This window comes from Argentina anserina, chromosome 6 (assembly GCF_933775445.1).
Source record: "Argentina anserina chromosome 6, drPotAnse1.1, whole genome shotgun sequence".
NCBI lineage: Eukaryota > Viridiplantae > Streptophyta > Magnoliopsida > Rosales > Rosaceae > Argentina > Argentina anserina.
In genome coordinates this window covers 14,333,029-14,392,182 of record NC_065877.1, presented here as the reverse complement: position 1 = coordinate 14,392,182, position 59,154 = coordinate 14,333,029, and the positions used below count along the sequence as shown (strand labels likewise).

General features: G+C 39.9%; 8 protein-coding genes across 12 annotated transcripts; 4 read left to right on the top strand and 4 right to left on the bottom strand.

The window, feature by feature from the left end:
• Positions 1-4,472: 4,472 nt before the first annotated feature.
• Positions 4,473-9,425, top strand: LOC126800019 (protein EMSY-LIKE 1-like). Of its 2 annotated transcripts, none has more exons than XM_050527301.1 (10): positions 4,473-4,686; positions 5,901-6,066; positions 6,156-6,265; positions 6,369-6,486; positions 6,682-6,906; positions 7,411-7,479; positions 7,863-8,102; positions 8,187-8,255; positions 8,338-8,401; positions 9,047-9,425. In XM_050527301.1, exons 2-10 carry the CDS (start codon positions 5,980-5,982, stop codon positions 9,082-9,084), a joined length of 1,020 nt encoding a protein of 339 aa, XP_050383258.1. In that variant the 5' UTR covers positions 4,473-4,686; positions 5,901-5,979; the 3' UTR covers positions 9,085-9,425. The 2 variants fall into 2 exon arrangements, with proteins under 2 accessions (XP_050383258.1, XP_050383257.1); XM_050527300.1 differs by having other exon boundaries at positions 5,867-6,066.
• Positions 9,426-19,331: 9,906 nt separating this feature from the next.
• On the bottom strand, positions 19,332-23,252 carry LOC126800006 (uncharacterized). Its single transcript, XM_050527276.1, has 3 exons — positions 22,818-23,252; positions 22,116-22,728; positions 19,332-21,099 (listed from the first exon to the last, which is right to left on the bottom strand). Exons 1-3 carry the CDS (start codon positions 23,138-23,140, stop codon positions 19,972-19,974), a joined length of 2,064 nt encoding a protein of 687 aa, XP_050383233.1. The 5' UTR covers positions 23,141-23,252; the 3' UTR covers positions 19,332-19,971.
• A 1,606-nt stretch (positions 23,253-24,858) lies between these two features.
• On the bottom strand, positions 24,859-26,199 carry LOC126800025 (uncharacterized). The gene has a single exon (XM_050527307.1). The coding sequence runs from the start codon at positions 26,151-26,153 to the stop codon at positions 25,125-25,127; it is 1,029 nt and encodes a 342-aa protein (XP_050383264.1). The 5' UTR covers positions 26,154-26,199; the 3' UTR covers positions 24,859-25,124.
• A 1,726-nt stretch (positions 26,200-27,925) lies between these two features.
• LOC126796933 (non-structural maintenance of chromosomes element 4 homolog A-like) lies at positions 27,926-29,882 on the top strand. The gene is made up of 7 exons (XM_050523648.1): positions 27,926-28,058; positions 28,254-28,334; positions 28,482-28,716; positions 28,820-28,910; positions 29,099-29,315; positions 29,428-29,519; positions 29,619-29,882. The coding sequence occupies exons 1-7, from the start codon at positions 27,926-27,928 to the stop codon at positions 29,880-29,882; spliced, it is 1,113 nt and encodes a 370-aa protein (XP_050379605.1).
• A 460-nt stretch (positions 29,883-30,342) lies between these two features.
• On the bottom strand, positions 30,343-34,659 carry LOC126800018 (enoyl-[acyl-carrier-protein] reductase [NADH] 1, chloroplastic-like). 4 transcript variants are annotated; one of them, XM_050527296.1, is made up of 13 exons: positions 34,491-34,659; positions 33,621-33,941; positions 32,895-33,004; positions 32,749-32,804; positions 32,548-32,632; positions 32,415-32,462; positions 32,120-32,194; positions 31,923-32,034; positions 31,748-31,799; positions 31,615-31,666; positions 31,462-31,519; positions 30,936-31,034; positions 30,343-30,713 (listed from the first exon to the last, which is right to left on the bottom strand). In XM_050527296.1, the coding sequence occupies exons 2-13, from the start codon at positions 33,895-33,897 to the stop codon at positions 30,562-30,564; spliced, it is 1,176 nt and encodes a 391-aa protein (XP_050383253.1). In that variant the 5' UTR covers positions 33,898-33,941; positions 34,491-34,659; the 3' UTR covers positions 30,343-30,561. The 4 variants fall into 4 exon arrangements, with proteins under 4 accessions (XP_050383253.1, XP_050383256.1, XP_050383254.1 ...); XM_050527299.1 differs by having other exon boundaries at positions 33,621-33,966; positions 34,491-34,656; XM_050527297.1 differs by having other exon boundaries at positions 34,462-34,655.
• Positions 34,660-39,051: 4,392 nt separating this feature from the next.
• On the top strand, positions 39,052-42,089 carry LOC126800027 (zinc finger CCCH domain-containing protein 14). Its single transcript, XM_050527310.1, has 3 exons — positions 39,052-39,332; positions 39,977-40,037; positions 41,107-42,089. The coding sequence occupies exons 1-3, from the start codon at positions 39,254-39,256 to the stop codon at positions 41,873-41,875; spliced, it is 909 nt and encodes a 302-aa protein (XP_050383267.1). The 5' UTR covers positions 39,052-39,253; the 3' UTR covers positions 41,876-42,089.
• A 1,107-nt stretch (positions 42,090-43,196) lies between these two features.
• On the bottom strand, positions 43,197-44,108 carry LOC126800036 (late embryogenesis abundant protein 46). The gene is made up of 2 exons (XM_050527324.1): positions 43,960-44,108; positions 43,197-43,849 (listed from the first exon to the last, which is right to left on the bottom strand). The coding sequence occupies exons 1-2, from the start codon at positions 44,044-44,046 to the stop codon at positions 43,427-43,429; spliced, it is 510 nt and encodes a 169-aa protein (XP_050383281.1). The 5' UTR covers positions 44,047-44,108; the 3' UTR covers positions 43,197-43,426.
• Positions 44,109-54,758: 10,650 nt separating this feature from the next.
• On the top strand, positions 54,759-58,536 carry LOC126800021 (delta(12)-fatty-acid desaturase FAD2). The gene is made up of 2 exons (XM_050527303.1): positions 54,759-54,889; positions 57,169-58,536. Exon 2 carries the CDS (start codon positions 57,192-57,194, stop codon positions 58,338-58,340), a length of 1,149 nt encoding a protein of 382 aa, XP_050383260.1. The 5' UTR covers positions 54,759-54,889; positions 57,169-57,191; the 3' UTR covers positions 58,341-58,536.
• The last annotated feature ends 618 nt before the right edge of the window (positions 58,537-59,154 follow it).

Here is a 59,154-nt window from a genome sequence, read left to right as displayed (position 1 = left end):
ACCATGTCGGTTGAGGAGTTACATATTTGCTTTGAATCGGTTGATGGATTTATCGGAACTTAGTGTTTAAGGAGTTACATATTTGCTTTGCATTTTCAATTTTACTTTTGTTCGTTTATTCGAACTTTTTTTTTTCAGACTTTAGCGTCTTTGTTGCTTTCTGAACTGGGTTTTCCCTAGTTTACATAAGCGCTACATGCGCATTTACTTTTTCTTAGTTGGTTAATTAGCTTTGGTGTGACATGTTACATCAATTGCTTGACCCCTATGGTTGTATGGCTTATGTCAAATGAAGTTGATTCATTCTCCTAAAAACAAAACAATATTTACGAAAATAAGATATTAACACTAGGATGTACGTAAATAAAATTAGATCAAATCAATACTCAATACTAAAACAAGAAAACATTTGTTGCCTAGGAGCTTGGAATCGTTAAGCATGTGATCTTGAATTTGACTATTACTGTTTTCTGGCTTGGTTGCAGATTAAGAAGATTAAACTAAGAAAGCATGCGAGTGATCCCACTGACTCCAACTCAATCATATATATCACTACCATAGGGGACCGTGGAGGTCGACTGTGGAATTCCACCATGGAACTATGGGAGCATCAGTCATGGGACTGATAACAATCATAGGACTACGGGAGCAGCCGTGCACCGTGCTAGCAGTCATGGGACTACGATAACAGTTGTGGGACTGCGGGAGCAAGACCGTGGACTGTGCTAGCAGTCGTGGACAGTGCTAGTAGTCATGCACCGTGCTAGCAGTCATGGGACTACGATAGTAGTTGTGGGACTACGATAGCAATCGTGGGGCTACGGGAGTAGCCGTGCATCGTGCTAGCAGTCGCGTACTACGCTAGCAGTCAAGGGACTATGCTAGCAGTCGTGGGACTATGATAGCAATCTTGTACCGTGCTAGCAGTCATGGGACTATGGGAGTAGTTGTGCACCGTGCTAGCAGTCGCGTACTACGCTAGTAGTCATGGGACTACGCTAGCAGTCAAGGGACTACGCTAGCAGTCAAGGGACTATGCTAGCAGTCGTGGGACTATGATAGCAATCTTGCACCGTGCTAGCAGTCATGGGACTACGGGAGTAGTTGTGCACCGTGCTAGCAGTCGCGTACTACGCTAGCAGTCATGTACTACGCTAGCAGTCTTGCACCGTGCGAGCAGTCATAGGACTATGGTAGTAGTTGTGCACCGTGCTAGCAGTCGCGTACTACGCTAGTAGTCATGGGACTACGCTAGCAGTCTTGTACCGTGCTAGTAATCGTGGGACTACGGGAGTAGCCGTGCACCGTGCTAGCAGTCGCGTACTACGCTAGCAGTCATGTACTACGCTAGCAGTCTTGCACCGTGCTAGTAGTCATGGGACTACGGGAGTAGTTGTGCACCGTGCTAGCAGTCGCGTACTACGCTAGCAGTCTTGCACCGTGCTAGCAGTCGCGTACTACGCTAGCAGTCTTGCACCGTGCTAGTAGTCGTGGGACTACGGGAGTAGCCGTGCATCGTGCTAGCAGTCGCGTACTACGCTAGCAGTCATGTACTACGCTAGCAGTCTTGCACCGTGCTAGCAGTCATGTGCTACTCTAGCAGGAGCGTGGAAGAACGTGACCGTGGAAGGCATGGACCACGGGAGGGTCTGAAATTTTTTTTTTATAAAGATCTGACTATGCCGTAGTGAGCTCATGCACTGTGGGGTGTGGGGGACTGTGGGAGGTCTGTTGGTGGGGAGCGACGAAGCTAATTGTCAGCTTCCCACAGACGGCGCCAATGTTAATGTAGTGATTACCAGATGGGTGGCTAATCACACAGTTAGCTATTAGTGAGTGTTAGTTTGACACAAGAAGTATAGTGATTCACCTCCCTCTCTTGGGGTAGGCTACGTCCACTTGAATCCACTAGTATAGGCAAATAGCCTTAAGTTATACAAGTAGTGATCCCCTTGTAAGTGGGATGAGAGGTCCCTTTTATAGGTGAGGGAACCCCTCTCATTTACATATTCTTCAATGTGGGACAAGTGCCCCTCTAGACTTACTATGGAGCCATCTTGATGAGGTCGGAAATGTGACTTCTCGGTGATGTCTTGGTGTGTTCCGACTATCATTGGAAAAGTTGTATGACGAGATACGCTATGAATATCATGGTTGAGCCACATAGTGACTCGTAGATCCTTCTAGAGAGTGATGCTTATGCTCGGTGGCATGCCATACTGGCTCTGTGCTAGTAGGGGTGCCAACACTGCCCATGTTCCTGCATATGGTAGATCTATCTTTCTATTCATGTTAACATTTACATGATCTCGATTAACCATAAGCTTAATTTTCATCATTTTTCCCACAACATTCTAATTCAAAAGACTTACAACTCAACCATTCACTGCTTTCTTTAATTTATACATCTTGACTGTACCAAAGCGGCAAAGTGTGCCAACATTTTCATACCCTAGTATATGAAGGCATGCATACAGTCTCTTATACATATAGAGGCTTAGAGACAATCTATAAAACTAGAAAAGAACTCATGGACTTAATTATTTTAAGAAGATCATTTGTGGATTTGATTTCAAATTATAATGCCGTAGCGCACATGCAAGTGAGTAAGTTAGCTAGAGGCTAGTCTTGTCACCTCAAAAAGTGTCACACCATATGAAATCAAACCTTTAAATCCATTATGTTAGAAGTTATTTTAGATAATTTAAAACGTAATTTCTGAAGTATCTGTTAAAAAAATTATTAAATAAAAAAAGAAAAGAATTTAAGAGGAAGGACAAAAAACCAAAACTCCTTAAAATGAAAACATCAATGGACTGATCAAGAATAATCGTAGCTGATTAAATTAAAGATTAAGACACATAACCAGAGTGCGAGTGTGGACAAGATAAGAATCTCGTGCAGGGCAGGGCCTAAGGGTTACGGTCTCAGGCAGTCGCCTAAGTCACCAACCTTCGGCAACATTTTTCCTCTCAATATATAATTATATATACACATGTGAAATTCGTCTAGTCACATGAACATTGTTGCTGCTCCAACGTGATGGCAGTGGCTTGTTTTTTTTGCCTGGTTTTCTTTTAATTTTTCTTGCTTCTTTGCATCAAACACATACATCATGGAACTCTATTCTATTATGTTCATTCTTTTTTGTTATTGTTTTAGGTTCATTTCTTTTGTATTATTAAATTAATTTAAGTTATAGTATAGATGTAAGATATTTTTTCCCTCGCCTTCGGCCTCTTAAATACCATGTTCGGCCCTGGTCTTGTGGATTTCAACTTTATCTTTTAAGACTTTAGATACTGGAGAAGATTTTCCTCTTCCCAAGTTGAACCTCATTAAACCAAGAACTCATATGAGTCATTCTTTCAGTCTGGACATAAGTATGGAGAGTGTATTCAGTACTTCAGTGGTATGTAGGCACCAATATCACGTGATGAGGCACGTGACTCTTCAAAAACCTCTGTCAGTTAGCCCAAACCTAAACCCGGAATCCTTAATTCCAAACCCAACTCCGCTGCCGAATTTCGGTAATATCTTGCCGCCACCCACTCGCTCCTCTCAGGAGACCACCGTCCGTGCTCCGGCAGAGGATAGAGTAATGTCAAGGCCCCAAATCTAGCTGAGAGAATAGAGGAATTCACTATGCATGTGCGACGGTGGTGAATAACAAAAAGAGGAAAAACCTAGAAATTAAAAGAAGAAGAAAAATATCTAAAATCCAAGAGGTGATCGAGAAATTATCAAGAAGGGTGGAAGAAGGTTGGTTGAACTCGACTCTTCGTGGAGAACTTCGAATCCTCCAATATGCCTTTGTTTTGGTTTTTCCGAATGCTTGCTTGAATCCTACTTAGAAGCATGGGTTTTCAAGTAGAGAAGGAGAGGAATTGAATAATGGTGGTTGCTTGGCCAACGGTAGTCGGAAGGAGTCAGCACACGGCGACAAAGCCGCATCGGATTGTCGGTTCATCCTGATGAAAAGAGAAGAGAGAGAGCTCGGCTAAAGAGAAACTAATACGGATTCTTAAAAAAATGAAAATATAATGGCTGGGATTTATTTTGATAAATTAACGGCTATGATTGTCTAGATTTTATTAAGATATATACCATCCGATTCCCATAAGTATTATGACCGAAGGTTCTTGAACCTTATATGTATACACAATATCCCAAGAAGAATCACAAAACAACCCCAACATTCATTTCAGAAGCTGCTTCAAAAAAAAAACATCCATTGGTCAAAAAAGAGTTCATTTGCATTGGTGAAACCGTGAAATTGTGAAACTGTGATTTGAGACTTAGAAATTTTAGTTAAACCCAATTAGCTAAGTTTCACAGTTAGCCCAAATGATCTAGAAACTCCAAAGCCAAGACCCAAGACAACGTACACGGCAAAAGACAACAAACTCAAATCGAAGTGCGAAGTGCGAATTTTTAAGCTCATCTTTGTTTTCTGTTTTGAAATAAAAGCTCTCTCCTTTCAACTCCCCCAACTCCAATCCTTTCCTTCCCTCCACCCTCTTTGGTTTCTTAGGATCTTCCCCCCCCCCCAGATCTATCACTCCCACTTGTCCAATCCTCTTCATTATTCCCAAACCTAATCTCTGTTTCATCAGCTCTCTCTGCTTTGGTTCCTTCCTCGGACCCTTGTCCGGCGCATGGACTATGTTGCATCCGACAGCACTGGTGAGAAACCTCTAACGTTGTTTACTTCGTGTCCTGGGTCATGTTTCTTTCCCGATTTGGGTTACTGGGTCCGGGTTTAATGTGGGTAATCCCCCAATTTAGATTTCCTTGGTTCGAAATTTCTCAGTGGGTTTTATCCGAATTAGGGTTTTGGGGTTTCTTGGGTTTGCGTTGGACAATTGATTAGGTGGGGTTGAGTTTGTGTACTCTAGTTGTGTGTGGTTAATCTTGGGGTTTTGTTCTTGGGAATTTGGAAGAGATTTTGGGTCCTTTATGCAATTAGGGTTGGAGTTTTCTCACTATTTCGTTTCTTCATTTGTATTATCTTGCTTCCTAGGCTCTGTGTTTATGTAATTCTTGATGCATATGCATTTCAAATTGCACTAATGAATGAATCTTTGTATGTGGTAATTGCTATGCTTCTTCTGCACGTAGTGAACGTAAGAGAGATGAGCAGTATTGAGTTTGAGGTTTACTTCATGCAATCCTCTTTATGTTAGTTATGAGGGTTAGTCATATAGGCTTGACAACTTAAGGGTTGGTAATCAAGTTCACTTTTTTTGGGTTCCATTTTGGCAATAATGGAAATGATGAAGTAAAATATTGGTTCTTGTTTTGAATTATTCGCCAACTGGAGCATAAAAGAAAACTAAGAATAATTAGTTGGTATTTCATTCATTTGTCTCTATTCTCATGAATTGCATGGATATGCGAGTGTTTTATAATAGCAATGTCTATATGCTGCGGAAATCTATTTCATTTTCAAAACAAAATTATGTGTCCTTTGTCATGTAAGTAATTTGCCAACAAGTTCTGCCTTATCTCTTTTGTAATAGTATGGAATGATATCCGTTCTAGCTGATGAAGGGGAATTCACGTAGTCGTTCTGTACCTTTGCCTCAGTTGGTACTTTATCACTGATATAATTCGTGTTTCTTGGTTGAGAATGACTTCATTTCCATTTTCTACAGTGTGTTTACTGATAAAGTAGATATACATACAGATCATAAGCAAACTATATATCTTCCACACATGTGATAATTTACCATCAACAACTTCATGCAACATCTAATAGCAATTTTGCAAAATTTAGTCTTGTGAATATATTTCATTAGTTGTGCATATACAAGAATTGTCTATTTCATTTTGTGAGATCATACACATCTTGGAGTAACTGCAGGTACTGATGATCTTTCTCTATCTCCTCAATACAGAATTCCAAAAGGGCGTCAATTTGCTGGATTTGAAAGATCTTCAGTAGGTTCTATATCATTCGATAAGAAGTATACTGACATGGAGGCCCAAATTCATTACCTCGAGCAAGAAGCATATTGTGCAGTCCTGCGTGCTTTCAAAGCTCAGTCTGATGCGATTACTTGGGTATTAACTTTTGTATCTATTTTGTTAACTTAGCTTGAAGCTTTTCTGATAATCAACGTTTAACTTCTGATTGTCTGTCATAATCACAGGAAAAGGAAAGTTTGATTACAGAACTTAGGAAAGAATTAAGAGTATCAGATGATGAACATAGAGAGCTTCTTGGCAGGGTTAACACTGATGATATCATCAGTAAGATAAGGTTGATCTATTGACAGTTTCTAAGTTATTGTACACTACTGCTGATAAACATGCCTGGAGTTTAATATTATTGGTTTCTAATTTACAATATGACCACGAATCAGAGAGTGGAGAACAGCAGGTGGGCATCAAGCTGCGAGATTCAGTGCAGCCCAACCTGTTTATGATCTATCCAGTCCTACCGTTTCAGCATCCCGAAAGAAGCAGAAAACATCCCAATCGGTATTCTCCAGTTTCCTTATGCCATATCCTTAGTCTAGAATTAAAATCCAGCAGCCTCCGTATTCAAGAGTAATACGAGTGAGGAGCTAGGAAGCTTTTTTAATTTAAAATAAGTTTAAACCATTGTTGACTAATCACCACTGTAGTGTGAAGACTGTAGAATGAAGTTGGTCTAATTTTTAATCTGATCAGCAGGGTCACGCATTCCTTGGTTTGTCCTCGATGAAGTCTATGCAGTACCCTTCTACAGGACCTTCTTTGAGTCGGCAGCTTACCAGCCGCAGTTCTACTGGTCCCCTTGCCATACCAGAACCTGCTGAACCCAATACATATGATTTAGTTGGAAAGAAAGTATGGATGAGATGGCCAGAAGACAACAGCTTCTATGAGGCCCAGATAACAGATTACAATATCAATGATGTAAGTTTTAATTCTCCTAGATGTTTTTGATTTAGGTGGCATGTACTTGTTTAAAGGTATAAGATGCATAAATAGAATCTTCCTGAGTTTATTGGTTTTATTAGTATTTCACTTTTGTTGAAGGCTAAGTGGGAAGAAGAGAAAGAGGTTCTAAACATAGGACAAGCATGTTTAAGAATGGGTTAGTCTTGGGGTAATAGATGAGTCCATTTGATCAGTTATGACAATTATGAATGGAAATTGAGAATTGATAGATTAATGTTAGAACTGCACGATTTCAGTGTCCTGAGCGTGTACCTTGTATAGTTGCTGACTCTAAATATTAATTGAAAGCATGAGCATCTCTCCAGCAACCTAATAATGAGTGCTTTGACTGTCAGTTTCTGGTGACATCTTTAGTCGAAAGACATAGCTGACAGGATATTAAAGACTAGGAATGACTGTTTAATAATTCTGGTTTGTGCTACATTTGTCAGTAATATAAAGTCTTTACTTTTTTTACAGGGCCGACATGCTTTGATCTATGATAGAAATACAGCGAATGAGACATTTGAATGGGTAGATTTCAAAGAGGTACATGACAGCTCATATCGTGCTATGTATATGTATGTGTGAGAAATAATCTGCAGACAGTAATTTGGAACAATCATAGATTAGAAGTTTTGACTAGATTAATTTGAGAAGCAATTTATAGGGAGAAATCACTAATTTCTGTACACCTCAGATCTCTTCTGTTAACCCTTTTAAATAGATGCTATATATGAAATATTCAGAATCAGAAGTTGATCGTAGATGAACATGTATGAAGATAGCTTTAGAGTTGTTTGACTTTTTAATCAGTTCTATCTTGTCCTTGGTTAACAGCCAAACATTCTATCCCTACCTATCACAATCATGTTGAGAAAAAAATTGTAATAAATAGGATTAGACACCATTAACCAATTTACTGATTACAGATATCTCGTGAGGATATTCGTTGGGAAGGTGAGGAACTGCCCTCTCATCTAGGAAATCATGGCAGCGGACAAGGACGTAGGGTGAAGAAATCTACAAATCATGGTGGTCCAGTTACTGGGAGAGGTCAAGGACATATAAAGCTTCAATCAAAGAAACAACTTCTTCCTTCAGAAAATGGCCTAGCAATTAAGTTGCCAGATGATCTAGAATTATTGAATACTGATTCTCTGGTAAAAGAGGTAAGTATTATGCATTTGATCTACTTCACTGATGGTAACAATCACTGTTGGTTAATTTAATTTCTGCCACTTTTCATTGATAAGGTGGAGAGAGTTTTCAATGCAAGTAATCCAGACCCCTTTGAGCTTGAAAAAGCACGGAAAATGCTGAAAGTAAGATTAAAATCCTTCACCCTGTTTCCCTGTGCTCTTGGTCTAACATGACAATTCTTACATATATATGTAACATGTGCAGGATCACGAACAGGCACTTGTTGATGCCATTGAAAGGCTTGCATATGCATCAGATGGTGAAAGTGGTAATGGTTATATGTGCACATAATAATCCTTGTACCATTCTGTTTAGTCCTTGGATTTTTTTCCCTTGGTTTTTTTACCCTGTTATGAGCTTATCATAAGTCATTTAACTGGTTGTTATACAAATAGCAAGTTAATTTCTCAGCATATTGAAAATTCGTGTTTATAGTTGTACTTGTCGGTCCCTGTGCTTTGTGGTGCATAATTTTGTTACTTGATTAGAATAGCTTGTCACACACTGCACATTTGAGATGAAGCTGAGCAGTTTTCAAGTATTTGGAGAATGGAGACATTTTAAATAGCTATGCAACTCTTGCAAGATCATGAAGACTGAAAATTATATTGGGACCTTGAACTCGTAGGGGATGAAACCATAATACATATGATTGCTGAAACAGATGTATGTAACTGTCATTGGTTCTGATATCTTGTATTAGGGTCTTGGTTGAATTGAACAATTCAATAATATCTTTGTATTAGTATTAACAATATCACCTTTCTATCCTTTGAGATCATTCACTTATAAGGATCCGTCCTATGTTCAGAAAAGTCACTTCATATTTGCCTAGCCAAAAGACCAATATTATATATGACTGAAATTTCTTAATGTGTTACTTGGTACTTATTATTTTTATTGTTTCCCACAGATGGAGAGCATGGTGAGCATGCATTTATGCATGTTTGATCGATGGATGGAACAGAAACTGGTTGAAAAACTTTGAATGGTCAGAAAAGTTGGGTTGCACCAAAAGGGCGATGGTGTTGGTGACAGTAGTTCTAATTGGATCAGATCAGTAGATTTTTTTTTTGCCATCTGGCTTTCTTTGAGCAATCTCAATTACCTTTGATGGTAGCATTGCTGTTATGCAAATCAATTTGTAAGATATCATCATTTTAGTATCAGGCATGTCAAGAAGTCGAGTAGTTATTGTGTTCTTTCAAGTATAGTTTCCACATGAGGGACATCATTTAATCTGTAAGATTAGTCATAGAATATGAAATTTAAATGTAAAATTTTGTTGATTCGATCCTGCTATTGATTTTGTGACGTGTCCCTGCTTACTTCGAGCAGTTCCTGCTAACACCACTCCTGCATTGAGAGTAACATGTATCAGGATTTTGCACGATATTCAGAAGCCAAAAATGTCATGGAGGAAGATAAGATATTAGCCCCCTTAAGATGAATAGGGTTGTAAGTAGGTTCGAGTAACTCGTTTTTAGCTCGCTTAGCTCGAGTTCGTAAAGTTAAACGAGCCGAGTTTGAGCTTAATATTTAGCCCGATCTTAAAAATGAGCCGAACTTGAATAATAAGTATTTGGCTCGTTCGAGAGCTAACTCGGGCTTGTTCGTCTCGTTTATTAATTAAGCTTGACTTATTAATTTTTATAATATATATAAAATAAAATTTTTGTTCCAGGAGAATTACTATTCTACCCTTGTGTGTGTCTTAGCCTAATAGGTTTCCTGTTAGGAGATAGATTAGCATCTCCGTAATAGATTAGGACTCCGAATCCTACAGGATTGTGGTTTTGTAATGCCTATATATAGGCCCCCATATCATTCAATAATACACGAATATTTCATCCTCCAACACGTTATCAGCACGTTGCTCTAAAACCCTGAACTTTTAGAGCCCTTGGAAATTTTTTTTTTCTCCTCTTCATCCGCCGGCACCGCCGCCCCTGCAGCCGCTGCACCGCTGCCCCTGCCCACCGCAGCCGCCGCCGCATCGCTGCTGCCGCACGCAGCCCCTGCCCCGCGCGCAGCCCTGCATGCTGCCCCTGCAGCCCCGCGCGCAGCCCTGCATGCTGCCCCTGCAGCCCCGCGCGCAGCCCCTGCATGCTGCCTCTGCAGCCCCGCACGCAGCCTCTGCACGCACGCAGCCCTGCACGCACGCACGCAGCCCTGCACGCTGCCCCTGAACGCACGCACGCAGCCCTGCAGCCCCTGCACGCAGCCCCCGCAGGCCCGCAGGGTCACCTCCGCATTCGCTCCGCAAAAACCTCTTTTTGCCCCGCAAGACCCCGCATCCGGGGATTCAAAATTGATCCTCCCGCATATATACGCAAGGAACACGAAGTGCAGAAGCAAACTCTTCGCTCAAGAGAAGCTACTCCCGAAAAGTGATCACTCGTCGTACTATGATGATGACATTCATGCCGAGATGGACGATACTTTTGCCATCTACATACGATTTCGATCGTATCCTCCCAAGATTTTTATGTCATCGGACAAAGATCGAAAAGGAATTCAACAAGCAACTTCATGCATGACGATCGATTTGCAGAGCAATTTACTTATATGCGGTCTATTTGGCAGACCAACAAGTATGTTTTTTCTTAAAGTTGCTGCTTTTGAACATATATATATAAATTATCGGGCGCTATTAGCCTTTTTCATGTCTTCTTTTCCGGCCTTTCTTATAACGCCGATGAGACCAGAGAGGGATATGATTCCCCTCTTGGTCGACGTTTTTCGTGTGACGGTCCTGGGGGAGTCACGTTATTATTTAAAAAGGAAGATATCGATTTCGTGTGGTCGCCTGAGTGCACCGCTGTTTTGGGTGCGATCATGAGAATCGCCGATATGCATCGATTATTTTGTGACCATATACATCACAACCCTTCTAATTCCGGTTACATACTTGAATAGTTTCGATTATTTGAAACCTATACAGCCCTCGTTTCTTATGGATGCGTCGCCATCGCGACTGTTATTTGAATGTTTGAGTTTTCTTAAACTCATGTCTATAAACGATAATCCCAAGGTCTACGTACTCATTTATTTGAGTTGATTCATTACTCTGATGCAGCACTATTTGCTCACAAAAGATCCCAAAAATAAAGAATTCTATGGGACACACTTAAAGTGATTTAATGAATGTCTATGACGTTGTATTATCAGAGTTGACCTTGATGCATACTCCACATCCAAGAAACACATGCCATTTTTGGCACCTGTATCTATTTCTTGAGGGAATTTTGGAGATGGAAAAGTAACATTCTTCCATTCTCAAGTAAGCAAACATTTTGAGCATCAGGCTAAGGCTCCGCCCGATCTGATATGCAAGATTTTGTTGCTACGGACTTTTGATTAGTCAATCTATTTTGACTATGTCTTCTGCTTACTATTTTTCAAGTATGACGTTGGCATTGCCATGATTATTGCTCGACTTTAGCTTAAGACGTCTATTGGAATTGGAAGCTTGTTTGTGTTGTATTAAATATTGGCATATTCAATAAAATTTCTCGTATTTCTTGTTTACAAGATTTACTCGTGAGAATTTTATTTGCCTTGGCTTAGCATGTATGGTCAACGTTTACAACTCACGTGGTTTTTAAATTGGCCGCTTTTGGGTTACATGGGACCCCAATAGCACTACATTGTGATTTTAGACCTTCAAATTTGGAAAACGGACCTCGGAACGTCAAAATTGACGTCGTTTTTCCCGATTACTGTTCCGGCGTTTCCGGAACGTTTTCCGGCGTATTCGCCACCTTCCAGCCATATTCCGGCGTTTCCGGCACCGCCACCCGGTTTCTACCAGCGTCCCCTGTCGGACCTGCAGTTCCGGCCTCCATACCGGTCAGTTTCCGGCCGCCGCCGGCCGGTTTACCGGCAATCGGTGCCGCCGGTTTCCGGCGAGTTTTTTAGACGATTTTTTCGTCATTTCTCATCATTTTTCCGGCATATTTCCAGTTGTTTTTACTACCACGTTTTCCGAGTCCAAATTTCACCCGGTTTTGAGTTATTTTGACATGGTTTTCCGGTTAATTTTCCGGTTTTCTCCAAGTCGTTTCATAGCTCAAACGATTTTATTATTATTGGTGACCACCCGCACCAATTGGATGGTTTTTACCACCCAAATTGTTTGGTATTCAACTGCTCTAATACCATGTTTTTCCAACTCTTGAGTTGAAGAATGTAGTTCTATTGCCATGTGATACATTCGATGGGATTGCCATTTGTTTCAATCCCCTCTCTTACAATATCCTACGGCGTATTGTGTAGAGAAGTTCACCGCGTCGTTGACTCTCTTAATCTTCATTTTGAGAATGTCCCGCCGTGAAATCGAGTGTCTTGCTAATTGCGTAACCACCCACACTGTCCTACGGCGCAGGTAGTTGTTTTATGGATCTCGTGCGGAGATTGTGTTCTATATCTTCGTGCCTTGCTAAGTTTTAAAGGCCATACATGCCAATGATGGATTTTCATCTTGATATTTGTGTTAAGAATGGAGAGGAATAAATTTGTCTGATTTCATTGACAGTATCTTTTTCAAGCTTCGACAGTAGCTTTGTTAGCTTGCAGACATAGTTTTGCTTGCCTGCAGCAGTAGTTTATGTAACTCAAGATTCTTTGAATCATGGGTTCGGTTTTACTGTCTTCTCGGTTTTGACATGATCGTTTTTTTGGTCATTTTGAACAAGATATGATGATTCGAGTTCTTTGAAATTCACATTATCATCTATTTTTCATGTTCACGAAGCTATTAGAGGACCACCTCACCCGTGCTCCACACGGTGAGGCCGTGCCTATCCGTGCCATGAACGGTGAGGCCGAGTCTGCCCTTCTCGGCGGCTCCATGGCATTAAGGCCGTCGGTGGCGGCATCCCCTCCTTCATAGGAGCTTGTGATGCCTCCCGTGTTTTCTAATGCCTCCATGACAATCTCTGATGCCAATCGCTCATTTTGCAAAGCTTGTTCTTTTGCTAGATTTCAAGGAAGTCCTTATTTGCTAAGGCTTCAACCGAGAACATTCCATTCTTACAAAGTATTTAAGGTGACATTAGTGGACCCTATCCAACCGAATGCGGACATTTTTCGGTATTTTTATGGTATAGGTTAAGAGCATCGATGTGTTGGTCACACGTCGCTTTGCTTTCCACAAGAAACGCTGCATTCGCTAAAAGTTTTTAGCTATGATCATCATACTAAGGGCTCACCACCCCTCCTATCCTCTCACATATATTTGAATGGATACTGTTGGAGAGTTCACCTCCACCACTTTGATGATTTCGTTTTGCATGTCTACTGGGATCGTCGTTGAACATATTATTCCTCATGTTCATTCACCGCACGATCTAGCAGAGCTCGGACTTGGTTATGGGTACTAACCTGCCGATTTTTGCATGGGGATATGTAATGATGTTGCATGCAGCGACACTTATTCGTTTCAGACCCACAACTTGCCAAGCGTTTAGTGCGTACCAGATGGTCACTGGATACGGTCCCAACGTTCTTTTCACTAACGCCTATTTGGTTAAAGTTGTTTATGTGCCTCTATTGTAGTTATCTCAATGGGTCTACTTGAAACGATTAAGTATTCTGGTTGGTTATGATTTATGAATCACCAACACTTGTCCGCTATTTCCAATCTACAACCGTTGATCTCTATCCTGCGATATTAGCAGACGGTCACTTTGATGAGACATACTTCCCATCGTTAGGGGGAGATATGGAATGCTCCCATTCTGGTTTTAACGCCAGGAATTGACGTGGTGTGGCACTATGTCTCATTAAGATCCCGCACTACTCAAAGTGAGTAAATGTGTAACGCATTATCGACCTCCAGAAAGTCAAACATTCGATGCTCAATGACTTTACCGATATTGCGAAAGTGACGAGATCGCACATAAATGCTGTGATGTGCCGGTAAGGTTGGAACTCTCAGAATATGAGAGAATTTCATATGACCTGGTCCTAGCACCGTTGGCACCATCCCTGACAGTGGGAAGGAAGCCGGCGATGGCACCATCGTACGCTGTGGTGTTGTCGGCGCCCGTGGTATTGCACCACAAAACAAGGGCGGCAAACGCAAAGATGGACTAGTAAGGGTCATAGCTTCGGTCTTGGCTCCTGCCTAGATGAGGGGGAGACCATTATTCTCTAGAATCAAAACTAGAAAGAAGCGAAGTGCGTAGGCACAAGTATTTCGCCCATCATCAAGAGATATTCTCTAAACATGTGTATCGACTAAGTTTCTGTGGGACGCTACAGACTCCTTTTGTTGATGATTAGAGAAAAATAGAAATCTCACAAATTGATCATATACAGCGCGCGCGCGTGTTTAATGGATTGATATCTCATGATTGATGAAGTATTCGCTTATGCTCTTATTCCGTTGTAAAGTATCAACGATGAGCAACTTGACCGAAGTGGAAAGAATCAATACAGGTTGAACTAGACTTGTTATGTTGGTCGTTGTTCGTAAGTGTAATGAGAAAGATGAAGTCATGCAATATATGCAGGACTTATGGCGCAAATATTGTCTCATTATCCTAGTATTGACTACGATGAGTTATATTCTCTCGTGATGGACATAATTGCTTTCCGCTACTTGATCAGTAGTAGTGTCCATGAAAACTGATTTGCAGCATATGATAGTGGTCATATAATATCTGTAAAAGGATCTTGACGCAGATATGAGAGTGCCCGAGGGACTTTAAATGCCTCCAGACCACGGAGAGCTTATGTAATCAGATTGCGACGTTCGAGAGAACGTAGTACAATCGGTTGCAAGAACTCATACCCATATGTGTTCATATGAAGCTAATTCTAGATTCTCTATTCCGTCTAAGTATAGATGATGAAGAGATTCAATGAGCTATACATTCATACATGTTAGTGTTGTTGGGACACTATTGCTTTCATTATGACGTGATTAACTATGCGCCTATGCATTGTCATTGGACTTGCATTGCTTCTTTGACATGGGTTTAGTTCTACACTTAGTGAACCAACACAAATCCTATCCACACTAACGCCGCCAGCAGCTCCAGCAACATCAACGTACGCCTTGGTGTAGCAGTCGACACTGGTAGTGTAGAGGATGCGTACGGTTCCGTTTTGGACCAAAATCAGTCCTTCATTGGTCTATTCCCCCGTTCTTTTGTGAAAGACACATTGAATGTGACAAATCAGAATCTATCCAGTTTCGTAGGTCAACTTCAACGAGACCTACAGGACAGCTCACTCGATGAAATATGGTGAAATTGGTACCGTTGTAAATGTCTATGTGTCTACTTTCCAGGGACGCCAACCATTCGTTCATAGCTATCATATTGAGTGAGTTATGGCCGTTTTAGCAAAATAGGACAGTTCTGTCCGGAAATTTGCAAGTCAGTCAAATTCGACAGAGCATTGTGAACTGCTCCGATCGGATGAGGTTGTGAACCTTATGTCACTGGAAAGACACGGGTGTCTACTTTTCAGAACATTTTACGGTTCGCTGATACCTATTTTGACGAAGAAGTTATGGCCGTTTAAGTGAGTGAAGGTCATTCTACCCGAGAATCTGATTTTCATTGCAAACTCTTGTTTTGAGTTGTTATGCAATCTTGTTTCCTAAGATCTAAGTTTGGCTAAGTATAGCATGGATGATCTAAGGATGTGTGGCTAGATTAATGATTAATCATTAGCCCAAGACTACGTTTGAGAAGCATGTAATGAACGTTGTATACGTTGTTCTTTGTACTCCATGATTATGGCACTAATCAGGGGGAGTTGTTTCGTAGACTTCAGGGGGAGTCTACCTCACATGATGCTATCAAATGTAGACGGTGCGTTGTGCTCTTTTTCCCTTCGATCAAGCTTTTGTTTTTACCCAAGAGGTTTTTGTTTTGCTTGACAAGGTTTTTACCGAGGCAACGATGTGTGCACCATGCAACCTAGGCATGCGACACAAGGGGGAGTGTTCCGGGAGAATTACTATTCTACCCTTGTGTGTGTCTTAGCCTAATAGGTTTCCTGTTAGGAGATAGATTAGCATCTCCGTAATAGATTAGGACTCCGAATCCTACGGGATTGTGGTTTTGTAATGCCTATATATAGGCCCCCATATCATTCAATAATACACGAATATTTCATCCTCCAACAATTTTTATATGAGATAATATTAAAAATATAATATTAGTTTGAAATAGTTAAAATGTTTCATTTTAGAATAATTAGTTAAAGACTTTAAGTTCTATAACGAGTTTAATTTGTTATTTTTAGTTTATTACAAATAAAAATGGATTTTGTGTGATGCAATGATATTAGATTTTGAATTTTTTTATTTCTAAATTGTAAAATTTTATTTTCGTATGATTCAAACCAACTCAACTCAAGTTCGATCTCATCTAATAAAATGAGCCGGTCCGAGGCCAGCTCGAGGTTTTTCAAACCGAGCCGAACTTGAATATGAAACACAAAAATCAAATTTTAGTCCGGCTCGAGCTCGTTCGAATGAAAATGAGCCATGAACTTAGTATTCGGCTCGACTCGGCTCATTTATACCGGGAAAATCAGTATTATTTTTTAGTACTGTACCATATAATGAGTTCGAAAAATACCTGAAAACCATCCCCTAGCCGTTCTGGCAATCTAGCACAAAGTAATGAAGTTAATCCAGCCTTCATGTACATAATACTTGAGACTTTGAAATCTGCTCCTGCACCAATTAAGGACAGAGCGTGTCCGGCAACAATGCCTGTAGTTAGTAAGTTTTCATTTTCTATGGTCTAAACTCTTTCATATACCGGTCATTTCTCCACACATCCATTTCCAAAGGCTTGTTCTGTCCTTTTCTCTGTTGCTTCCCTGATAAACCAGACTGGTGCCCAAGATAAACGAACCTGCTCAAGCAATAACGATAGATGATAGATATGTTTCAAATCAATCGATTTGGACAATCAAGCTTGAACTATGAATTCTATTAAATAAAAATTGGATAATGATGCTTCCCACAATGAACATCGGGGGTCAGGAGGATGACTCATTAGATTAGATAAAGCATCCGTATCACTGGAGTTATTTGTGGTTTGTCACATATACTTATTAGCTGGCTTCCTACTAACCCGAAGGTTCAAGGAATTGATCCGCACTAGGCTAAGTTTCATGTAGCCATCAATCAGTTTAAAAAACCTGCATAGTTCATAAGTCAGAATATATGTGGATTATTTCATCGTTTTTACATGTCTTTCACATTATTGAAAAAGGGTAAGTATACTGAGAAAAAGCGACACGAAAATAACACAATGAGAGCATTGATATGTATTCATACATGATGATATGCAACCTTGAGACTTCTTACAAAAGCAAATTAAGGTAAACAGAAACTAAGCAAACTGAACCAGTTACTGACAAAAGGATCTGAAAGTAAGCATAGGGGCTGAGCAAGTAAGCATGACTCAAGACAAACATCAGTTGTAGTGAAAAAAAAAATCAAAACAACAACATCAACCTCAGTAAACGTAATATCGTTTACACTCCATACTCCATAGGTAAACGAAGCTGCAAAAGACAGTTAACAGAAGACCAGACAAGTTTCCAACTTGAAACAATTATTTGTGTGGCATCGCCATTCTTGTTGGTCGCATCCACTAGATTGAACTTCCTTTCAAAAACAAAGATGATTAACCAACAATCTAGGCCTAACAGGCAACCAACCATCATATGATGTTGGACCAACTGAACCAGGAAAGAAATGAGATGAATATACCTAGGTTTGTAGCTTCCAATCCATATGCCAATAAAAGGCAATGAACACGGATAAATGAGATGACAATGCTATCACAATCTAATCCATACCAAGGAACCAAAATAAATCAACTACAAGGATTGATTTGCTTCAACCTACTCTCCTAACTACTCTGGTACTCCCCCAAAGCCTGCTGCGAACAATTATAATTACCATATAAGCTGGACTGATCTAAGACATGCACTTTCACCGCAGTTTTATTTATCATAAATATGTCTCTGAATCAATATTCTAGTCGAGGGTCTTTTCTATTTTGTACATAAAGCCTTCCTGATAATCAAGCAGAGATACATTATCCTGTAAGGTAGTTCATATGAGATCTTGTTCATTGCAGATGACCAGATAAACTAAATTTGGCACCAAAAGTTATCCCCTAAAAGATTACACACCTGACAACTCTCTTTAGAAATCAAAGCTTTTATGCAAAGAAAACAAAAGCGATGGGAAAACTAAAAACAAATACTCGAATCGTCATTGATGAAGCACTTAAACTGATAATCATTTAAAACATGGATATTCAATGCAGCCATAAACATATTAGATAGTGATAACAATCTATCATCATTGATCACCACACAAACAACAGATCATCAACAGAGCAATCCTAAAACAGAGAGAGAATGACTTAACAGCCAAGTTTATCACAAAGGAGATTCTCACCTGCAGAAGAACACAGCACAGTAATCAGTAATCACAGACCTTTTCGGGCAGCAAAAACAATAAGATTCAATGCTGTCAATCTGACATTGTTTCTCATATCAAAAGAGGTTGTCCATTTTAAAGGGTGCCCATTACAATTTACAGAATTGATATTTCATTCTGGGATTCATCTGGTTGGTTTGAAGATCTGGGTATGGAGTTGGGAAACAAAGGTTCATGAAAAGATTGTGTTGGGAAGTGGTTAATGTTGGAGATGGTCTAGTATGGATTTGGGAGAAGGAAGTGACTTTGTTTGGAAGAAATGCTATCCACTCTCTCTATCATTTTGTGTGTTGAAATTGAATTTGCATTTGCATGCCATTTTGACAAGAATGCCTGGAATAAAGGGTGCCCGTTCACTAAATTGAAATAGAAGAAGAAAATGTAACCAGTTCTCTCCCGGATCCATGAAAATTCTAAACGAGGGGATTTCTGTTTTACCAACCCTAGCGTTTATGTTTTACACCATTCATCTAGGTAAAAAAAATTGAATAACATTATACATTATACAAATTATTGTTTAGGTGTAGCGTAAAATGTACTAAAATATTGATCACGTAATTGAAATTTCATCACAAGATTAACAATAATGTGCGAGGAATTCACAAATTAAAAATATAAATGTCGATGGAGAATTGAAGATGTACATAAATTACTAATCTCAAAATCAAAACAAGAATTCAAGATACTACATGAGTCACTAGTCACTGATGATTGATTTTGGGATTCTCCTGGTATTCCTTTTCCCCATGGTTGCCCCTTGTTGGTGACTGCCCTCTAGTGAGCCAAGCTTCATCTACCGGGGTTAATTGCCTTGACATGTTTAAAAATTGCTGCCCACATTCTCCGAATCAAATTCCAATTCAGTTTAAGCTCTAGTGGAAGTTGTAACCCTTTCTAGTCATTAAAACTCGAAAGAAAATTGCCTCTACCCACCACACCGTCTCTCTATCATCCCCAGTTTTTGCCCAGGTATATTGTAACAAGTTAAATGAAAGTCGGTAAACGAAGAACTAGCGTTAGGTCTATGTAAAACGTCACCACCCCTCTGGAGTTCAAATCGGCCATATTGCTACTAGCTTGTGATGCCCCGGTCTGTGAGTGTGGAGTCTCATACTCTCATAGTGTAGTTCAATGAGCAATTTAAATGATCTCTAGTTCTCACAAATGTTACAAAATCTAAATCTCAATGCTCAAGTGCAATTCAAGTATTGTTACTCTCCCCTTGTGAGGAAAACAAGATGGAACTATCCACTTCAAGCTCAGACTACCATGACTTCCTTGATAGAGTTTCTTTGCATTTCCGACGGCACTTGCTTCAGTTTCCTATTCACTACCTTCTCTATCTACTATCTACGCCGTTTAGCTGGAGCAGCTTTTGCTGTTTCCGCTGCCCTCTTTAAGGGCCGCCCCCTTTTCGAGGGGCTTCCTTGCTCTTTCGCTGCCTGTCTCCCACCAGAAACCTTACGTGAAGCTTGTTCTTTCTGCGCACTTCCTTTTCCATTTGCAGTTTTCTTCGGTTCAGCTACTTCTTTCTGTGCACTCCCCTTTCCATTTCCATTTCCATTTTTCCTCGGCTCTGCTGCTTTCTGTCCATTCCCTCTGCTGTTCCCGGTCCTTTTCTGCTCTGATACAGCTGTGCTATCATTCTCAGGAATTTTCAATGTCTCTGACTTCTTGTTGGATGCAGAACCCCGCTTCATTCTACTCAAGAATTTTTCTGCACTTTGCCTTTTCCCACTTGTATTATTAGTGCTCTTCTTTTCTGTCACGGCTACGAACTCTGAATTGTCATTCTTAATCATTGCTCTGGTTGAAGAATCAACAATTGCATTTGTATCAGCATCCGGATTCTTCTCCTTGTTAGCATCACCTCGGCTCTTGCTATTTTTGTTCGAGTTGTTTCTTGTATTGCTCCCGGCTCTTTCTTTTCTTCTCTTTTTGGTGACAGGATGTTGCTCTTCAACTTCATCCAAAGTTTCTTCTTTTTGCTTCCAACTTATAGCTGGTTTGATATCATGCAATGATGTAGTCTTTTGCTCTTTCTTTATGTCTGTTGTCAAAGAAGAGGTGGATGCTCTAGCCTTTATTGAGCTGCGCTTGCGACAAGCAGTCAATGGAATTGATAGTTTTGATTTTGCAAGCAATGATTCTGATGATTCACTTTCAGCTTTCAGTGGTAGAGCTAGTGGTGTCGGAGTTTCTTCTTTAGATAGAGTCTGAGAATCTTGTTTAGGTGATGGATCCTGATTAGCATCCTTACAAGCCATTTCCTTTAAAATAAGTAACTGAAGCTCACACGCAGCCTTGTATTCTGGAGACCTTTGCCCGAAGAAGACTATGGCATTCTTGCAAATAAGCAACACATCTCTAAAAAATTTTCTCTTGCAGCTTGAGTACCAACCCGCATTAAGTCTAGTTTGTACTGATTCAAAATCTGTATGCTGCCGGATCATGCAGGTATAAATGGGTGTCTCCTGCAGCATATGAGAACCACAAGCAACATTGGCATTTTGATTTCTAGTGCATCAAAATTTTAGCAATATAACATGCAATGCATCCACAAACAAACTCCATATGCATTTAATTGAATTACTAATCCAGGAAACAATAAACCTATTTTGAATTCTTTCATTTCAAAAGAACATAGTAAAGCATGTGTTTGATTACATTGGATAAAAATTTAACCCAGCCTTCATCACTAATTGGTGCATATTAATGCTTATTCACTCCAAAATTCAGCTAAAAGTAAGCGGGCATAATTTCCTTTCTCCTATGACACATTTTCCAACAGTAATCAACTAATCTAATATATCATGATTCGCATTCCAACATGGCGATATTAAAGAATAGTATGAATAATCTCCCACAATACCAGACAACAAAAACACATCATTAATCAAACTATTTCTGGGCCAAAATAGAGACAAGTCAGACAACCGAGCATCTCAATCCCAACCAATTTTACCACCAGAGAACAAATTGTTTCCTAAATTAGGTCCCCCGCAACCCTGCATTTCCTCCAAGAACTTAATGCAAAAGTCGATAGATACTCTCCTTATTAGATCGTTCCTCCTCCTTTGTCTCCCTAAAAAAAGGAAAGAGGATCTACTCAAAATCTAGTAGACACGGCAACTTGAATTCACAACTCTCCTTATTAATGTCCGTCCCATTAATGCTGCAATATTTTTTTTGTACCAAAAAAAAAAAGCCCTACAAGGTCCTTCTATGACCAAATTCCTAATCTGCAGTCCTGCACCATCACGTAGGCTATAAAGCCCCATTAAATATCAAATAGGGCAAGGTACACAATTTTAACGTCAACCCAATAAAACCCGTCCTCACATGTGTCACGCCCTCATTTGAGCCCGACCTCCCACCCCAATACGTCGTCGTCCCGCTTTGTTGTATAGTCCAGGTGTCCAACTAATAATGCCCCAGTTATAAATAATTTAAAATTTAAAAAAATAAATGAAAAACAAATTAGGCTCACCTGAGACTGGAGCCGGCGCTCGAAAAATGAAGCGGCCTTGTGTGATCGAAGGATCTTAAGGAACTCAACCAACGGCTGAGATTCCACGGGAGCTTGATTCATGGCGGGAGACTGATCCTCCTGGTCCGGTTCGACCGGTTCGTTCGCCTTCACTTCCGCCCCTAACTTCCTCGACAAACTCGCCGTGCTCTGCACCTCACTGTTACTCCGACTCTCCCTCAACTCGCCGGAGCTCGCCTTCTCCGACTCAGCAACCGGCGGTTCCTTCACCACCGAATCCGAACTCCCATTACACGAGTCTTCCACCACCATCGGGTTACTCAACTTCTCCACCGCTCCGACCTCGCCGGCCGCCGGTTCGACGAGTCCGGCGTCTTTTTCGCCGACTACGGTTTCGGGAAGCTCCGGTTTCGGATCTGTGGTGTTGGATTCGTTCGAAGATCTTCCATCATTGCGCACGAATACCTCGCCGGAGACAACTCTCCCGGTGATATTTACCGGCGAGGCACTTTCCGGTGCGGCGGACGTGTCTCTGATCCCTTCGTCTCCACTCCTCTCCAGATCCGATTTTTCACGCACTTCTTTTAGTCTCTCGACCTTCAATTGCAGAGACCTAAGCGAATCACAAACGAACATATAAATCGGAAAAAGAAATATAAGATGGAAATATAAATCGATTTCTATTATGGATTCGGATTTTACACGATGGAGCTGTCATGGCGTTCGACCTCCTGGCGGAGCTCATCGAGGCGGAGCTGCCGCAACTTATCGAGCCACGGAATAGGAGAGGACTTATCATCGCCGTCGCAAGCGGCGTCGTTGGGGTGGTCGAAGCGGCGGCGGAGGTCGTGGAACTTGTGCCGGCAGGTGTCGGGGGAGAGGTGGTGGAGGTTGGAACAGCGCTTGCGGAGTTGGGAGGCGACGGAGTCCCAGCTATGAGTGCCGTAGCGGTGGACGGCGCAGGCGAGGAGGAGCTCCTCCCACGTGGTCCATGTTGGTGTCTCCGGGAAATCGGGCTTATCCATATCGGAAAATAATCATCTAATTTTTTCGGTTTCAATTTTTCGGTGTTGCTAGTTGGTTGACGTTTGATTTGGTTGTGGAGGTGACTTATCGGTTTTTGGTTTGGTTTGTTTAGGTCTCTCACTCCACGCACTCGTCTCGATTCTCGAGCATGCCATACGCTCCGTTTTACTTTTATTTTCTTTTCTTTTTTCGGGTAAATTTCTTTTATAGTATTGATGTATGACTACTTAGATAATTTGGTACTTAATGTATAAAAATAGACAATTTAGTATTTGAAATTCTCAAATCTAGGTCATTTTGGTACTTATGATAATTTTAACTATATTTTCAGGATTCCTAACTCTACTTTACTTCATTTTTTCATTTAGCTCCAAATTATTTTTTAATTATCACTAAAAGTTTGATAATTCTTCCACTTAACATCTGTGATGATTTACATATATAAGTTTTTTTTAATTAATTTTAGTTATAAGTAATTAAAATAATATTTTTCTGAATTAAAAAATTAAAATTACATAAAATAATTTATTTTATTTGCAGAAAATAATTAAGATGCAATAAATATATTAAGAAAATTTTTATATCTAATATATGCGAAGTTGATGCTATGTGGAGTAGATATATCAATCTAATTATCCTCAAAGGTAATTATAGGAAAAAATGAAAAAATAAAACATGCGGCTTTAATGAATTTAGGACTAGAATAATGAATATAGCCTCGAAAACATGATCAAAATTGATAGATGTATCAAAATGACTTACAAATAAAAACTCCATGTATTAAATTGTTTATTGTCATATATTAGGTATTAAATTGTCTAAATAACCATACATCAAGTATCATATGAGAAATTAACTATTTCTTTTTCTACGTGTATACTGCCTACACCGTATTTTTTGGTGTAGTTGCGTGTGCCGGCCAAAATTACTTTTTGGGTGTTTTCTCTACTGTTTGAGCTATGAATATTTAAAATAAAGAAATTGCCATAATTAGATTTTATTTTATCCATTCTTCCCTTTGGAGGAATAAGGACTTGGCCTGTATAGTCAGTCTAAATGACCAAAATTTTGTTTTTGCCATGGACCGAGTTAGGCCTGGCAGTTAGACTTTGGAATGAGGATTCGTACGCTCAGTGAACCACCAAAAGTTCGGCTTCATACCACAAGAATAAATATCAGTCTTATAAATAATTAGTGTTATCAGTCCATATCACTCAAAAATTCACCAGAAAGGAGCTGAATTTTCTTTCACATATTGCAACAATTTCACTAAATTTGAGTGACATTATGATGCACCTGGAAAAGTGGAAATGAAGAATCGAATGAAGTCCATCAGGGAACGACTTCCACTAGCATCGATCAACTGATACGTGCACTTGAACTGGGATCTTTGAAGTTAGACTAGGAATGTAACAGAGTAAGACCGAAGGATAGGAAGGAACAAAAGAGCTTCCATTCCTTCCCTTGACCCTCCGCGAGAGAAGCAAGAGTTACGGTGCAGCATTTCTCTTCAGGGAAGATTATAGCTGGAAGAGAGTATAACTCACCCTTAAATTCTCAGAATTCTATCTCAAATTGGATACTGACCCCAAATTAGAGCACCCATCATTATTGCTGGAACACGAGAACAAAAAACGGAACTTACCGACTGAAAGTAAAGCTCAAAAATACTACCAAACCAATCTGGAAGGTGAATTAGGTGATGCAATTGGATACCTGACCAACTTAAACCAAGGTGATGCATTTACATATAGGAAACACAGCGAACCAACTTCTGTGTCATCTGACCAGGAGCAAAAACACTGAAACTACCACGAAACTGGTATATCAAATTAAACCAACCGCAGCTATTGCATCCTAAACCCTTATTATGCAGCAATGTACACCTCCCATAAAAATATCAAACAGCAACGAAAATCATATAAGAGCACCAAATAGCATTACCAAAATGGTAAACAACCTAGTATTGAATTTTCGGCTAATTCAAGCACCCTTCAGTGCCTTCTTCAACTCCTCACTCACATCTCCCTCCTGCGATTTCTTCTCATTGTTGCCGGAGCCCCAATGCCCACCGCTCCTCTCCATTCCCCTATACTTCCCCGAATTAAAACTCCCGCCGGTAATCTCCTGCCTCAGCTCCTCCACAGCTTTCCTCAGCAACCCATTCTCGCTCTGCAAAGCCTCCAGCTGCCTCTTCACATTGAAACAAGCCTCCGCCACCTCCACATTCCCCGGAAACGTCAAAGCCTGACCCCCCGCCGCCGCCGCGGCAGGCTTCACATTGCTCCCCTTCGAATCCCCGCCGTCCACGTGCTCGATCCCGATCTTGTTCATCACCAGGAACGGGATCTTCTGAAACGCAATCCCCGCCGTCCCATAATCCCCGCTCTTCAGCTCTGCCGGAACCCTCACCCCCCACCGCAAGCTCACCACTGCCCTGCTCCTCACCGGCACCGACGTCCTCGCCGAGACCTCCATCCCGGACAGTAGACCCGCCACGGCCCCGGACGCAGCACTCTCGGAGGGCAGAATCGTAATTCTCTTCCCAGAAAACAGCCCCTCCCCAGCCGGCGCATCCACGACCTTAATCGTCGGCGGCTCGGCCGAAACGACGCCGTTCTGGGAGCCCAGCATCTTATCCAGGACCGACGACTGCGACGACTTCTTGACGGAGAAGTCCCCAAACTGAGGCTTGAAGTGGAGCATGAAGCTGGGGTTGTTGTTGCCCAGGAGGTTGAACTCGGCGGACATCAGCATGGAGGAGTTGATCGGAGATCCCAAGGAGCCGGTGCCGGTCTTGACGACGAGGGAGAAGGGCTTCCACGTGTCGTTGGGGCGGTAGGCGACGCGGATGGAGGGTCCGGATTCGAAGAAGGTCGCGAGGTTGAGAGTGAGCTCCTTGGACTCGCCGGCGACGATTCCGGATTGGAAAGGGAGGCCCAAGATGCTGAGGGGCACTTTGGCCCGGAGCAGTGGCTTCTGGTCCTCCCGGAATTTGACTGAAGCTTTCATTTTGATTTGGTTTAGCTGAAAATTGGAACCCTAAATTGAGACTGTTTTGGTCTGCGGAATTTATAGGATGAGGTACTGTATCACAGTTTGTGTTTTTTTGGGGCTTAGATTTCGGCAATTAATGCTCTGTTTTCTGAAAATTTACGGATTGGTGGTGGAAGGGTGCTGTAGTTTTTAGAAACGGGAGGGGTATATTTGGTTGTTTCAGTTTTTGGACACATATATGACATTTGGCAAGCATGCGTTTCAAATTTTATATTTCGGTTAGGCTGTTCGGAATTTAAGTTATGCGTTTTTCAAAAATTAAACTTTGTTTAATTGAAATTTTTCAAAATAATCCTGCGTGGTATATGCAATGTTCAGTTGCTAGATTTACATAATGGATTCTTGTGAAGTTGCATACAATTATACGAATTCTCCATTGAGTACCACAATTGTGTGTAATTGTGTATGACTAGTAGGATGACATATATTATTCTTTCAGTTTGTAAATCACTAATTCATTGAGTTCATATTTGATATTTGATCTGGACGGTTTTTCTCCTCTTAACTCTTATCTTTTGGTGAATTGCTAGCTACCAACCAATAAAACGTAATTAATTACTATTTAAACAGAAAATTATAAAAAGGCATGGTTTGGCTCAGCACCATTTGATCTAGTGATATAGTCTCATTTTTCGTATGTGGGAGGTTGTAAATTCGATTCACGTCAGACTTGTTGGAGTATTTAAGTTATTTACCTGATTAAAAACAAGCACATGGTTTGTTACATACATGGGGATGTCATAAGTGTCCAAACTGTAAAGACATATATGGTAAAATCCTAACTATACAATGAGTGGTCGAAGTTTACTAAAGCTTACTAGGATTTTTTTTATACAAACAAAAGAACAACAAATATATAAAACAAAACTTTTATCTACTAATTCCCGTCAGATCAAATGAAACGCTAATTAACCGAAACAGTGAATTCATACATTTGCAAGTTGACTGAAAATGAAACAAACGCTAAATGTAATACAGATTGGGAAAAACAGTGAATTCATAAAATTGCAAGTTGACCGAAAATGAAACAAACGCTAAACGCAATACATATTGGGAAAAACAGTGAATCCATACGATTGCAAGTTGACTGAAAATGAAACAAACATTAAATGCAATACAGATTCGGAAAAACCGTGAATTTGTACGATTGCAAGTTGACACAAAATTATTTCTATTTCATAAGCAATTAGAAAGTTAAAAGTGAGTGGCACATTCACACTCATACTAAAAGTATGTCACTTATCAAATCATGAAAGGTCAAAATAATTCTCGTAAACAATTTGGTCTAGCGGTACCAGTCTCATTTACGAGGATCGTAAGTTTGTCTGACAATAGACTTGTTAGAAATCAAATAATTTACTTGTAAAAAACTTTTTAATAACAGCTTAAATTTCAGACTAATCTAAGGGTGGTGTGCGACACTTTTTTTTTTAATCCTAAACCTAGCCCTCCGTACCATGAATCCTTAATGGCATATAGCGTCGCTAGCAATCTTCTAGGAGTGGACCGAATTAATAATGTTTAATGACGTACAAGTCGAAGAGGGAAGCAAACAACTCTTCAAATTCCTGAATCTTTCCCCGTACGACTCCAAAAGCCTTTCCTGGTCAAAAACACACACGACCTGAATCTTCCTCTCAAATTCTCCCCTCACATTGTAAACACCGTCTAAATCTCCGTGAATATATATATACCTTTCCCTCGTTTTCTTACCGGAGAAGTTTCCAATGGTGAAACGCGAGTTCGGTCATGCGGCTACTAGCGGCGGAGATGAGACAGACGAACCTGATCACCCGGCGGCTGCGGCTGACCCTAGAGCACTCCGATCACGCTACCACACTGTCAAGACCATCCTCTACGGTACTATCAATTTCTTACTAGTCTTATTGGTCATAAGCTAGGCTACTTGGTATATGTTTCATGTTTGTTTTCATCAGACACTAATTTGGGGTTTAAGTTTTTAGATATAATCATCAAGCTAGATCAGTTTTGTTGAAGGTGAATGAGATTAAGGACATAATGGCTTATAATATATGATGTTTTTTTTTTTTGAAGATGAAAGAGAGGATCTCACAAGAGCAGACTCTAAGAAGTTCAATTCCATCATTGAGCAAGTGGAAAGCTTGCACCAGCTGGGTACTTTTCTTCATTTTTTTGTCAGGGATATTTGTTTTGATTGTCCTTTTTATGATATCGCATATGTGTGTAGACTGTAGTGTAGTTGTAATTTGGTACTCATGTGATGCTTGATTGAATGGTGGCATGGTTTCCAATGCACTGCAGTAAGAAAACCAAGAGAGCAGGTTGCGGATGCGGAGGCTCTTCTGGACATTGCAAGCACCTTGATGACCTCTGTAAGGGCACATAACAAGGAAGGGATTACTGCTTCGGGTTTCATCAACTGTATTGTTAGTGACTTCAGGAAACCGAGTGGTAATGGCAGCAGCTCAATATCGTGGAGGGACATTGGGAATGCGGTATCACATGTTTTCCAGAGAACCCCTCGATGCTGCACTATGTAATAACCATGGAATCACTCTCACATTCGTTTAGTTCTTGGACAAGTTCCATTTGTATCAAATTCTTTGAATGATTAGTTGTTTGGTCTGCTCTATATCCAGGATTGGGCCTATGAATGCTGAAGTGAAGCGAAGAAAGGTATATCAACGTCACAAACGTGGGAATCCTACAGACAATGCTACCCCTCAAGAGGTGAGAGATTTGAGTCCCAAGTATAAGTTAAACTGTGTCATTAGAACAAGAACACATTGCAGTTTGCTCACAGAAAGATTGTAGCATCTTTACTCATCTATTGCACTGAATCATTGTCATCAATAAGTTGTTTTTTCCCTGTCATGCAAAACATTTAGCTAAAGTTCTCGTTGTAACTTTGGATACAGCTTGGTGATGCTGTTCAAGAAGAGGAAACCGAGACTGTTAAAAATGTGTCCACCATGTTTAATATCTTGAGGAAAAAGAGAAGGGTCAGGCTTGAAAATCTGGTTCTGAATGGAAGTTCTTTTGCACAGACAGTGGAAAATGTGTTTGCCCTGTCATTTCTTGTTAAAGATGGGAGAGTCGAAATAAAAGTGAATGAGGAAGGCCATCATCTAGTGTGTAAGATCTTACTTTCCATATGCTCTTACTTGCATCTATGATTTGGTCATTCTCTACTGTGTTTCATGTGGTCAATGGTCATCCATCTGTTGCTTTATGTTTGGTATGACAGCTCCAAGGAATGCTCCTGCTGCCAAAGCAATTGCCTCAGGAAATGTTGCTTTCTGCCACTTCATATTCAGATTTGATTACAAGGACTGGAAGGTACTTGAAGATTTACTGATGAATTTTTAGTCTTGAATTCTTGAATGATCATAAAGAAGGGTTTCCCTTAACTAAATCTCTGCTTTTTGGAATGCTCAGTTAATGAAAGAGGTGGTTAAGGTTGGAGAGGAGCTGATGCGCCATAGGTCTCCAGCAGATGTATCAAACAACTCGCAACGAGAAGAAACTCCAGTAACAATAGGCACCACTCCGATTAGGAAGTTCTCGAGGAACAGAGGCTTGGTTATACGGGAGCAGCCTTTAGGAACTGATAGTAGTAGATCAATTGCTGAAGACTCGGATGAATGTGATTATGCTGCAAGTGCTTCTGCCACTCGTAAAGGGAAGCGCAAACTAGCATGAAGTTTTACCGAGGGATGATGTATTTAGACATCATGTTTTTCGACATCTAGAATTCTAGACAATTCATTTTATGAGTTGCATCTAGATTAGCAGTCACTTAGCTGACATTACGGAGTTGCTGTATGAAAATGCAACTACATTAGTAGACCGATCGCTCCAACAGTCCTATATGTCTGTATAGTCAAGAGTTTTTGTGCATTAGCTTCATCTTCCCATCCAGGTTTCTCAACCGGTTTTATGAACTTGAAGCAGTCGGGTGACATTAAGGTTTTATCTAGCGGCCAAATGCCATATCACTGATATCAGTCACCCTGTAAATCATAGGTCCAAATAGATGAGCAGGACACTTAAATGTTAATGGTTCAATAAGACTGCAAAGGTTTGAAGCTCCCATACCTTTCCACAATGAGGTTCTTTAACGTAGTGAGAAAGTCGATATAGTACCATTGTATATCTTCACTCTAAAATGCAATAGATTTAAGACGAAAACTGTTTTATTATTCTGGATACATGATACATAATGCAAAGAGCGAAACTGGATTCTAACTAAAAACACGAGTATATTGTTCCACAATACAAATTGACCTACAGTTGACCTCAATACTTGATAGAAAGCAGAGCACTACAATAATGCAATCCTTGTTATTATATTGACCTCTATAGTCTCTGGAACATAGTACTAGGCTTCTTTCGGAAGCTCAAGGTTTTCAAAAATTGGGCTGTCAACTCCCACGCCCATTGCATTTAGACCATTGTCGACATATACAACACTGCCGGTGATTGCTGATGCCAACGGTGACGCAAGGAAGGCAGCAACATTCCCCACCTCCTCTGTTTCCATATGTAAAAAGTTATGTAAGGTCAGAGAAAGAGATCTTACTTCAGTTACTTCAGTTACCAGATAAACTCTTTACGGGAGAATGAGAAAACATGAAATTGATGTGAGCATCTGGTTTCTTGCAATCATGCATTGATTACAGCTAACCAGTAGACAAGTGATCATAAGCTAAACATATAATGATCTGTGAATATGTTATGTACTTGATTACTTACCAGCAGATAACTCTTTCGGTAAGGGAGCATTGGCTGATGAATAATCAATCATCATATCAATAAAACCAATAGCTTTTGCAGCACGGCTTCTTAACGGGCCTGCATTTAAGGAAAGAGAACATGAGTTAATAGATGTGACACAGAATTGTGTGGCATTAATCATCAATTTGTCCATATGATGACTATCTCTGTGAAATCATCAGACATTCATGAGATGCTGAAAAGGCTCATTAAATAAACTGCTTTCGTTTAGAGCAGGTTATCCAGAAAGTGTCTGTGTATCTCTATTAAACACATCTCGCACAGAATAGGATGGGAAAGAGGTTATTAGGACTTGAGAGAAAATACAATACTTAGACTGACAACCTACAGAAAGAAGGCTCCTAGTTATTTCATCAAAAGCACAACGGCATCCTATTGATCCTTGACATCAGAACAATTATTGTCATAAGCCTAAGCCTCAAGATGGTGATTTTCATGCGTGCAGGAAGTGTCAGACTGATTCTGTAAAAATAGCTATTTTTACCTGCAGAGATTGTGTTGACTCTGACTCTGTGTTTTCTTCCAGCTTCAAAGGCCAGCACCTACATAAGGCATAGAAATGTGGCAACTATCATAAACAAATCCAAAGATTAATTTAAACAAAATCAAGTAAGATAAAACCAATAACAAAACTCACACGTGTGTCACTCTCTAGAGCAGCCTTTGCTGAACTCATACCTCCCCCATACCTGCAAGTATCCCAAGTCAAACATCAAACTTTATTCTGAGAATGCTGCCAACTGATAGTTTCAATGCAAGAAGAAACATACCCGGGAATGATCCTCTCGGACGCAATGTATGTCAGAGAGATTGATGCACCACCTGTCATGTTTACATTGATCCTTGAATTCTTAGCTTTCTAACAGTACTTGATCAAAGATCATGGGATCCTTCGAAAAAGTTAAGAGAAAAGGGAAGAAACAGAATAATTAGATTATTACGTGCCTGGGTTCATTAATGGAGCAAAATGTTGGAGTAAAGAGATAAATGAGTAGCTTGATGCAGAGATGGCTGCAAGATATCCATATCTTGACGTTTCCAAAAGAGGTTTGACAACCTGTGCATGATAGAAAGACTTTCTAAGTCCCATGAAGACCTAAAAAAAAATATTGCTAAGCAAAAGAATGTGAAGAAGAGTTCACCTCTGGTCCATTAGCCAGGGAATGGACCAGAATATCAATGCTTCCAAAATCCTCTTTAACAGATTCAGCAACCTCCTGCAAAACAGGTTTAGAAAATAAGTTAAAGTAGCTAGCTTGAGAACTAAATTACTACAGACCATTATTTCCCCCACCCCCCCCCCCCCCCCCCCCCCCCCCGGGGAACTTGTGTGTGACACAAGAATGGTCATTTGTGACAACTGTACCTATGTTTAGTAAATCAATTTCGTAGTTGATTACTTTGAGTGAATGGTAATATGGTGAATGGAAGATTTACCTTAACGGTCCACTTTGAAGACCCCATGTAGCGTTTGTTTGATTTTATCTGCATAGAACCACAATATGAACATCAGTACAAGTACAATTAAACATTATTCGCAGTTCAGATACTAAAGCAGGAGGGTTTATACATCTTCAGGGACATCATCAGGATTGTCAAAAACTGCATCCAGTGGATAGACTTTAGTAATTTCCATCAGAGAACCATCGGGCAATCTAAAGATGGAATAAAAAAAAGGAGAAGACAAATAATTAGAAATAATAGAAAAAGTGTAACTACAAATATTGGCAGAGTTGCATGAAAAGCCAGAAAGGAAAAATTTAGCTCTTACACGCGTGATTCATCAAACTTCCCACGCCTTAAACTGGACTCGAAAATGTTAAGTGCCTATAAAAAATAAGAATTGATGATTCACGATACAACTTTTCAGATGCTTAAGCTCCACAACAGAGAAGTGGATTAGATCAATTTGCATACCGGCACCCATGTACCGAGAAGAATTTCACAACCAGCAGCAGCAAGTGATTTCGCTATTGCCCATCCATATCCATTATCATCTGCCACACCAGCAATGAATGCTCGCTTTCCTGCAAACAGTTGTCCCATTGTAAGATACAGCAGTCTTAAATTCTTCTTGTGAATAATGATCAATGTATCATCCAGGAAACCAATTTCAGAAACCCAATACGTTCAGTAGTACTTGTCTTTAATGAGAAAGTACATATACTCAACTTTCTACAGGTAGTTAAATACTGTATACTATCTTCATTTCTTAGTTGTCAGGAACTAAAATCAAAAGGTACAAACCGAATCTATACCTGTTTATGGACATTAAAAATTATAGGACAACCAATTATCACTGAGGATGACAACAAGAACCATGCTTCAACAATATATCTCTGACTCGTTTTAATAAGTATACGTTCATATTTCTATATGGTTTGAATCCACTTGATTGTTAAGGCACATTAAAGTATCCTAGGTAAGGCAAGATTGCAATCTGATTGTGGTTTCTTTTAACTCGGTTATAATGAGGTTCCGAGAATGCTGGTTTTCTACCTACAAAGTAACTGTGAACCCGTATAACCTGTAGTTCTATTTGTGTCAACATCAGTATTAAATCGGTCAAAACAAATGAAACCACTTTAACTAATACACAATGCTGCGCAGTTCAACATAATTGCAATAAGAAAGATGCCTGACCTCTCAAATCAATGGGCAATCCTGGCAATGGAGTGTTCTCAGCTCCTGCTGACATTGCTCTTGTGATAACCTTTACAGTCTTCACAGGCCCTGATTGGATGCTCCGGAAGAATGGTTGCCTTGACGAGATGTGGGAAGAGCTTCTAAGCCCCTTAGAAACAGCCACTTCACTGTTTGCACCAAAATTGGCAGTAAAAGACATATGTGCTTTTCGGGAGGACGATACGCAAGGCTTAATTGCTGCCATGTGTGAACCAGGAGCTGCAGTGGTGGCCATTTTCAATAAGCAAGCTGAAGATCACCAGATTCCGGAACAAAGTTCTGCAAGATTGACATTTGACAACCACTTATACATAGGCAGCGACATAAGAAGCAACCATTACACTCCACTGAATCAAATTTATTTTATAAAAAACCCAAATAAAATTGCTGATAGTTTAATACACAGAATATTAAACAGCTAGCAATCAAATAGTTACTAGTCTAGTCAGTGTAGACTGTAAGGCCACTGTACATCACTCTAGAAGACTCAACCTTTACTCGTATAAATCTTCAAATGAGTGAAATTTATTAACTTTACCACACAAACAATCACAAGGAACTAAAAAAAAACTAATCAAGACATTACTGGGCTCACATCAATAAGCAACACTTAAGTGACAGAACAGTAGACCCACATTTCAGCAATCTAAAACAATCTCTCCGTACAATCCTTATCCAAAGCAAGTAAATCAAACAAGCTTAGAAGCACAACCAGGGAAAATGAACACAGAAACAACATAGGATTGGAGTCGTAACAGCTGGATCAGAGTTCAGAGAAATAAATGAGATGCATTCATACATTGTTACCTAGGAAGATCCGAGCCGTACCTTTGAACTGCGGTAGTGTCTGGGAGAGCAAAGAAGAGAGGGTTGGGTGGTGTGGTTTTATATAATGTGAGGGGGGAGTTTGGGTTCGATGAAACCGAAGAGGGCTTTGGTTTGTTGGAAGGATGGTGTTGGGTAGCTTTGTAAATGCCGGAGAACGACAGAGCGTTGATCTGTTTCGTTGTTTTTGGCGTCCCCTTTGTAATGGCGGGTTTGCCCCTTTTGCTTCACTGGGTACTTTTACGCTCGTCAACGGCCCGGCCCGGCCCATTAGTGGCGGGTCCGGATTAGACCGGACCGGACCGTAGTAAATTTAAATAAGTGTCGGGCCGGATATTTTCATAAATATGAAGATCTAGGTCCACCCACCTAAAGCGGGTCTTGCGGGTCGGGCCTTGCGGGTTCTTTCATATAGTCGCTTCATAATGCGATACTTTTATTATAAACCTAATATAAAAGGTCATGATACATTAGTAGACACTTCGACGATCGATAACTCAAGTTCGAAATATGGTCTATCGACACCAACATATGTGATCGGTATATATATTTTTCAAACCCGTAAAAATTTCGTCCGTTTTAAACATGGTTTGACCGTCCGTACCTACGGTTAATTAAAAAAGAAGAGTTTTAACATATTAAAACCCACATTGACCGGGACTTTACCAAATGGGTTTCCTTGGTACGACCGCACATGATCGGCGACAAAAATTAGGTCATTTCAGATATGCAAACAGCTTTCGGTGTTCGCATCTTGGTAATGAGTATTCCCTTAGGATATATTAGTGGTGTTTTTGGTTTACCGAATATTCTAACGGTCAAACGAGGTCCGAATTGAATTAAATTTTTATAGGATCACTAAATATATATATTGATCACATCTGATGGTGTCGATTGATCATGAGAAGTTTCCTTCATATAGTTGCTTCATAATACGATAGTGTTATTATAAACCTAATATAAAGGTTATGATACATTAGTAGACAATTTGCCAATCGACAACTTTAGTTTGAAATATGGCAATCGTCACCAGAAGATGTGATCAATATATATATTTAGGGAACCCGTAAAAATTTTGTCCGTTTTAGACATGGTTTGACCGTTCGTACCTACAGTTAACTAAAAAAGGCGTTTTGACATATTAAAACTCACATTGACCGGAGCTTCACCAAATAGGTTTCATCGGTGCGACCACGCACGATTGGTGACAAAATTAAGTGATTTTAGATATGCAAAGGCTTTTGGCGTTCGCATCTTGGTAATTGGTCATCCTTTAGAGCATATTAGTGTTGTTTTCAGTTTACTGGAAATTTCAACGGTCAGACGAGGTCCGAAATAGATGAAATTTTTAACAGGGTCACTAAATATATATACCGATCATATCTGTTGGTGTCGATCGATCCTGAGAAGTTTCTTTTCATATAGTTGTTTCATAATGCCATAGTTTTATTCTAAAACTAATTGAATATGTATGTATGATATTTTTTTTATTTGGTGGGTTTTTACGGGCTGTGCCTTACGGGCTTTTGGCGGGCCGGGCCGGGTGTCACAACTTTAAACTAAGCCCAGCTCTCTATCCACAGAAGCGGGCTTTGGCCGGCTTTCTCCCGGGCCGGACTGGGTAAAAGTCCATCGGGCTTGTGGGCTTTCGCGGGCTAAATGATGATGCCTAGGTACTTTTGACGTGATCAAGAACAAGGTTTAAAATATCGGTATCGGTAGATATATCGTTTTTTTTTAAATTGAGATATCAGATATATCGAGGATATTGGAAAAAAAAATATCGTTCATGTTCCGAAATTATTTATTTATTTATTATTTAATTACATAAAATAGATATAATTATTAACTTTATCTAGTACCAAAAAAGGATTCTAGGTGTTTGGAAAGACGCACGTTGTTTAATAAAACTATAATACTATACCTAAGACATACGAACCATGTAGTACGAATTGTAATGGTTAACATGATAATCATATGTCTCTTTCGAGTTGTTGACAGTTTTTCTGAGAATGAGATAGTAAGGATTTAAAAACTCGATGATTGATCATACACTTTTCCAAACTGACCATAATCGTAAATATGATAACCAGATTGATAGTTGACTTCATGTGATTCATTTGACATCACACTGTGCTTTGTGCCTAAACTGATAGAATCAAAACTTAAGGCAAATGAAGTAACATCAGATGAAATACTTTGATCATCAATGACTCCTCTTGTCCTCCTCCCGCACCAATTTTGTTGTTGCACATCATGACCACCTGCTCTAGATCAATGATCCTCATCTTGGGTGGCATGATCAAAATTACTTTCACAAGTAAACTGCTCAAATCCTCCACCTACATAAGATTGTTCATATTCAAACCTTGTATTTCCACCACCTTGTCGACTTCCACCACTACCATCACCATCACTACCACCACCACCATATTGGATTCACATCATGCTGGATTCACATCCATAACTTTTACGCAGGGTAAATTTCAATTGTGTCATCCTTCCATTATGGGTTCACTGATTGCTAGCAATTTATGAATGTATGAGGGGACTTCAAGGAGACAAGGACTATAATGTGATTAATCTTTTCTTACTTTCCCTAATAGTGTTTGAGGAGAGCACTCCTTATCTAGATATCATTTGAGGGGACATAAATGAGACAAAAAACTGCTACTCTTTCTATATCTCTTAAGGAGAATTAAGAACACTTGTTACTGAAATTACTTGAAAACTCAAGTTTCATTTGAAAATTCTAGATATCCTCTTATGGCTTTCATGTGACTACTCTGCGATAATTTATTTTGGATTCCCTCAAGGTCATGGAGAGCACTTGTTATTGATATGAGTTGACTCTTAAGTCTTAAGACTTGAACCTTCACTCTTCATCCGGATATCTTGTACGAAAAATAAACAATTAGCCGATTGAGGAACTATTCTTTTAGTTTTTTTGATACCCCTCGAGGCTCGATGTGATTAATTAATCAAAAATGCATCTCCAAGAGTCCGAGACATCCTCAAGTTGAGATAAAAAATTTGAAGTGAAAATTTGTAAATATTTCTCCAAAATATCGAAGATATATCGGATATATCGTAAATATCGGAGATATTTTATGTTATCGGAGAAATATCGCAGATACGGAAAAATATAAGATATTTATTCCTAAGATATATTATTTTTTTAAAATGAGATATCAGAGGAAATATCGGAGAGATTTTGAACCTTGACCAGTAAAATGGGTCCAAAGCTCCTTTAATTTCTTTGAAGTGAAATACTATATGAGTGCCTATGTGTCTTGAACTTAAAAGTAAAAACAAATTACGGATAACTTGTACAACCTTCTACAAACAATAATGGGGTAAATGAAAGCAATAAAGTCGTTTGGTTCCGTCGCGGAAACGAAAATACTAAGGTGTCGGTCGTGCCAAACCACATAGCGGGAACATAAATCTAAGCGCGTGTTAAGTATAGAAAATGCAACAAGGTAATATATGAGATCACTACATTATGCATGATCTACTCATAAAAAAAATGATTCGATGGGATATCACAATACAATATTCACGAACAACTTACATGTAAGTGATGTAACATAGTTCTACTTAGGTGATTCCCTCCATGGTACTGAAGCTACCGGTTGAGGAGTAATCTAATCATGGTTGAGGTTAATATAATTGTTCCAGTTCATGTTGGGGAAAAAAAATGCACGATCAATCCAAATGTGATGAGCATATCGGAGAAACATAGATAAAATCAAGTGAATCAAGTCATTGAGGGGCAGCAGAGAATTACTAAATTTAGAAGCAAAACAAAAACGGAGGTATTTTAGAATACCTCATCAAGTATGGAAACATACACACTGGTTCTTTCTCAGCCTCTCCCTCTCTATACATGCCAGTCGAACCAGTGACCAAAATGACTGATATCTAATCAAAGCCACCACGCCACATGGAGACTGGCACGAGATACATAGCGTATAACTTTCACAAATAAGCAGTGAACACCAATAAGTTCCCAGTGTAAAGCAAATGTTAGCTCACTAGCTAGCTCATATCTTCTGTCTTCTTCCACTAATGAAGTAGCCAGAAGAGAAAAGCTGCTTCCGCCGAGATGACTTGATTCATATTCAAAGAGACATGTAAATCTCTATTGTATAGAATCAAGGCTCATCAAAGAAAAGGCAAAACAAAAACAGAGGTATTTTAGAATACCTCATTATCTAACAACCGTTTTTGGTGTTGTTTGGAGAAATGGTGGTGATGCAAGTCGATCCTAGGACACGTGGTCTTCACAATGAAACAAAGACCACAAATGACCGGCGATCATTGTTGTATAGCTTTATGACTTGATTCCAAAAATGTAGTTCACTTCGACCACAGACTAGAAGTACATACATGATACATGAGTAGATTTGAGATGATGTCAGGCCAGCAAAGCAAAACCCCATACCACAAATAGAAAAAACCCAAATTATTCTTAGCTGGATAATAATATTTATTACGACACATAATATCATTAATGGCGCACCCCCCGTATATATAATCATCATCATAACCCAGGTTGAGGTTCTGGACTTTCCCACTCTCCTTTTCCAAGCTGCTCAAAAACCCCTTCTTCTTCCTCCTCCTCCTCTAGAGTTAGGGTTAGGGTTAGTGTTACTCAGCTTCTTCTTCATTTGGTTTTCAAAATCGGACTAAAATCCCTATTCTTATATTGTCATACGGCGTCGTTTAGAGGTCGTTTCGGATCTCGATCTGTGGTTCTTGGAATGATGGATACTCGTAAACGAGGCAGGAATGAAGCTTCTCCCTTTCACTCTAATGGCGGCTTCAAGAAGAACAAGCAAGGTTCCCTCTCTCTCTCTGCTCTCTCACTCTTTTTTTGTTTTTTTTGTTTTATTTCCGTGAATTCACTTCAAGTTTTAGTTTATCTGTGTTTTCTTTACTATTTTATTCGGTTTAACACTTTCGATTGATAGACTCTCCTATACGATTAGATTTTCATTTAAAATTATTTCTGCATAAACTTGGGATTTTGTCTTACTTTGAAAGTGTGATGTATCTGCTTCATAGTGATGGGTTAAGCTTGGTACAGTTATTATCGCGTCGCAGCTTGCTTTTGGATTGTTGTAATCTAGTCATTTTCTTGTAAGTAGACGAATACATTGTTTAGTCTAGTCGTAAGTGTTTACCATGTGATTTACTACTTCATTGTGCTCGAGCCGACCGGTTATATTTGAATTATAAGTACTTTTCTGTGCTCTGGCTGTTTTGCTTGCGGGAGGTGTTTTAAAACTTTAATTATGTCGGGTTTAGCCGGAAATAGCTTTTGGAATTTGTTGGTTGTGTAGTTAATCTGAAAGAATATTCAACTTGTAGTAGTTAATCTGAAAGCAAGTTTCGCTCATGTTTTTTGTCTTTTAAAATTTAAATGAGTTAACTGGATTAAGTATCAAGAGAACTGAGAAAAAGTAATTAATGTCTTGTAACAGAATTGGACTCCTTATCAACTGGTGTAGGAAGCAAATCGAAGCCATGCACCAAATTTTTCAGGTTCAAATCTTTGCCTGTCTAAGTAACTATCATCAACTTTATCTTATACAAGCTTAAGGTGTTCTGTAAGTTCCCTAAAGAGTTTGAATTGCAACTGTGACAAAATAATCTCTTGCAAACTGTACTAATGAACTGGAAATGCAAAGCTGGTATATACAGGTACAGAATTTGCTTTAATTTGATGAAGTTGAGGAATTTGCGCCTATTCTAATAGTTCATAAATAACTACAAGAATAAGCAAATGCTTTTGTACATTTAGTATTAATGCAATTACAATTAAGTGCAGACTTGTATATAACTGTGGTGAGAAGATGTTCAAGTATTGAAACAATTACACTGGTAGTTTGTGCAACGTTTAACAGTATACTGTTCAACCATTCTTCTGTATAAGCTTGTAAAAAGCCATTTATATGAGTCAAGCACAACATGTGGTCTTAGCAATATTATAAATCCGAAGTAAAGTTTTCCGGTACGGTACCATGTTTATTCATTTGGGAAAACATCTTAGCTTTCAAAATTGGATCTATGTTTAGTTTTGTTCGCCTCATGTGGTCTGGTAGGGTTGTTTTGGGCTTTCTGAGGTCTCTTAAATTTCCTTCTATTTCATTGGCCGCTTGTTTCTCAGTAAGCACTGAGTTGACTTTTTGATAGTTGTGTTGGTCTAGTAGATCAGCAATTTCTTCAACCAGTGAAGCACCTATATATCATTTGGGTTCTGGAATGGTAGCCACTAATGTCTGGACCAGGCATCATTGAAGCATATACAATGTTGTCATGATCACTTACTTTGCCATATACTTTGCTTTCTTTCTCAGAAAAATCATTTATACAAGAATAAATTCGTGCAGATTTTATTCTGGTTTGGTATTATATAGAATTTATTGACTTTGAATCAAAACTATTCCCAGATGCTGCATTCTTAGTTAATTAACTTTCTACATTTGTCTAAAACCGAATTTTGATCTGGAAACAGTTGTAATACCTTGTGTCCTGAGTTTTGTGCCTGTGTAGACGGTAATTATATATGCTTAAGTAATCTGATTGGTGTACTGTATGATTCTGTTTCCAGCACCACCGGCTGTCCTTTTGGTGAAAGCTGCCATTTCTTGCACTATGTTCCTGGTGGCTACAATGCTGTGGCTCAGGTGATGAATCTTGCACCTCCTCCTCAATCGTCGAGAAATTTTGCTGGTCCACCATCCCATTCAAATGGTTCCAGTACACCTTCTGCTAAAACTCGCTTGTGCAACAAGTATAACTCTGCTGAAGGTTGCAAATTTGGTGACAAATGCCATTTTGCACATGGTGAGAGGGAACTTGGTAAGCCCTTGTCTCTGTCCTATGGCCATGATGATCCCCGTGCCATGGCACCTCCTCCAGGCCGTATGAGTAGTTGGATGGAGCCAGGACATGCACCCCCGCAAGGCCCGGCATCTAGTTTTGGTGCTTCATCTACTGCAAAAATCAGTGTTGATGCTTCACTCGCAGGAGCCATTATTGGGAAGGGTGGTGTAAATTCAAAGCACATTTGTCATCAGACAGGGGCCAAACTTGCGATTCGGGACCATGAGTCGGATCCCAATCTCAGGAACATTGAACTTGAAGGAACCTTTGAACAGATTCAGCAAGCTAGTGCCTTGGTGAGAGAGCTAATTCAGAGCGTCTTGATGCCTGGCCCTAACAAAACCCCCGCAAGAGGAGGCCCTGGAGCTCCTGCTCCTCCGGGAAGCAACTATAGGACAAAACTATGTGATAATTTTGCAAAAGGGACTTGCACCTTTGGAGAAAGATGCCACTTTGCACATGGAGCTGCTGAATTGCGCAAACCTGGAATGTAATGGCTCGTTCATGTGTTCCTTGCAATCAATCTTGTATTAGTGGGCGAGCTATTCTGATTTGTCAGTTGTGCACTGCTCAACCTAGTAAGACTAACAAGATCATGATATTAGAGTTTTTTTGTTTCGGCTTTTTGCTTCCTTTATTTGGTATGATAGCGTGTAGGAATAATTGTGCTATCTAAATGTGATTAAATGGTGCTCACGTTAAACTGGATTCTATGGATTATTTGTTTAAAATTGGTAAGTAATTAATTTGATGGAAACTTGCAGAATTGAGAAGGAACTATTGCCATCTTTCGTTAGACCTTCAACTTGAGAAGGAACATGATCTTTAATTTTGCTAATGATGAATATATTTGTTGAGAACTGAGAAACAAGAGCATAAAACCTAAAGCCAAACGATCCGCAAGGAGCCTTACCCAACCAGCAATGATGTATTTAAGATATAATTACTACTGACAATGATGGTTATATCGACTTAGAGTTGGATCATCAATCCTCTAACGTGTGAATAAGTTGAAGCTTCCTTCTTTAGCCTTCCAAAAATCCATTTTAGATGTGATGAGTGAGACTGAAGTATCGGTTAGACACAATTCACTGGTTGGTATTTGGGGTTGTTCTTGCACCAGTTAGCTCTTTGGTTAACATGGACATGGACATGTAGTTATATCACAACAATAAACTTCCCCAATGCACTCTGATTAAAAGTAGTTTTTATTAGGGACAATTCTTAGCAGTTTCCATATCTTTATTTATGTAATGCTAGGCCACATTGCGTATTGAAATATAAGATGTATGTGATGATGAAAGGATCATCTACGAATTAATATTACGACCAGTACTATGTTAATCGTATATCTATAACACACCAAAACTAATATGTGATACAAATTTGAATTTTCTTCTTCCCTGCCTTTCCCAAATATCTTATGTCAATTGGTACGGACTAGCTTGCATGCGTATTCTTATATTAAACACAGTTAACAGTTAACACACCGAGCCTGGTGGCTACACCGAAAAAAATTACACCAGAAGTCAGAAGATATTCATTTTTCTTGGTTTACAATTATTGTACCAAATATCTTATATCTATATCATTAATATCTACACGTCGTACACTTGAGATATACTTTTATATCACGTACCCTTAGAACGTTGAGGTAGGTTTCTGAGGATTCTAAGTTTCCATTGCTGTTGTCACTACATCTCCACCCATTTTGTAATAGATTGTTGTAAATAGTTGTAATCCCTAAACCCGTCTCTTCTACTTTTGAATCTCTTCTAGTAGTGGATTATTTATAGTCTTATATTTAATTAATATTTAAGTAACAATCTTATTCCATTACTTCACTTAACAACTTGTAATTACAAGAACATAAATATACTACACGCACGAGCTGTGCATCAAACCCGTCCTTAGAAACCCAAAAACAAAAAACAAAGGAATCTTGAAATCACAGATCACACATGACATGGATATTGACCTTAAAAAAAAAAGGGTTCTTGTCTATAACTCGATCCATGCGATGAAACACAATAAGGTTCACAAGTCTAATTATAAGTCCCGCCAGTTCCATACCCAGGGGCATTACCACCACCCACATGAGTGTTATGTGCCGTAGTCCTCCCTGTGCCGGTGTTAGTTCCGACTGGATGTGCAGTGGCAACACCCTCCAACACCTGACCAGTTGGCTCTCCGGTTCCATGTCCTGGCAGTGCCGACATCTGATTGAACCCGGTGTGCTGCCCTGCAGCCCCGGTGGTTGAATGCGTGGCTGTTCCAGCACCGGGAGTGCTGTAATTCGTAGGGCCAGTACCGTAGCCGGTGGATCCAGTCGGAGCTGCTCCATGTCTAGCGGCAGCGTTGTGATACATGGCCTCACGCTTGTGCTGCTCAGCCTCGGCGATCCGCCCTTCCTTCTTTTGAGTTGCCATATCCTTCTGAATCGGGTCATGTGCCCTCGCCTTCTCCATCTACACATTACCACAACACATTTCTCATCAGTGTATTGAATGATGCAAAGTACGTATGACAAACTTTTCTGATCTCTAAACTAATTACTACTAAATCGAAAATTATAAACCTTCTCTTCCGTGATGGCCTTCGTCTTCTCCATGCCAGAATTGGCTGAGGCAGCAACGTTGGCCGCGGCTTCCTTGATAGACTGCATTTTCGCCTTCTTTTTTTTCTTTCGCTGAAAAACTTGTCTTAAATTTGCTGTAAGAAAACTGAACGGACAGGCAACCTTCAGCCTTTCGGCGCACTTGAAATAGGGTTCAGCTAACGCCCTGGGACCTGACGCGTGGCAATGCGCGAGGACTAGGTGGAGGGTTCAGAGAGCTTCAAGGTCCTTTGTGTCGACACGAAGAGGACACGCGTCGGAGAAAACGAAAATTGTAGAGATATGGAACTAGAAGTTTATACAGTTACATCGATGAGTATGCACGACCTTAGAAGAAGACGGGAATATGTACACGTTTAGCTCTGTAACTTTTTTTAAATGGCCATGGTTAATTTACCAGTTCCAGGTAAAGATTTTATTAATTACGAAAAATGAAACTCCTACCATTGAATTAACTAACTTGTTTTAGAGGATGAGTGCGGCTAAAGTACGTGTCACACACAAGTACACAAAACATCATCAATGGCGTTTGAAAAACGCCGTGGAAATATTTTAATGACGTTTTTCTACGCCATCGTCAATCGTTGTTAAAATTAGCGTCGTGTTTTCACGCATTATTTCATGGCATTTGAAAAACAACATAGAATATTTTTTCATGACGTTTAGCAAACGCCTGCTAAACGCCATTGAATTTTTTTTTAATGGTGTTTTTAAAACGCCATGAACTTAATGGCGTTTGTCAAACGCCAAAAAAAAGACTCAATGGCGATAGTATGGATCTTTTATTTTTTAATTTTTTTTAAATTATATAATTGATTTTATGATTATATATAGAAAATCAAAAATGTTATTGACAAGAAATTATATGAATCACAATAACAAAATTTCATTATTATGTACCCAATTTACAATATATCCATCAAAGTAATCTTCTTAACCCTAGAAATTTACAAATATATAATCTAAATGAAAGAAAAGAAAATAACTAAAACAGATCCAATTTTCAATTTGCTTAAGACAACAGATCCATTTTTCGGTTTGCTTAAGACAACAGATCCATGAAGGCCTTGAACTTTAGGCTTGCAAAAGAACAATACATGGAAGTGATGAAAACTAGCATTTATTGCCCTTGTGCATGAGAACGAAATTTCTAAAGGCTAATAAATCATATATTGTCTCATTAAGCTTATCATGTAGGTGAGCGGGATTAGGGGTGTCTTATTGGAAATGTGGTACCGCACTGTACCGCACCAGTTTAATCCGGATAGTGGACTGCCCCAGTTTATGCAGACTGGATTATGAACATGAGATTATCAACCCGTTTGTAAACGGACTGGATTATGTTTTGAGATTTTTCAAACCAAATACAAACCGCACATGATATACAATATATGATAATTCATAGTCCAAACCCGTAGAGACTTATCTCTTAGCCTCAAGCCTCCTATTCTAATCTCTCTCTTTCTCTCTCTGACTCTATCTCTCAAAAATATAGAGGAACTAATTTCTCCTCCTAGTTTAATCGAAGACCAGATCTGGTCATCTCTTCCTTCAAGTTACAATTATACCTTCCAAGTTTGATTAATACTTTCCCCTATTTGTTCATTTGTTCCTCTATAGGGCTCTGCTACCACGTACTTCCTTCGTCTACTTCTTAATATATAGACATAAGATTTATGTATTGGTTTCAATTTGATTTATGTAATATTATCGGAGATTTGTGGCTTCAGAACTTGGTTTGTAATAATTTAGTTTGTACATTGTAATATTATTCGAAAATTTTATGATTATTTGTTTATTTCAATTTGATATATATGAGAAAATGTTTTATCTGAAACAACATCAAAATGTGGTTTACCCAAATAAACGGTTTAACCAAACCGAAAACTTGATCTGGTTTGCAAATTGACAAAACCATTTAAACTGGGTTGGATTAGGTTTTGCCTTTAACTCGCACCGCACCGTGCACACTCCTAAGTGGAACTGTCCAAACCTTGGTGGCTTGGTCCCAACTTAAAAAAAAAAAAGGAACTGACAATTTCAACATAAAAGCCTTAAAACTTGCCCAATTTAATTTTCTATGCCCATTTAAATGTTTACCCATATAATTACATTACTACCCTGCTCTCCTCTTAAATCTTTCACCTCTCTCATCCTCTCTCTAGAGCAACACTGATGCCGACGAGATCCAAACCCGACGCCAACAAAGTTTGTATCCCATACCCGGCATCACCTCTCAGATATCTCTCTCTCTCTCTCTCTCTCTCTCTCCCTTTCCTACTCCGATCATCCTCATCTCTCATTCTCTGAGCCAAGCTACTGCCGACGAATACAACGCTAAAGAGGTCTGCTTCCACCTCTACATCAATGGACGAAAACAACGCCATTGATACTGCCACTGCCGCTGCCACTTGAGGTATGTGATGTCGCCCACATCTATCTTGCAAATCGGGCTGAGATCAGAATGACGATGTGCAGGGCTTGGTCGCTAGGCAGTGGAAGTGGCATTTGGCGGAAGGGCATCTGATGTTGGTGAAATGAGATTTGGAGAAGGACGGGGACATATGCTTTTAGGACAGAGTGAGAATATAAAAAGAGATAGGATGCCATTAATTATTGATATTAAGAGCTGTTACGGGAGCTAAATCTGGGGAATCGAGTTTCTCGTAGCCTTGTATTCTGGTGTGGTAGCTCAATGAGACATGCATACAACAAGTCAAAGTCAAAGGGTCAGTGGTGTGCCGGCCTTCGACCCTCAGAATCTTAAGTTAATATCTGGTGCGAAATAAGTTCGAGAGTTAAGGACATAGAAATACGTTACCTCTTTTGGGTGGTTTAGACAACATATTTATAGGTGCGCTGGAGAATGTGCCTAACATTTCTCTCAATGTGCGAATGTGTGCTAGTACATTGTATCTATCTCTGAAGGCGAGCCACTGTGGGTGGCGTTAATGGTGATACCCTAAACTAGTTCCGATACGGATCTTTCGGTCCGGATGCGTGTCTGACATGCTTATACAAGGGGTCTCCTCGAAGGCTGCCAGACGTGCCCGCATGGGATGTTGGCGGCTTTCTTCCTTTGCACTTTGGAGAGGTTTTTCTCTATTGGGGCCTCTTACCGAGAATCATCAATGGTCTATGTCGAAGCCATTGGTAGCATCTCATACGGTCTTTGTCCCGCCGAGATGAGATCGAGATGGTTCTGAAGCGTGTCGATCTCATTTCCTCTGATTATGAGGATTCCGCCTGGGGTCGGCACCTTCAGCATAAGTATGTGGCCGACAATTATACATTATAAACCCCACAGAACATCCTGGCCTAGGATGGCGTTGTAAGAGGACGGACAATCCACTATGAGGAAACGAGTGGTTATTTTTGTTTGCTTCGTCCCTGAACCAAGCGTCAGGGTCATACAGTCAGAGCCAAGGAGCTGCACAATCTCCCCGAAAAAGCTGACCAACGGGTCATGATTGTTGTAGAGTTTCGCCCGATCTAGCCTGAGCTTGCAATAACAGTCGACGAACATAATAGTGATAACACTGACCGTTGCCTAGGTGTCCACCAGTACAATCTGACACGAGTAATGGTCGACCTGCACAGTTATCAACAACGGGTCGGTCTGGGAGGTCCGAACATGCGCTTTCCCTCTGGAGAATTAGATCGTGTCCTAGGTATCTCGTGCGGCTTTAACACCCTAGTTGAGCTCGTAAAACTCTAAAGTTTGTTGCCTCTTTGCCGAATTGTGGGCGGAGCCAGGACCGCCCCGCCATGCATAGTCACTATTTCGCCATGGATTTGTATGGCGTTGGCGTTTGTCACTGGGGACTTGTACCGATCCAGCCTACTGGTCTTGACCAGTTCCTCAATGGCGGACTTCAATGTACAGCAGACGTCCATGTCATGCCCTGAGTTGTCGTGGTAGGCACAATATTTTTCCGTGTGCCTTATCGGCTTCTTGTCATACCGGCGGTTGGGGGGTCTTGGAAGAAGGTTCTTATGGCGCTCATATGTTTCGGTGTAAGACATTGTAAGGTTTGTGAAGACCTCGTTTTGGGGAGCCCCTTGTTGCCTATATCATGGCGTGTCGCAACCCCGGGAGGGATACAGGCTGGTTCGACCTTGTCTCCCATGGCGGTTGATAGGAGCACTTTGTGCGACGTTCTTAACATGTTTTTACCTCAATTTGTACTTTGTTTAGCCCATATTTTTGTACTATTGACTCATTGAGTCGTAGTAAGAGTCTTGGGTGGTACTGGATGCATTTTTGTGCTTACGTGAGTTAAAAACGCATAATTGGTCTAGAGTCCTAGTTTGACTAGGAATCCTTCTGAGATTTCGAAACTAATGACTCATGATTTTATTTTCTTATTTTGAGATTGGATTGAAGAGATAATTAAAGAAAAACGAGATGGAGCCAAGTCATGCAACAATTAAATAGAAGATGATCATTAAAGGGATTAAAGCATGACATGATTTAGGGAATAAAACATGGTATGATTTAGGGAATAAAACATGGCATGATTTAGGAAATAAAACATGACATGATTTAAGGGATTAAGGCATGGCATGATTTAGGGAATAAAACATGGCATGATTTATGGAATAAAACATGACATGATAATATGAGTAAAGATGAAACTACCCTCCTTCTTTCCTCTACATATACATGGCTTCACCTCTCAAATAAGATCACTTCTCATTTTCATTCAAGAGCCAAAACTCTACCAACATACTACCTCAAACATCCTTTACCAAAACAGCAAGCCGTTCTCCCCCATATACCAATTCTATCTCCACCGAAATCACCATTGAAGACACATCTCCAAGGTTCCTACAACGTGTGATTCTCGCAACTCTTCTTCATGAGTTTGTTCGTTTTTGATTTTTTACAATACTTTGTCTATAAAGATTGTAGTATGATGTTTCTGTGAAATTATTGTTTTGTATTAAGAATCGAAATTTTCAGATTGTTTTATTGGATTTTTGGATCTTTACCGAATTGATGATTTCCTATAATTAATGAGTTTGTATTTCTATTATTGTGTTCTAATCATCTTTCTTATACTTTTAGATAATTTTCAGATATGTGCATATGAATTTAGTGCTTGGATGCAGTCTCTAAGATTGTGTTTGAGTGCTACATTCATCAACCATATTGACACAAATCGAATCATGCCCTAAGTAGGTTCGGTTCTGTTGATTAAAAGTGGTAAAAATTCTGGAAATTTGCATGTGAAACCATGGTGGGTGACACCATACATGAAACATGTCTCCAACAAAGATTTGGTGCTTAAATGTAATCTTATTTGATTTCTACTCTAAGTATTATTGAATTTGATTGCATGCAAATTTAGATTAGGTCCTAAGTCAATCTAAATGTTAATTGAAATCTTGCATGATTAGATGATCCCCTAAAGCTGTAATTGTATTAGTGTCTAAAAAGTATGTAATTGGTCAAATTAGAATTCATGATAGGTTCGAACTTGTAATTATGTGGTGTAATGGTAAATTTGGTTTAAGTTTGTTAAAGAGAATTCAATCATGTAAATAGTAATTTAGGATTTATTTTCATTAGTAGTTAATAATCAATTTCAAACCCCCCATTATTTGTTAACACTTAAAGTTTAGAGTTCCCTTTAATTCCCCGGAAAGAACGATCCCTGCTTATTCTATACTAACGATGATATTTTACAGGATTTATTATAGACGTTTTAACTAACGCTCTATCAGCAGTCTCGGCCCCTATCATTTCTACCCCCATCCCGAGTGTCCTTCATGTTGGCGCCCTGGGGTTGATCTAGGGTGTCCCACGTGGACCGTCCTCCGCCATCTCTACCGTTGGTCTGCGTGGATGCGCCTGCACCATTGGGGTTGTCGTTAGTGCGGTATTCGACTTCCGCCCACCATGTTGCCGTTTCTATAAACTAATCGTAACCTTGGGAGTATTATCATTAATCTTATTGAGGATATCTCCCGGCTTGAGCGCTTGTCGAAAAGCCTTCATGCCAAGAACATAATACAGGTCGTGGCACCGCGCCCTGGCAGTCTGCCATCGGGATACAAAATCCCGGATTTTCTTATCGTTCCCTGCTTTATCTGAAACATGGAGCCGGTGTCGTGGTGTAGGCCTCATCATTTAGGCTGCGGATCCGAAAAGCCCGCGGAGAACCACAAGCCCGATCCGTGGGCTCGGCCCGCCAAAAGCCTGCCAAATAATAAAATATTATACATACATATTTTTTATTAGATTTATAATAAAGCTATCGTATTATGAAGTAAGTATATGAATGAAACTTCTCGGGATTGATCAGCACCAGCTGATATGATCGGTATATATTTCATCAAATTCGGACCTCGTCTGACTGTCGAAATTTCCGATAAACCGAAAAAAACAACATTAATATGTCATAAAAGAAGACCGATTACCAAAATCCGAACACCGAAAACCGTTTATATATCTGAAATCACCTAATTTTTGTCACCGATTGTGTGCGATCGCACCAAGGAAAACTCAATTGGGAAAGCCCCGGTAAATGGGGATTTTAATATGTCAAAACGCCTCTTTTAAAGTTAACTGTAGGTACGGACGGTTAAATAATGTCCAAAAGGGACGAAATTTTATGGGCTCCCTAAATATATATAATGATCACATCTGCTGGTGTCGATCGACCATATTTCGAACTGGAGTTATCAATCGTCAAAGTGTCCCCTAATGTATCATAACCTTTTATATTAGGTTTCTAATAAAACCATCACATTATGAAGCAACTATATAAAAGAACCTTCTCGGAATCAATTGACATTAGTCGATGTGAACGGTATATATATTTAGTGACCATGTAAAAATTTCATCCAATTCGGACATAGTTTGACAGTCGGAATTTCAGGTAAACCGAAAACACCACTCATATGCTCTAAGTTGAAATCACCTCATTTTTGTTACCTATCGTGCGTCGTCGCACTGAGAAAACTCATTTAGCAAAGCCCTGGTCAATGGGGTTTGAATATGTTAAAACGCCTATTTTTGGTTGACCGTAGGTTCGAACGGTTAAACCATCTCCAAAACTGACAAAATTTTTACAGGTCCCTAAATATATATACTGATAACAACTGCTAGTGTCAATTGACCATATTTGGAATTGGAGTTATCAATCACCGAAGTGTCCACTAATGTATCATAACTTTTATATCAGGTTTATAACAACACGTTGATTAGAGGCTCGGTGACTAGCACCATCTTGGACTGTGGCCCCGGACGCTGTGGGGCTGCCGGCGTCTCTGTCGCGATCAGTGCCCTATGCCCCATGTATCCGGGAGGCGGAATCGCTGTTGCGCCGCTTCTAAGATTTGTTTGCACTTATGCGGCCCTTAAGGGTAGTCCGGAGGAGCTGTTGTTCTTTCTCCAGCGCTGCCGAGTGTGCTAGGTCCGCGCGCGTGGCCTGGCGTTCTAACTCCATCTCATCTTGGAGTTTCTTGTAGTCTTGGAGTGCCAATTCGAGCGCGACTTGGGATCCATAAAGGGTACCCAGGACGATCCCCTGGGGAGGGGACCGGCGAGATGACCGCAGATTCTCTTGTTCGTTTAGGGTCACCATTATGTGAAGCTGAAAACGTTACTGACGAGGACCTTCATTCTAGCGCCAAATGTTACAAGAGCTAAATCCGGGGGATCGAGATTCTTGTAGCCTTGTATTATGGTGTGTCAGCTCAGTGAGACATGCACACAATAAGTCAAAGTCAAAATGTCAGCGGTGCGCCGACCTTCGACCCTCTGAAGCTTAAGTTAATATCTGGTGCGGAATAAGATCGAGAGTTAAGGACTTGGGAATACATTACCTCTTTTTGGTGGTTTGGGCAGCCTATTTATAGGTACGCTGGAGAATGTGTCTGGCCCTTCCATCGATGTGGGAATGTGTGTCAGTACATTGTATCTATCTCTGAAAGCGAGCCATTGTCGGTGCCGTTATGGCGATACCCAAGTAAGCAAAACGATTGTCGGACCGGCATATCTGCGTGTTGGGTCGTCCAGATCTCCGGTCATCGGTCCGGTGACCGGAGCATGGGGAGATTAAGCTTAAGATCACCTCATTCAAGGGGTAGTGTTAACAAGAGCCAATCAGTGAATGAGGGGTGTCTCTCAACTCGAGCTCAACATAGGCCTGAAAAATTGGTGTTGAACTTTTGGGAATAAAGAGATGAATATAGATTGGGGGCATTTTGGGGAAGAATGTAAATTCAACTCGTTAAATATATTAAAATATCAGTAACGGAGTGCATAATGCAAAATTTCACTCCCCTTTTCTTTTGAATTATTTTTCATTATGAATCTATAAAATGGTATGTGTTTTACCATCAAACTTTTGCCGGCACTAGTGATATGTTAGTGTTTTACAAATTATTGCGGGTTAGTAACGCTCTTACTAGGGGTCATTAATGTGTATATAAAGAGATTTTACAAATTATTGGAGCTTAGTAAAGCTCTTATTGAGGGTCAATAATGTGTTTGTAAAGATATATGTAACATGTTTGATAGGTTTCAGTAATGATTGTCTTTTAATATTGGGGCTAGCAACATGTTTATTTCAATTTAGTAACATGTTTACTAGGTGTCAGTAATTTATTAATATGGGTTATTAGAGTTACTGGATATCAATAATACACCATAGTTGGGATAACGACATGTTTACTAGGGATAAGTAATTTATTATTAGACGTTACTGGTTATCAGTAATTTATTATGAGACATTATTGGGGGTCCGGCGACCGGTGACCTGACTCCGGTGGCCGGTTGTCAGAGTTCAGCAGTCGGCGGCTAGAGTCTAGTGACGGGTGATCAGAGTCCGGCGAGGTTTTGGTAAAGTCTTATTTTTCATCAACTTTCTCTCTAAATGGGTGTTTAGATATATAAGGGTAAAATAGTCTCAAAACTATGGTTTTTATACTAATTAGGCGAATGTTACTTATTTTGTGTTGAAATGGTCACATTTTGAATTTTTTTCATTTAAATGGACAATGAGGGGGTCAAATTTGTATCAAATTATCATTTTTCCTATAAAAAAAGTACTGAAACTAGAAGTGGCAACTGGGCTGGCCCGATCCATTTGAAGTGTGGCAAACCGTGCCCATGCTCGTGCCGCGTTCGGACTAGCAAATTTATTTTTCATGCCGGGTTCAGACTGGCCCATTCGCTTAAATATTAAGCCCGGCCTGATCCATGGTCCAAGTTCATGTCGGGCGGGGCTCGGGCTCTTGTCGGGTCAGGAAGCGGCCCGGCCCATTAGCATTTAAGACACAATTGATATACAAAATTGTATAATTAGAATATTTGTTTTATATAACTATTTAGAATTATAAAATAAATAAAATATTACAACATATTTGATAATCTTATTTCTGATAATTAAAATAATGAAATAATCAAGATTTTTTATTTTTAAAATGTCTAATATTCAATTCGTATTATTTTAATTGTTTAAAATTTTATATAAATAATATAATATTATTTGTTTAACAAGCCGACACATAAATTTATCTTGCGATCTAAAACAAGCCGGGCCCATGAGCTCAAATATCTAAGCCCAGCACGTCTCATTACAAAAACGGGCTCATGCCGAACCAGACCGCTATTAGACTCAGACCGTGTTATGCCGATTTTTAACAGGTCGGGCCTGTACCGGACTCGGGCTTTTCAGCCCATTTGACATATTGTCATTAAAGCCTCTCTAACTGTAAATCCTCGCAAATTATGCCCCCAACATTCGTAAAAAAAAAATTATGGACCAACAACTTGCCTATGTTGTCTTGTTCACACACAAGGCAAGGGCCTAACCATCACACATCGACTACTGACTAGGGGTGGGCATAAAAAACGGAAATCTCGATCCCATCCCGAAATTCATAGGGACGGGACGAGACGGATGTCTAAAAACGTTCGTCTCGTCCCGTTTCATAATAGTGGGATGTGACGTGGGACGAATAATTTCTATCCCGCTTCGTCTCGTCCCGTCCCGTCTCACCTTTAATTAAAATTTAAAAATTCTTATATATTTGTATCAAAATGAAACTAATTTATGTTCTTAATAACTCCAAAATTATATCAACTCAAATAATAATAGTAAATTATAATATTTTGAACATAATATGCATTTTTTTTGTTAAAATTCATTATTGAATGTTACTTTGTTAATGAAAAAGTAAAAATATAGGTTTTTATTTAACTTCATAGGAAGGTGGGATTTGTCTCGTCCCGTCCCGTCCCGATCTCGTCCCGTCCCAACCGGGATTAATCCCGAGTGAGATGCATTATTAAAAACCCTGATCCCGTCCCGATTCAAAAGAGTGCGACGGAACGTAAGATAAGTCTCATCCCATCTCATCCTGTCATGTGTCCACCCCTACTACTGACCCATCTCGCTTGTACCCAAAATCATAACCAGGGGCATTGTCGTCCACAACAACTGATCAGAATCCCAAAGTCTGGGCCCCACCTTCAGGAACCTCGCACGTGATCCCCGGGGGGATATTTTTATGTGAGAAACAGTACTACAGAACCAAACAACCGGCACCGTCTAACCCAAAACCAACGTACGGCCAGGATCGCGTCTTCGATTCAGTTGAGAGCCTGGGGCAGAGCACAGAGTCGTGTCACGATTCCCATCTCAAATCACTCCCCGCCACGTCACCCAAACAATCTGCGGTGCGCGCATTTAATTTTAATTTTTAATTTTCGAGATTTGAATATGAGTGAGAGGCACACCTTAAATAGGAGTAGCCTCGGCTTCATTTCTCCTCCTTCAAGGGCCTGGCGCTTCATAAAACTGCCACTGCCCCAAAGAGTGAGAGAGAGAGAGAGAGAGAGAGAGGCCTAGAGAGGAGCGGTGTAGAGATTCAGGTAACTTTCAATACCTTCTTTTGATTGTTAAATCTATGTGTATGATTTTGTTTGTTATATATATATATATATATATATATATATCTGCGAGATTATTATTAGCCACATTTTGTGCTCCATGATTGAATGTGATGCTGTGGTGTAATTTTTCCGGCTTGAATTTTTATTCCGGTTGCGTAATGCCGGCTAGATCTAGGGGAAATCAGTTTCGTTATGCAGATTCGGATTCTTCAATTCTGGCGTTCCTTTCTGATACTATTTTGTTTTTTGGAAGTAAATGCATTATTCTCTATGAGGTTGCAATATTGAAATGCAACTAGTGCGCTCCTTTATTTTTTCCTGATTTATTTTAATGGAGTTTGAGGGGTTCCTAGTCCGGTCTGACTCATCTGCGGCCTTTACTTCGGGATCTTTTGTCGTTGTGTTTGATATGTTTCTTGAAGATGAGCCGCCACGTGATTTGTTACTCTGATTCTGAAATTTCGATACGGATCTGGTCGAAAATAAACTACGTAAAATTATTATTTATTGTTTTTAAATTTTGATGAAGAAATCTGACTTATGTGGATGACGATAGGTGAAGAATTCCAAATCTTACGTACTTTGAAAGTCTGTATCTGTTTCCTCCGTGAAATTAGAGCTCTGAGGATTTTCTGGCCTTTTGCTCGTCTCTTTACAGTGAACAGATCTTAAGACACGGACAAAAGGAGGCATGTAACTGTGTGGGCATTTTTAGGATGGATTAGTCGTTGGCGGAATGTGAGGAAAGTAATTAAGGCGTGGTTAGGCGTTATTTCAAAATTAGACACACTAACACGAAACTCGGTGTAGGGTTTTGGGATTATTATGGCAAATTATAGTCCTTAATATACACACAAGTCTTCTACAGTTTAGGCAGTCGGCACGTTGGAAAACGTGTCAAATCAGGAGTAGTTAGCTAAAGAATGAGCTCTGATTAAGTAGAGACTTGGCTCTGAGTTGGCCATGATATTAGGAATGAAACAATTCTCCTTTCTGTTTGCTTCAGTTTCCTATTAAACTTTGCTTTGTACAAAGATTTTCTCCTTTCCTTCTTCATTCAAGGATTTTCGTGATTTTCACGTGATATGCACTCTTTGAGTCCATAATTGATTATTTATTTCATTTTTTTCTGAATTTTCTTTTTTAGTATTTTCGGTTCAAATTAGCATGAGCATGTCTGTGTAGGGTAGCATTTTAGCAGTCCATTGGAGAAATTAAAGTCGTGGTCCAAATAATGAATATTAAAGAATTTATTAGAATTGCCAACCCTACTTTGTTGTGTGGTGCCATGATATGATTAAGCACTTGTTTGTTATAATTTTTTACTTACGATACTGGACGGAAATTGGGCGGTTTGGAATTGGCATTGCTGGTCTGTTTCTTGCACTTCAAACAGTAGAGGCGGCCACTTCTCATAGCCATCATATTTTGGAGGTTTGGCCATTGATGGAGACCTCGCCTACGCATTTGTTTCGCGATCCAATTCGATTTCATGTGCATTAGTTTATCATGACAGCAACCATATCAAGTTGGAATTTCGGGATGAAGTGGTCAACTTAATCAACTAAGAACCTTGAGTAGTGTTGGTAGTCAATTTTCCCAGCTGTGTTGATACGATCTCAGAATAAACTATATTAAGATTTGAACTTATGAATCTGCAGTACGAAAACTGTTGGAGAAATCCAGTGGTATCAATTTGGTGTTGTAGCCATCTCAGATAATAGTATAGAATTACATTATATATGTAACGCTGAAACTTTGTCCTTACGTCTTCACCATGATTTGTTGAGTTGATTTGAATACTGCTCCTCCAGTTGTTTAGTGGACTCTTTTGGATATTCCACATTTCCACTTGCCTCCATTTTGGTTATAATTGTTTGCTCTCTTTTCCATTTCGTATTTATGTGGTTTCCATGTAAAGGCTTTAAGCTCCCAAATATCTTGATGAGGACTAGCGTTGTAAATAACTTTTGCTATGTCTGCTTTTTTTGGTGCTCTTCCATCCATCCAGCAATAAAATTCCAACTTGCAGTAGTCACTGTCAAGAAAACTGGTGTGGAGAGGAATAGATTAGTGAGCAAGTAGAATCAAACTGGGGTGGTGAGGAATATAATAGTGAGCAAGTAGCATCATGATCTAGATACCAAGGATTGGGCACATCAGTCTACCTTGTTAATAGAAGTTCAGAAGCATAAACTTATCTGTTGCTGCTTTGTAACAAGCAATAAGCCTGTTTTAATTTAATTTGTCTCGCAAAGTGTTTCTTGGCAGGTTTAGGACAATGGGTGCTGGTGGAAGAATGTCTACACCCCCAACTCGCAAGAGTGCAGAAACTGATAGCATCAAGCGAGTGCCACACTTGAAACCTCCATTTACTCTTGGCCAAGTCAAGAAAGCCATCCCACCTCACTGTTTCCAGCGCTCTGTCATCCACTCGTTCTCGTACGTTGTCTATGACTTCGCAATCGCCTCCATCTTCTATTACATTGCTTCAAACTACATCAACCACCTCTCTGCACCTCTCTCTTTCTTGGCATGGCCAATTTACTGGGCTCTTCAGGGCTGTGTCCTAACTGGTGTCTGGGTCATTGCACACGAGTGTGGTCACCATGCCTTTAGCGATTATCAATGGCTTGATGACACAGTTGGCCTGGTCCTGCACTCATTTCTTCTTGTCCCCTACTTCTCTTGGAAGTATAGCCATCGCCGCCACCATTCTAACACAGGTTCCCTTGAGCGAGATGAAGTCTTTGTCCCAAAACAGAAGTCTGCTATGGGATGGTACTCCAAATACCTCAACAACCCACCAGGCAGATTCCTTACTCTGGCTATCACACTCACTCTTGGCTGGCCTTTGTATCTGGCATTCAATGTTTCTGGAAGGCCCTATAATGGCTTTGCTTGTCACTACCATCCATATGGCCCCATCTATTCGGACCGTGAACGTTTGCAGATATTTATTTCAGACGCTGGTGTTCTTGCAATGTTCTACGGGCTTTACCGTCTCGCTGTTGCAAAAGGACTTGCCTGGGTCTTGTGCTTCTATGGAGGTCCCTTGTTGGTGGTGAACGCGTTTCTTGTTCTGATCACATATTTGCAGCACACCCACCCTTCATTGCCACACTACGATTCTTCCGAATGGGACTGGTTGAGAGGAGCTCTGGCAACTGTGGACAGAGACTATGGAATCTTGAACAAGGTCTTCCATAACATCACGGACACTCATGTGGCTCACCATTTGTTCTCAACCATGCCACATTATCATGCAATGGAGGCCACCAAGGCGATCAAGCCGATATTGGGCGACTATTATCATTTCGATGGGACTCCATTTTACAAAGCGATGTGGAGAGAAGCAAAGGAGTGCATCTATGTTGAGCCTGATGAAGTTGATAAGAAAGGTGTCTTCTGGTACAAGAATAAGCTGTGAGTCTAATAAATGTTCGTGTATGTTAGGAAGCTTTAGAGTCTAGTCATTAGAACCTGAGCTTCCCTGTCTTGATGATGTAGGGTTCCTTTCTGTTGTGCTGAACTACTTATCATAATAGTCGTTGCATATGTGCTTTTTTATGATCCTTCAGAGTTTTGACCCCTAATATTATCGCAGGAACTAAGTTTACAAGCTATGATCTGGCTCGTGTTGTTGTCATGAATGTGATTTGTTTGCGAAGTGTAAGTATATAAGTATATAACTATTGTAAGAGGCATAATCACAAAACAGAACTTGCTTGTAGATCTATATCCGGAGATCCACTGAATACAAGCACGACTTTTCGTTCTGGTATGTCTCTGATAAAGATTAGTTGATTTTATTACTCAAGAAAGATGATCATGCAAGATGAACTCTGATGACTTTAGGTGTTTACCCAAAGCTTCAGAACTACTGCAAACAAATTTGGACATTCAGTATCAATGATGTAATGGTCACGGTAATTGAATCCACTCATATCTAAACTTCCATAATTAGTGCTCCAGAGACTTCAAAACAAAGACGTGAAAAATGTACATCCTTGGCCGACATTTGCAACCGATAAAAAAGAGGAGAAGAAAAAACATGCCAACTATAGTTGCAATGTCATTGTTGGCACTTCTCTTCACAGCCGGGCCTTCACCACAATCCACCAAAGACGGGAAGAATTGAAAACTACAAAAGCGGTAAGTTGGCGTTATACCATCACCGTATTATATGTTTCAACAAAGACAGGATATATAGCAAGGTTATTCTTGGAGGTGCTTAGAAGCTA

Excerpts from the sequence above, each read along its gene's own strand:
- LOC126800018 (XM_050527296.1), bottom strand. The coding sequence starts at position 33,897 with ATGGCCACCACTGCAGCTCCTGGTTCACACATGGCAGCAATTAAGCCT. Across the intron at positions 32,805-32,894 it reads TTCTCGGTACATGGGTGCCG|GCACTTAACATTTTCGAGTC; the intron begins GTATGCAAATTG and ends TATTTTTTATAG. Across the intron at positions 31,800-31,922 it reads TGCTCCATTAATGAACCCAG|GTGGTGCATCAATCTCTCTG; the intron begins GCACGTAATAAT and ends TAAACATGACAG.
- LOC126800025 (XM_050527307.1), bottom strand. The coding sequence starts at position 26,153 with ATGAAAGCTTCAGTCAAATTCCGGGAGGACCAGAAGCCACTGCTCCGG.
- LOC126800021 (XM_050527303.1), top strand. The coding sequence starts at position 57,192 with ATGGGTGCTGGTGGAAGAATGTCTACACCCCCAACTCGCAAGAGTGCA.
- LOC126800027 (XM_050527310.1), top strand. The coding sequence starts at position 39,254 with ATGATGGATACTCGTAAACGAGGCAGGAATGAAGCTTCTCCCTTTCAC. Across the intron at positions 39,333-39,976 it reads CTTCAAGAAGAACAAGCAAG|AATTGGACTCCTTATCAACT; the intron begins GTTCCCTCTCTC and ends GTCTTGTAACAG. Across the intron at positions 40,038-41,106 it reads CCATGCACCAAATTTTTCAG|CACCACCGGCTGTCCTTTTG; the intron begins GTTCAAATCTTT and ends TTCTGTTTCCAG.
- LOC126800006 (XM_050527276.1), bottom strand. The coding sequence starts at position 23,140 with ATGGATAAGCCCGATTTCCCGGAGACACCAACATGGACCACGTGGGAG. Across the intron at positions 22,729-22,817 it reads CGCCATGACAGCTCCATCGT|GTCTCTGCAATTGAAGGTCG; the intron begins GTAAAATCCGAA and ends TGATTCGCTTAG. Across the intron at positions 21,100-22,115 it reads AGCGCCGGCTCCAGTCTCAG|GAGACACCCATTTATACCTG; the intron begins GTGAGCCTAATT and ends CATATGCTGCAG.
- LOC126800036 (XM_050527324.1), bottom strand. The coding sequence starts at position 44,046 with ATGCAGTCTATCAAGGAAGCCGCGGCCAACGTTGCTGCCTCAGCCAAT. Across the intron at positions 43,850-43,959 it reads AGGCCATCACGGAAGAGAAG|ATGGAGAAGGCGAGGGCACA; the intron begins GTTTATAATTTT and ends GGTAATGTGTAG.
- LOC126796933 (XM_050523648.1), top strand. The coding sequence starts at position 27,926 with ATGGTGAAACGCGAGTTCGGTCATGCGGCTACTAGCGGCGGAGATGAG. Across the intron at positions 28,335-28,481 it reads GGAAAGCTTGCACCAGCTGG|TAAGAAAACCAAGAGAGCAG; the intron begins GTACTTTTCTTC and ends AATGCACTGCAG. Across the intron at positions 28,911-29,098 it reads ACAATGCTACCCCTCAAGAG|CTTGGTGATGCTGTTCAAGA; the intron begins GTGAGAGATTTG and ends CTTTGGATACAG.
- LOC126800019 (XM_050527300.1), top strand. The coding sequence starts at position 4,659 with ATGGACTATGTTGCATCCGACAGCACTG. Across the intron at positions 6,266-6,368 it reads GATATCATCAGTAAGATAAG|AGAGTGGAGAACAGCAGGTG; the intron begins GTTGATCTATTG and ends ACCACGAATCAG. Across the intron at positions 8,256-8,337 it reads AAGCACGGAAAATGCTGAAA|GATCACGAACAGGCACTTGT; the intron begins GTAAGATTAAAA and ends TAACATGTGCAG.